We start from the raw sequence: 67,900 nt of genomic DNA, 5'->3' as shown, positions 1-67,900 counted from the left end.
CCTCTCAAACTTTAACCTACCTCAAAATAGCTTATATATGGGTTATTCCGCGCAGTGACCTAAAAAACAAAACTTGGAATCGACCTTCATGGATTGGAACCAGTTTTGAAGAAATTGTTCATTTAGAGCCAATATATAATAACCTAAATTGTTGTGTCGTTTAAACAGCCCCTCAGTCCATGGGAACACTCTTAACCGTTATATGTCCGACGCGGTACTCGGATACCTTTTTAGGTTACAAATAATGAAATTCCTATGTTTTATCCGTAGCTGGAAATTGAAACTTTGTGACATCTTAGAACTTCACTAAGTCAAGCCTTTGGGATAATAATGTTTTTAATGTAGTAAGAAGGGAGTGAGGAGCGGCTCCTGAATTTTTTACTACGTCACAGGCCGACGTGGATACCCGGGTACCCCCAAAACTGAAATGCCAATAACTAAGGTAATTTCCAACCGATTTTGATGCTTTTTGGTGTTTTGGATTCAATAACTCATCCATTTTTGGACTTGGTAAAAATGAATCGGGTTATTTCAACCGGTTCCCGGGAATTCGGATTTCCGGAAGCATGTTCCAGTGCTTGGATACTATTTGTGAATTTCAATGAAATACTAGCAATATGGGTATCAAAATTCTTGGCATAGCATCAATAGGCTGTATCTCGTGGTATTGGAACCATTTGGTGATTTCACCCCGGAACGGACATTCCGGAGCAGGTTCCCGTAGGGCCGTGAATGGCCATTCCATTCCAATTCCATTTTTCAAACTACCATAGGGTCCCGTAACAATAAATAATAGACTTCCGAGACTATTTGAAGAGTTTTGATACTCATTTTGTTAGGGCATTATTTAAATTTACAAATCATACCCTAGTATTGGAACATTACTCCGGAAAATCCGGATTACCAAGCACCAGATCCATTCATCCGGTCCAATGTTACAGAATCCAAAAGTGGACGATTTCCTGAATCTAATGCATCTAAAAGTGTCAAAATCGGTTAAAGGAAGCCATAGTTATGAGCATTTTAATTTGTGGGTACCCTCGTTGGCCTGTTATAGGTGTTTTTTGTTGGACACATAACGGTTAATTTTAATAAATTGTTTAAAAAAATGTTTTTCTTCGGATTATATCTCTGGTACTGTTTGCACTAGAATCAATCAGCGAGATATTTTTTTTATGATTTGTCTAGGGATTCCAAAAAAATGAAAAATTTTTAATGCCAATATTGCCAAATATGCTACTTTTTAATTTTTCACTAAAAGTACATTTTTCTCGTAATACATCGGTTACTGTAGGCCACATAAAACGTAATTATACCTACATTGCTCGGTCGGTTTCTGGCTATCTCTTGGGATAATGATGACATGCTTCTCAGGATTCTGTTTGGATACTTTTCAAGATTCTGGTCGAAGTATTCTTAGCATCCCAATAGAATCTATTTCAGAACTTCGATTCAATATTTATCCGTATTTCTACGGTTTTTCTCTGAATTTTGATGCAGGATTCTAGAGAAAAGCTTCTTAAATGTCGAGTGGAGTCTTTCTCAAGATAGAATTCCACTGAAGGTTATGCTTTATTGCAGATACTGATAGAATCATGGTCCTATTATCAATGGAATCCGGTGTAATGTTCTGATGAATATCCTGCTTTGAGTTCCAGTGGACTTTGACACAAACAATATTGCTCTTCTCCCATTATCCCCTTCAATAAGTGATTCGTGCTCAGAATTCCAATAGCATCATTAACCCGTTCGTGCCCTTCTGGTTGATGAACAACCATGTTTCTATATGACTATAACTTTTGGTTTACACAACGTCAAGTAAGGCTAATAACTGCGACTAAGATCTTTCATTTGAGCACTAAAAGTTTTAAATATTAGCATTAGAACAGAAGTTATTACAATTAATCTGATTGGGTTCCGCTGAAGCAGTGCTGCCAGGGATAGTATCTGTTAATGGCGAAAATGAAATTTTGGAATATTTTCTTAGCCTGGGAATATTATTGAAAACTGCTAAAACTTTCTAATTTAGATTGCCCTCAATTACCTTTTTCATGCAATTGGACTAAATCGGAAGGTAAATATTGAGTAGCTGCAAAAGAAGCACATATCTTTCTTAAACCAGGTTTTTCGTGTTTCTTGACCATAACAGTGTTAAGGAAAAATGGTTTTGGGACCCCATACGCGGTAGAAAAAGTTGGTTAAGAAATGGTTAACGAGATTCTGAAAAGAGACCCGGCCGTCACTGGAGGTGATTTCAATTCTTGAGTAGCCCAATCAAAGATGGATGATAGGCTATGTAAAGAGGGCGCCAGCAGTACTACTCGCTGAGGCGCCCGGGAACCTGGTAGTCCTTCGCTAGTGACAAGTATGAGTGGGACAGTTTGCGAAGACTACACGCGTAGTTATTACCTGACAATCCAGTATTGGTCAACTAAATGATGCTACAAGGACAAGGACAAGGATCTCTTTGTGGGTGCGCAACACGCACTCTTCCAATTAGAATGACTAGACATGTTAGCTGTAATATGTGACACTCCACGTAAATTAAACTGAAGCCAAGAAACAGACGACCCCTAGTTTACTTACTAACTTTATTTTTTCTGGTATTCGAGTAATCGAAACAGTTACCTCGGAAAATCTAAGCCCTGGGTAATCGAGTTTGAATTGTATTGCAAAGACACACCTTATTAAAAATTTTATCTTAGAATTTTTGTACAAATAGCTATAAACAACTGATACATATCGTTAACTCGTTACCAATATGAAAAATAAATGAAAACCAACTGAAAATACAAATCACACCCTGAAGGTCTGAAAAATCGACTAGGGCCAAAATAGGTACTTTTACATTAACCATAATAGGAAAATTTGCCCTGGTCATTTTATATCCAATTCCTCCACGAATGAAGCTTAAATTCATGAAATAACGCAAAAAAAGTTTGATTCGATTATCCGGGTGATTCGATTATCCGGGGTGAGATTTTTTTCAAATCCCCGGATAATCGAGTCCGACCTGTACGAGAAATTGCGAAAGTCAAATCAAATCAAAGGTAAAGCGAAAAAAATGCCATTTAAAATAGAACGACAATCCACTTATGCTTCGTGATAAAACATTTAAGTTCTTCATTCAAAAAAAAATATTGTGTATATTTGAAGTACATATCATAAATAGCGTTTATTCAAGTTTTATTGGCGATCTGAGAACTAGAACTGAAATTGCAGCTTTTGATAACACGCTACCTTAACGCGATTATTTCGATATCGACTTTTTCAGAAAATGAACTCATAGTGAGAAACATCTTTTGAATACCGTTGGATTCGTAATAGACAGTGATTGAACATAGGATTTCGATTTGTACCATTATTACTAATCTTAACTCTAAAACATAAATTAGCAACCTCTCAATACCTAAAAAATCGTCCCCATTATTGAACCATTGCTTGCGCAACCCTTGATTAAGTCACCAATGAATGCTTAGGGTAATTTGGGGAGAGATGCAGCACATTTCTAAAAATCGATCCTGTACCAAAGTAAGCCATTAAATATTTGACGAAATCATTTTTATCAATTGCGACAAGTTTCTAAAATACTGTGAAATGGTTTTTGTCATGGAAAAAAAATTCATCAAATTTCCATGAATATTTAAAAAAAGGTCATTGCGAGAGATGCCGCATGTGCGGGTGATCAGGTATCTTCAGCTGAGTGATCAGGTGTCTTCAGCTGAGTTTCATGAAGTTTTATTACACCTATAAATCGGCTAGCACCTTAATTTTTCTTAAGGGGGTTGGCAGTACCCAGAAACATTTTTTTATTCAACATTTTAAAAATATTTTTCTTTTGCAACCTTGTGTAACGGTTAAGTTAGAGTAACTTAATTAAGGGTGCTATTTACTTATATGTTTGTACGAGCTATACATATCTATGTGTTGATAGGGGTTCTTTAAAAGCAGTTTTTGGTTGTTTCTCCTAACAATAAATTTGTATGACGTAAAAAAGATTCATTTAAAAGATTCATTTTGAAAAAGAATTAATTCGTTAAAATTTTCGTTTCTATCCCCACGTTGGCATCACTACAAATCAATGCGTTCACGAATATTAGTCTCTGAAACTTTAAAGAATAAACCGAAGTAACTAATACTTAGATACACATTGCCGTTCAAATATATAGAAAAATAGATTCATAATCCTATATGTCACTGTGTTAGGTCCGTTAGTTTGTGGATATACCTTATTAAGAACCTATACCTAACGCAAATGTTCATTTAATGACATTCCGATGTGAAAAAAAATATTTTTTAGCTATGGATCCTTCGCCATCATGTGTGGCATCTCACCCGCAATTTTGATGCGACATCTCTCCCAATTGTATGGGAGAGATGTCGCACGACGACATTTTCCTCTGAAATTGTGGATGACCGTGCTTATGATCAGAATGCCTTCTAAAAGGTTCCAACTATTTAACCGATACATGATTTACCAAAAAAAAATCGAACAATTTAAAAAACCCAATTTTAATGTGGTACCTACTGAAAAACTTTCGGCACTCCGTGATGCAACTTGACGCACATAATCATTAATAAAATTTTCATGAGTTAATAATAAGGATTATTTTACATCTCCAGTGTTGTAATTCTTCGAAAGACAAACTCACAATATCATATTACCCTATAAAAGTGACCCCATATACGAAATATAGAAAGTGCGGCATCTCTCCTGACGCGGCATCTCTCCCGAAACTACCCTAAAACTAACATTTGTTTTTGCTCCATATTCTTCAGTTGAGTTGAGCCTTATATATATATATATATATATATATATATATATATATATATATATATATATATATATATATATATATATATATATATATATATATATATATATATATATATATATATATATATATATATATATATATATATATATATATATATATATATATATATATATATATATATATATATATATATATATATATATATATATATATATATATATATATATATATATATATATATATATCCTGAGTGCACTGAAAACTTTAATTGCGTTTTGAAACCACATTTTTGCGGTGGCCGGAAATATAACTCGAATAAATTATTTTTGTCGTTCTGAAATTGCCACAGTGTATTCGAAAATGCTTTCTCCTGCAGCATACGCAGAGTTTTATTTTTTTTATTGCACATTTTTCTTAAATAAACCATTTTGTGCCAATTTTTAAGACATTTTCAGCATTTTTCTATTAAAAAGTGTACCATTTTGTGACAAATCGAAATATCGAAAAAAATCCTATTTATAGAAATCGAATCGAAAATTACTTTTGTTTTTGCCTCAAGGTCAAAAATTACGGGAGATAGATGTTCGGCTGTCTGCTCTTTCCCCCCTCGCCTGCGGGAAAATGCTGTGCAGCTGCCATCTTGTGTTGAAATAATTGACACTTTTATTTTCGATGCATGTAAGAAAATAATATATATCTCATGTTACGTGCTCTCGATACATCTTTACATTGCGTAAAATAAAATTTCCGAAAAATATACCCTAAAAAATAATGCTCATGTAGATAGTATTCGAAGAAGTTTCTTGTGGAAGAGTTTATTTCCACTTGGAGTCATTTATTTTGCTTCTATTTCTCCTAGATATGTTTTAAATCAATCCGAGGGCCATAAATTAGAAAATTAGCTGTCGGAAGGTTCTGGCAAACTGAAAGTTTGCACACTGATAAGCGATCAAGGTACATACAGAAAACTTGAAATTGTTCGGTGGTTATTTCTAGTGGTGGTAAATAGAAAAATGAAATACAACATATGTCGTGATATCATCCTTTTCTGTTCTATCGAAATTAAATTTGGCTTGTATATTTAATCGGATCATGTTATATTATCATATTGAGCATTAATATCATGCTATAACTTTTGAAGCACACAAGCTAGACACTTAGTGTCATCAGCAAAATTTTTCGCAAGAGAGAGTGCTATAAGCTTGCAGAAGATCATCTCAATATAATCATTTAAAAGAAAATATATTAATAAAAATAACTCACTTATAGAGGGATTAATCTGTGAAAACACAATAGCAAAAGAAAGATCATATTAAATCTGATGAAATCTTCAAAGATGCCAGATGCTATTAATAATTGTTTGTATATTTTTGGTCTCATTTCTAAATATTGGAAAATGTAATGATCCGTCGTCAAAATTTAGTGTTGAATATCTCATTTGAAAATAGTCCGATTATAACAAACTATAACTCGTTCGGAAGCTATTCGAAAAAGCTGTCCGAAAATATATGAAGTGTTAAAGATAGTTAAAAAACACGTACGAAAATCCATATCTTGGAAACTAGATATCCGAATCAAAAGCAATTTGGTAGCGTTCTGTCTGAGTGTTAGACCTTTGTTTGAAATTGGTTTGGATAAGGTTGGTTCAACCATTGCTGAGAAAAACGACTGAGAGTTTGTCCGTTACATACACATACAGACATTGTACCAAATCGAGTTGAGGCTATTGGTATACAGAAATACCTCACTATACACAGCAAAAAAATATGAAAATTAACTTAAGCGTATTTCATGATATCGCAGAAAAACTATTCGTGTAATTATGTTTCACGAATATATATCATGCACATGCACATAAAATGACCCCTGAAAATCGTGCAAATCCTATGTTCCTATGGAAATTTACATAATTCTGCTCGAGACCTGCACACCATTCATTCAATTTGCAGGTAAAATATCTTAATTTTACACGATTTTATACGAAACTGTGTTGAGCAGAGAGAAAAACTAACTGCGTCATACACATACATGCACGAGCCGCAACTCAATGCGGTTGGATCGTCCACGCTCAAGCGAAGTTTATGTACGCCACTTTGCAGTCACGTTGTTATGTGTCGCTTTAGCCTAGTCCATAAGGGGGTGTCTCTGGTGAGTCAATGGTTGTCGGTTCAAGTCTTGGTAGTATTTTTTAACGGATTTTTTTTGATGTCGGTATCGACACGAATACATACGTCTGTTATTTATAGTACGATTTGTGGCCAATGTAAAATTAATCACTCGCATAATTTTACACTATTAGTCGTGTTCCCTTTATGTGCAGTATATTTAGCATAATTTTACATGATTTTTTTATCTGTGTATCACTGTCAGTTTGCAGGCTTTTACACACTGAGCCAAAAAAATCACTTACAATTTAAGTGAAAAGGCACGTAAATATTAAAAATGACGTATCACATTAGATGCATGTGTAGCAATTAATATTCTTACTTACATTGATGAATTTCAAATAAGATACAAATGATTTCCAAGTATACAATACATATATTCCATCTGCTTGTCACATACTTAAAGTTTTATATGAAGAGAACGTAAGTATTACGTGAATATACAATGTGAAAAAGTAAACAGATTCAACATGGCTGCAAATATTAACAGCTGCAGGCGAATGGATTACGATCGGAAATCCTGTAGCATTTACTGAAGGTATTTAAACGTAAATTCCAACTATTCTGTGCATAGAGAACCATGCAATTTAAACGAAATATAATTTCAGATTGCGGAATTGGGGAAAAAACTACAAGAATTTTTGGAATCAGTGGAAACTGTGGAAAAGCACACTGAGTTTTTTCAACACAATTGATGCATGGCGGAAACAATATGAATTAATTCTATTTCGGAATACTATTCATTATAAATGGATCAAGTAAATATATTATGCAATCAATTTAATTTAATGAATCTTTTTTCTCCGTCCTCTAATCTTCCTAAACACACAAGAAAAGCATTTGGATTATATTTTAAATGCTGCTTAGAATCACATGAAATTCACATAAAAATTATAGGGATTTGATCTAGAAGGTATGTGACATTCCGATGGAAAGTAACTGAATTTCACATAAAATGTACATGTAGTCGACACTGGTTTTAATCAGATTTAGAACAAAAAGTATTATGGAAAATATTTATATGCTTTTGCATATAATAAGTAAGTGATAATTTTTTTGAGTGCAACATAAAAATTACTACACGTACCTTCAATCATTTACTATAATATATGCAAAATAGTATCACAAAAAACTCTAACAATGATGAAATAAATAATTGCGAATATACTCTATTTTTTGAAACCCAAGTAGATATAACCCCTTAAGCGTATTCCAATCTCTATAAACCGAGTTATCAACGAAATTATGTGACATCCTGACTATCGTTTCATCCAATCATATGGATAAGGGCGCGTCTACTCTACATAGTATTTTGAACTGTGCCAATGTTGCCGGTATTCGCCGGCCACACAAGGAGATTCGCTTACAACCCAAACTTTTCGCACTGATAATTCGAAAGCTTTACGGATATTATAAATTGGGATATTATCATGTAATAACATCGGGAACCATTTAATAAACTCTGCATGCCAAGTGGAATGATTCATATCCTGCTTTCACCAGTATTCTGTTGGGGTTCCTTTAGAAGGACAAACATTAAGTAGACAATATTATCGGATTTTTACGGATCCGAAACGTCATCTTATCTTTGGAAGTGGCCAGTGAAGTCTCATTTCTTGTTTGAGGAATAGGTAGGGTGAGTGCTCCTATAGTTGAGGTACAGTTGCAGTAGTGGCATATGCGCCTAAATAAGGTACCACCAAATATTTTATCATTGGTTCGTCACACTAACGTGATTAGACAATAAAACTGTTATCCTTGAAATTTGCTCAAAATACTATTGAAAAAATTATTTTCTATGAATTTTGAGCTCCCTTTCACCTATAGTTGATCTAATGTACCTATAGCTGCAAGCCCCAATGGGATTTGCAACAATAGGAACTGAAATTTGTGATTGCACCACTATTGAAACATGTGATTTTATAGTGGTACAAGCGGTTTTGAATGCATAAATTGGTTAATAAACAATCTTTATATTCTTTCTATGGAATAGGGATTGAAAGCTTTCGTTTAACGCATTAACATCGCCCATAGATCTAATCATCGATTTTTTAACAAAAGTTTTTTTTTAAGTCTACGACAATTGGTACAGCAACCCTACTATACTTTTAACCATTGTCTAAGCACTATATGTATTCTGTTATCTTACCCTCAAATTTGATCCTTTCTAATGGCGGGCCAGTCTGAGTAAACGCGTCATGAAATTCAGTTTCTGAAACGAAAAATTTATTTGTAGAAAAAAATCTCCATATGCATACAAAGAATATATCTAATCAAACTGTTCCACAGTGGAATAAAATTTTATTAAGGATTTAATTAACTTACTTCTGGACCTATCAACATAACCGCCAATGAAAGGCTTAATTATGGCTTGATTTTCGATTTCAACCACAAGGTCACGGCTCACAGATCCCTCAGTACTATCATCAGCAGGTACGCGAACCGTAATTATATCCGGCAAATTGAATGTGCTGAAATTAAGCATTTAAGGAGTGAGAAACGGAATCGGAAAAGCAAATAAACCGATTTTAAAAGTAGAAACTTACTTGTAGTACACTTGTGGTTCGAGTTTCATATTTTCTTCGTCTGCATTTTCGGTCAGATCCAGCTCCACATCGACTATACCGTACTCGTTATCGCAGATGTTGTATAAAGGTTGCTGGTCATTCAATGGATTCATACTGTTTAATTGCCTCAAAACTAAAAATTTTGGTTGTATTTGAAACTTTTTTGAAATATCTTTTTTCACTTCGTCGACAGTATAAATGTTTGGATACGCATGGGTTACTATTTGTGATTTAAGTATGTGAAATTTCACGGTGACGTCTCTGAGCAGCAGTGCGTCCTCATCGTCTATGCAGTCATTTTCGACGGACCGTGTCACCGTTGGATGTTTGGATTTGTTGGACATTTTTTGATAGTTTGTGGCAATATTGATTAGTTATACTGATTTCGACTATTTGCCTGTTCACTCGAGTGTTCTTAAGGAGAATGAATCTGAGGCCACAAAAATTCAATTCAGTATTGATTATCGCATTTGGAAGCTATGTTTGAGCTACATAGCAACGGCGGTGCGGGCGATAAACTGGTGAATTCTTACTGTAACAGGTGTTCTGTTATATTCAGTTTTTTTTCAGACACCGAAAGTTTTTGGGATCTAAATTCTGATAGATTATGCAATGGCGGTGCGAGGTTTTAAGACGTATGGTGCTACATTTACAGTTTCTTCTATTGAAAACCGAACAAAGAGTTCGATTATTTTCCCCTTTTCCATAAATTAATTTAATTCAATACTTCACTAAAGTTGGGGGAGATGGTGAAAATGAGCAAAGCGAAACATTGTGCGCATGCACTCAACAAACTATTAATATGGGAAACAATATTTTTGCATATGTAATTTACTTAATGTATGTATTTGTTTTATTATTGTTATTATTTATAAAGGATTCAAATGTCAAGTGTTATTCGACTTTCTCGGAAATAATATGCATTTCAAACCAATACAATTCATGGAGAAAACGAAAACTATTGCGGGTGTCTGCCCTGGGCGCACTGCTCGCATATAAAAAATTATCTCAAATTGCCTTCTAAGAACGGTTGGTTTCAAAGACGTCCAATGAAGGACATTCGTTGGACCAATTTGGACATCGTCCAAATAACCGTTCAACGAACGTCCATCGTTGGACCCGTGTCGAACGATTTTGAAACAATTTTTTGGACGTCTCAGTGGGTGAGTTCTTTTGATTCAATTTTGGGGAATAGTCTCTGCCAATGGCGTTTGATGAGAACACTGTACGGACGCGTCTATTCGCGGTAAACGTGATTGGGTGAATGACGTACGAGGTTTATATATTTTCGCTCGTCGATCTGTATGCATCGTACATACTCACACGCGCACACTGGCCTCTCGTTATTCCGATCTCGGGTAATAGTTCTCGTGCATCAGAATATTGCTCTCGGCCGCTCTATCGCGATTCTTCCATGCACGATGCACACATACCCTTGCAGATAGGACGATGAGACGGCGACAGGCTCTGCGGTATAGAAGCAACGAGATGCTTACATGCACACATCAGCCAATTGCTATCCCGATTCGAGTATCGAGCGTCTTTTAATGTTTATTTACCGCTCTTTCTCTCAGTATGGTTTCGCTTTCGTGCATGCATAAACATGTAGGTAGAAAAGTGAACGAAGAATAAAATGTTCGCTTCGTACATCTTCAACATATGTGTTCGTTCGTTTATTCATTCGGATCATAGTTGTATATTTTTAGGAGAATGCGATATCAGAGGCCAACCAATAATACATGCAAGGTCTGTATGCACCAGGAGTGAAATAAAATAAAATGATACCAACATTTTACGCTTTCCGGTATGACTCATTTATCTAGGCCTTATTCTCCACATTCTTCCCCTTCTCTACTCCTAGCAAAAACTACGCTTTCGAATTTATCATCGAATCGTTTGGGTTCTTAATGTTGTTTATATAGAGTAATAACCATTAAACCAGCCATATATGTGCTTGTTCTCTTGCATTATCATAATTATCTGACGATACCATGTTTATGGAGCGTGCAACGTACTCCATGAGATGACTACCTTCATTCAGAAGGTTATTCGTTGAACTAAATGCTCGATTTTGCTTTCAGTTTGAACTAACTTTCTCTCGAAGAGCTTTCAAACAATTGTTTTCAACGCAGGCCTTTTCAATTTTCGTCGTTTTTTTGTATTCACCAATAACATCCGTTTGGTCGTCTCTTCATCGGAAATCAGTTTGATTTTATAAACACTTTGTTGCATCATCCTTGTGTTACATAACTTCAAATTTGAAAGCCTACTTTTTGATACCGACCTATCAATTTATCTAGGTCCGTCGAAATATGCATTTTACAACTCATGTGTCCAAAACGTTTCTTTTTTTGTTTTGTTATTCCGTCCTTCTGTTTGAAAACAGCCCTTTCATATAAAATTTCAGTAGTTAATACTTCGAGATTCTACGAAACACTCAGTTGGAGCTGATGAAACTGCAATTCTTAAACACCAGTATTGAAAGGATATCATCTCAGTCATAACACTGGGTACAAGACACTTATTTATCGATAACTCACATAGTAATTATTCACAATTCATGACGAATTAGATAAGCTAGCTGTATAATGAAAACAACTTATCCTAACTGATAACTATAAGATCATCCCGATTCATCGAAATCGACGGCTTCTAAATTTACTAAATATTCGTTGATCTCAATAGCTTTTGAATCTTACTTTCGGCACACTAGTCTCTCAACGCACCTACTTGAATAACATACAATGAATACAATGAATAACGTACTAGTCATTGCATCGTGAGATTGAGCCATCTTTTCTTCGGCCCTGTGTAAGTAAAACATTAAAATATGAAAAATATTCCACAACTTTCGATATAGTTGAACTGTCCCTTCATAAAAATACTAGCAACTACTTATTTAAAAAAGATTAAGCGCCTTTCTGTCGTTAATACGCTAATTTATCTAAACACAGCAATACTGCCAACTTACGTGATCGTCATATTTTTCCACCCCCTTTCTCAAAAAAAGTTCAAGAGCAACGCAGAGCTACCTATGCATCAGTAAATATCAATTTCTACTTCACATTGCTTAGCTGCTTTTCCGCCAGCAAGCACTTTATTTTATTTCAAATCATCTTTTTTTTTAATTTCTACTTCGCTCTTCCGTCGAGGAGAATACACACATTGCTTTACTGCCATGCCGTCAGCAAGCATCTTCCTTTTTTTAATTTCTACCTCGCCCTTCCGTCGAGGAGAATTCACACATTGCTTCACTGCCCTTCCGTCAGTAAGCATCTTTTCTTTTTTTTTAATTTCTACCTCGCCCTTCCGTAGAGGAGAATTCGCTTTGCCCTTCCGTCATTAAGCATATTCTTTTTTTTTTTTTAATTTCTACCTCGCCCTTCCGTCGAGGAGAATTCACACATTGCTTTACTGCCCTTCCGTCAGCAAGCATCTTCCTTTTTTTTAATTTCTACCTCGCCCTTCCGTCGAGGAGAATTCACACATTGCTTCACTGCCCTTCCGTCAGTAAGCATCTTTTCTTTTTTTAATTTCTACCTCGCCCTTCCGTCGAGGAGAATTCGCTTCGCCCTTCCGTCATTCAGCATATTCTTTTTTTTTTTTTTTAAATTCTACCTCGCCCTTCCGTCGAGGAGAATTCTTAAATTGCTTTACTGCCCTTCAGTCAGCAAGCATTTTCTTTTTATTTGCATAACTTCTCTCTCCCCCTAATCGAGAGGAATTTCGTACACTTACCACAAAAATGCACCATAATGTGATATATTTTCTCATTGTGATATATTTACAAAAGCACTGAACTTAATTCTTTCGGAAATGATTCTTTTCTTACCTAATTGGAGCATTTGCTGCGCCATTGTCGTGAATCGATGAGAACACTGTACGGACGCGTCTATTCGCGGTAAACGTGATTGGGTGAATGACGTACGAGGTTTATATATTTTCGCTCGTCGATCTGTATGCATCGTACATACTCACACGCGCACACTGGCCTCTCGTTATTCCGATCTCGGGTAATAGTTCTCGTGCATCAGAATATTGCTCTCGGCCGCTCTATCGCGATTCTTCCATGCACGATGCACACATACCCTTGCAGATAGGACGATGAGACGGCGACAGGCTCTGCGGTATAGAAGCAACGAGATGCTTACATGCACACATCAGCCAATTGCTATCCCGATTCGAGTATCGAGCGTCTTTTAATGTTTATTTACCGCTCTTTCTCTCAGTATGGTTTCGCTTTCGTGCATGCATAAACATGTAGGTAGAAAAGTGAACGAAGAATAAAATGTTCGCTTCGTACATCTTCAACATATGTGTTCGTTCGTTTATTCATTCGGATCATAGTTGTATATTTTTAGGAGAATGCGATATCAGAGGCCAACCAATAATACATGCAAGGTCTGTATTCACCAGGAGTGAAATAAAATAAAATGATACCAACATTTTACGCTTTCCGGTATGACTCATTTATCTAGGCCTTATTCTCCACAGCGTTGTTTATGTTTAAAGGTTCACCCAAAGTGAAGCCAATTCTACCTATCAGATACAGTCAGATGGCTACTAGAAATGGTCGGGTTCGGGTTTTTGCGTTGCGTTGCGTTGCGTTGTGACGATGATTTTGGCGGATTGCACACTGACTTCATCATGTTTGACTGCTGATTATCTAATAAGAGTTGCTTAGGAAGTGGTAAGTAGGAATTCATACCAATCCGACCCATATTAAAACCTCAACAGCATGATAGCCATCATTGCCGGCCGCCCCCATCTCCATCATTCACGGGGAAGGATAAAGGATAAGGTAGACGGGAAGTGTTGATGCTCCACCTACTTAACGGAAGGACGACGATTCATCAGACTCTTCCATAGGTGTCGCGGAGTTGGTGGTTTGGAAGGGTATCAGGTCTAGGATTCGCTCCAAGCAAACGATGCGACCTGTAAAGCATGTTTTATTAGGTAGTTGTTTAGTTAGTCTTCGAGTGCACGATCACTCGAAAAAGAGATGATCTTGTTTAGTTTTTGGTTATTTTTAAACTCTGGGCAGCCGGCTACCGAGAGTATACTATGTTCCCTAAACAAAAGCAATTTGAACTCCACACGGCCGACCGTGGGAGTATTGCCTAGAAAAGCTAATCTTATCCGCGTAATGGGCCGGATCACTATTTATTGCAACAGTATTTGGACAGAATTCGCTACTTCTTCTCTACGATATATTTATTGGCTTGAAAACTACCGAGTGATAACACATTATACAGGCAAAAATAGTGAGAGATGTTATAAATCAAGGAAAGTATTTCTTATTTTCCATATCGGATTGTTTGTGGAATACAAGTATACGAGCGATAATACCGAACACTGAAGGGAAATATAAAGGATTGTTAACCTGATGCACGGGCTTGTTAGCAATAACGGAGCTTTAAATTAGGTTCATAAAAACAGACGCGGCGAATTTTCAATACGTATTGACCCGTGTTCATAGATACTAGTCAGATTAGTCGTATTGGGGCTAATTTCCGATCAACTATTCATTTTTACGGCAATGTTTTCTCGACTAGATCTGTTCGCACCCTCTCATTCTGTTCGCACCCTCTCATTCTGCGGTCTAAGGACCAAATGTCATCAATAGACTTAGACTCGCGTGGAGGCATGAGATAGGAAACTTGTAAGAATTTTGCTATCCCACCGTTTGACTACCAGAATGGATGGGAGAACAGTAATACTTGCAAATACCGACTACCATAAGAGCGGTGCAAATTTGAACGAGTGACGTAGAGTACTGCACTGAAAAAAGGACCAGGAGTGCGATTTTACGAAGTTTTAGCTTCCGATGGCCCTACATTTTCTGACAAAGTGAAGTTCTTGAATGTTGAGATTTTTATTACTGTTTAGAAAAGCAAAAGTATCATAAAGCTAGTGTCAGGCCTTCATGAGACCTCAAGGAGTCACTTTTGGAGGTATTCGTAAATGTAGATTTGTCGGTAGACGGTTCCAAATATAATAGAAAAATACCTAATTTAACACAACTACAGATCACTTGCAACATAAAAAGCTTTTTGTGAAATTCGACAGCTCCATCTTAGGCCAATTCAATAAATTTCCTACATGAAAGTTTCCATTTTTTAAAAACGGTTTTTAAACCAAAGCTTTGGAAGTTAAACCTTGGCGTGGAAGTGCCGGTATATTAATATATTCTGTTACTTAGTGTAGAATTAGATTTCGTCATTTACGGCTAATATACAACCGCCAGAAGAAACTTAAAACGTTGGTACACAATCAAGAAAGGCGAATCAGAAAAGGTGAGTATATGTCAGTGATTCACTAAATACAGACTGGAAAGAGGGTAATATGGAAAACCTTAAGGTTCGTCCAGATTAAGTCTTCGGTACGGAGCAAAACGTCGGCCTAGGAACTCCTAGCATGTTGTTAGTCGCCTCTTACGACATGGGAGCAGTTCCCAGAGGTTCTATTCTTGGTTGAAATAGTGCAAAAAGATTTCAGCCCGCCGGACACCACACGGCTTGCTACTAGAAATGGTCGGGTTCGGGTTTTTGGACCCGAAACTCGGACCCGACCCGAACCCGACGGCTTTCGGATTTTGTAAATTTAAACTTCTCGAGTTCGGGTCGGGTTCCGTGTTTACAAATTTGAATTTCTCGGATTCGGACCGTGTCCGGGTTTTCGAAATTTTAAACTTTCGGGTTTGGGTCGGGTTCGGGTTTTCGAATTTGTAATTTTCGGACTCGGGTTGGGTTCGGGTTTTGAACAGATTACACCCAACCATTTCTTGACGCTGTTTACGTCTATACACAACACACTCTCTCTTTTCGTAGTATTAACTTGATTTACTGTATTTTACTTCGTGATATGAATGGATGACACATATAACCAAATTAAATTTAACCTTTAAATCGCTAGACTTCGTTAATTTTCTGATGCTCAGCTACTGTATTTTTTAACCTTCCGAAAGACGCGCTAGTGCACTGAGGGCACGCTGCTCTGAACATCTAGCGAAATCGTCTTAGCGCACCAGCGGTTGCTTGTTCAGTGGGCCATTTGCGCGACTTCCGGAGGGTTAATCATGTATAAAATTTCTTCTCTTCAAATTCGCAAACTGCCCGAATAATTTTATTTTTTAAGCGAGTACTCATGAGAAAGCATTTAACAATAAGTGTGTCCCGTCTAAAATCTCTATGCAATATATTTTTATGATAATCATCAATAAACCAAGTCAAAGTAAATTTGTCGGAAAATATATTGGTTCAAGCAAGTAGAAATCTACGGGAAGTAGAGATCAACGATGGCACTCATAAGGTAATGGTATACTAGCGCCACTATCAATTCAGTGATACATATATGAAACATGCACTTTCTGTCAGATCGTACCTGGGTTAGGCCGTTGCATGCTCCGGATTCCTTCGTGAAAATACATGAATTTACACTATTTTAATGAATTTATCGTAAAAATATTGTGTGTTCTGTTCAAGCCATGAGCGGATTTGTAGAAGTTTGGAGTCCTTCCGAGAACTCCATTGGAGATGTCGAAGTATCTCTACTGGCGCGCATACCGTACTAGCTAATGATGTGACATCAAGAACGCGTCGACACCCTTCGACACAAGTTTAAGTTCAACCGTACCAATCAGTAACGTGGGTGGCGTCGTGTAAACTGTCGAATACGATTTGCCAATTGACATTTCCTTATTTAATACATATAATAAATTATACAATAATTCGTTTTGCCATAGGCAGATATAACTGGACACGTATGGTGCTACTTCAGGTTCGAGTGATTCTATAATGATTTTGGATGATTCTTTTGGATGAGCCTTGGATCCAGCTCGGGTGCCTAAATTTAAAAATCTTCGGGTTTCTCGAATTATAAATTTTCTGGTTTTACAAAATTTTCATTTCCGGGTTCGGGTTCTGCAATTTTAAAATGTTCGGGCTCTGGTCGGGTTCGGGTTTTTCAAATTTTCATATTTCGTGCTCGAGTCGGGTTCGGGTTTTTCAATTTTCAAGCTCTCGACTTCGGGTTCGAAAAAATTGAAACCCGACCATCTCTAATGGCTACCTATCGTGCAAAGTAAACAAACATTCTTCTTTTAGAGAACATGCAAGAAAAGTATTAGTGTTGATGAAAATAATATTATTACGAATTATTTCAATTGACTAAACAAGAAATTTTATATATTTTTATTTATTTGTTTATTTATTTCGTCAATCGATGTAGGCAGGTATAGTTACAGGAATAGTTAATTTTTTTTCTTAATTACTACGTAATTTTATTATTATTAAAGAAAATTCAACTTGTACAGAATCATTTTCTTATGCGTTAGAGTTTCATTTTTGTATAAAATATTGTGTTAGATTTAGTTTGGACATTGTAAAATCAATTGATTCGCCATAGTGGTTATAAGTAGCCATCATTAGATTTATAGAGCCATATTTTGTATAGTTTGTACGATATGGAGTTAAAGAAAATATACTTCGATTTCGTAGCTGTCGAGAAGGTGCATAAACATTCAATTTGGATAAAATTTCAGCTGAAGCAATACAATGTGAGACGATATTATTAATGAACGACAGCATTGCAAATTCACGACGTGTCTTCAATGTTTGTATATTGATAAGCATGCAGCACACTTCATACGACGGCAGAGGAAATGCTGTCCAGCCTAGTTTACGAAGGGCAAATATGAATTGTTTTTGTACAGATTCTATTCGTTCTTCATGTGTGCTTGAAAAAGGATACCAAATGATGCTGCAATATTCCAATGTCGACCTAACATAAGCAATATATAATGATTTGATTGTATACGGATCCATAAAACGATAACTAAAGCGTTTTATAAAACTGAGCACGTTGTTAGCTTTGTGAATAATTGTGTAATAATGATCAATAAAATTTAACTTGGTATCTAATATAACGCCTAAATCCCTAATTCTTTCACATTTTGCTACAGTCTGATTTCCTAACGTAATCACAACATTCGGTGTTTGTCGTTTTCGACTAAAGGTGATTGAATTTTATTTTTTCACGTTTAGATGTAGGTGGCTTTTTTGACACCACATGTGGAAAACTAGAATTTCGTTTTGGAATGTATTAATATCAAGTAAAGTTTCATGTCATCTGCATAGATTAGTACTTTCAGTTTTTTAGATTGAAGGAAATATTGTTCACATAGAAAATAAACAATAGAATGATCTAAATCTAAATCTAAATGAAAGCCTTGCGGAAGTCCTGAGGTGACTTCAATAGAATAGATTGCTTTCCTTTGAATTTGATCATCTGCTGGAGGTTGGATAAATATGATTCTAATCACGTAAGCAGCTCAGGCTCGATTCTCATCTTTTTAATTTATAAAGTAACATTGGGATATCGATTCGATCAAATGCTTTACAAGTCTATGTAAAGTACTTCCACATAGTTTCCATTGTCCATTGCAATCATTGAATAGTTAATAAATTATAGCAAGTTTGTTGATGTCGAACGACTTTTGAAGAGGTCATGCTGGAGGTTGGTAATTCTGTTTTTGATTAGATGAAATATTTTTTCGTTAATGATTGATTCAAAAAGTTTTGGAATGATGGAGATTATTGCTATTCCACGATAATTGCGAACGTCAGATTTTCCCCAAATTTATATATTGGTACTAAGGAAGAGCTCTTCCATGTTTTGGGGGAACTCTCCAGATTGTAAAGACATATTAAAACGCCAGTACTATGGAGTAGAAAATAATGGTGGAATTCAATCAGGGCCAGCACCTTTTGATGAATCCAAATGCTTTAGAGCATTGAAAATGTCCTCCGCTATGACATGACTGACACCAATATCCATAGGAAGTTCTGGAAGAAAAGCAAAATAATCGCGATAGCGGTCTTGTTCAGAAAAAGTTGTATAAATTTCTTGGAAGAATGTTGCAAATTGGTTTCTGCCGAGCAGTTTATTACATTTTTTTGTAACAATGCGCAATAAACTACACAAAGATTATTACAAATAAAGTGCTGTAAGCCACTAAATAGTAAGTTTTAAATTCACTCCATATGAATTTATTGGGTAACAAATAAGTAGGTATCATTTTAGGCAGTGTTGCGCATTTCTTTGTACGGGACTCTATAATACACATACTCTAGTCTTTGCCTACAATTAGCCGTTTAGGTAGTTGATTGCATGTTTTTGGTTTTATTTCTAGATATTGTAAAACGGTAATAATCCTTCGTCCGTATTTAATGTTAAATATTTCTTTTGTTAATACCAGATACAAATATGTTAATACGGAATGCTCCGATGATTTTTCGAGGACACGTTTTAAGCTACCCTGTACCTGGAAAGTTACAGTGTCAAAGTGACAGTGTACTTTGATGAATTAATACTAAAACTGGTGTCACTGAGAACCAAAAAACAACTTTCCATAGATACTGTTTATTATGCTGGAATTTTTGAGGACGCCAAGGCGAAATATACCCATTTCTTCCATTTTTTTTAAAATAATGCTTTTAATATTATTTTAAGGCACTGAAACCTGAAAAAAAATTCGTGCCAGCACTATGTTTTTCAACCTGTAGCGAGAGTTTCTAGGATATTCTGTATTGATTCATTGGCGTTTTCCAAAGGTTCTATTTCCTGGTGATGGAAAAAATCATTTGTATTTCACGGTGTGTCTAAAACCATTATTAACCAAAAATGATCATAAATTTGGCATACGGCATTCGAAAGATACAGTATCCAATCATCTTCTCAGTGAATTTCAAAATAATCCATCGAGAGATATTGCGATTTGAAGTTTTATGACACGGTTCATAAGGCTACCAGCAAACAGCCACGGGTTTGGTCCTATCTTTATGAACCAAAACATATTTCTCGACAAACATGGCAAATGGTCCTATGTGCAAATGAGAGCCTCTCTTTGTTTACTTTCTCTTTCGATTATTACGGCGGTATCACAAAACTTTTCAATATTGTTTCAGGATATGTCGAAAAATTTTGATTTCGACTAGAATATTATGCTAAGAGTTAAGGAACAAACGTATAAGCGGCCGAGTTATTAGCGAAAGAGAAAGTAAACAAAGAGAAACTGTCATTTGCACTTAGGACCATTTTACATGTTTGGCTAGATTTGTCTACTTATTTGGTACTTGGAATTCGAAAGATATAGTAATCAAGTGTATCCCCTGCAAGTTTGAAAATATTTCTTTGGCGGAATCGAAAGTTATAACGATTTGAATGCGATATGAGGTCATATATGGTTTTTCTAGCAGATTTCAAGCATGAAACCATGTTTGTTCATCGACTATTTAGATCGTTTATACGTATCGCTGCTTTTAATAGGAAAACCTTACCATTTAATTACACAACTATACTGTACAAAAGGTGTTATTTATATGCTGCGCTGAAAAAATATGAAAAAAGAATTGAAGGGAGGACCACCGTCAGAAACTAAAACATCTGGTAACCCGAGTCTAGCAATAAATTACCCTATTTTCTTCAACACTTTTCCAAATTATGTGCCCTTTCTTATCCATTCAATTTTAATCCATCTAGAGAAATTATCAAGCATTGATAAAAATGTACTTTGAGAAAATGAAAGAAATCTACGTGTACTCTGCTAAACAGTCTCGTAGTAGGCGTCCAACTAGACGTTACTTTTATCTTTGGAATAACTAACATACTATTGCAAACCTCACATTTGGATATAAAGTTTTCTATATCAGCATACGCTTGTCATAATGTAGCACAACAGTGACGAAATGGTATCTCCTCCGTTATAGTTTATTTTGGAATTAACGGTCGCATAAAGGATTACATATTTCAAAAGTGGAGCGACCCGCCAAAAGGCTCCAACCACGACTGGATCCGGTGGGTGCTCAACAACTCAACTTACAGTTCATAAGAAGGAACACCAACCAACACTTACTCTCCTTCACATTTCGGGAGAAATAACCATTTAATCAAAAAGTTTGAAAATCATTTGCAATATGGTTCGGTCAACGATAGAATAACCGTATCGAATATAAGCATTATCGTTTTTCCATACTCGACAATACAAACAACGGGTTGCTACGAACGGTCACCATACCAGAATATAGTTTTATTTTGTTACACGTCAACTTCTGAAGGAAGCTACTTTGACACTAATAGCGGTAAGCTTGAATCTAGTTGGTACCGCCACGCGGTACTATCTTTGATTTTAGGCCTGAGTTTAGTCCGGCCTAAGACGTTAGTACCTGTCATTGCAGAAATGGCTGCATCCTGAAGCCAAACGAAAACAGTGTAAAAGGCCGCTATGTTCCTCTTGCATACATCTCATTAATTTGAATCGACTTTTTGACCTTCATGTACAATATTATGCCCCATGTTGCACACAAACCGTATGAGGGCAAGTAAGCAAGTTTTATCCCGTACGAAAAACAGGAGTAATCGAATTTTAAATGCAATCTTTTTAATATTCTTTATCGTCCTATATCTAGCAGGTGCTACACGCTCATTTCAAAACGCCACATCGAAGAGATATATTGCAGGTTAGCAGAAGACGAATCATATTGAAACACACTGTCGAACGAAATTTTATAATCGGATTCAGAGATGAAAATTGTTTTCATTTGTTAGTTTACCTATGGATATCAAAATAAGTGCCGTTTAATTTGCTCACAACTTTTTAGTTATTTTAACAAGAGGAAAAGAAAAGAATACACAATCACAGTTTATTTATATTTTTACTGCTTTCGAAATAGTTCAAAACTAAGATTGAATAAAAAATTGTAAATGAAGACATGCCATATAGCCGAAGTAACACTTTTAAATATTCTCGTTTTGATCGTTATTTAAATGTTATCGGAGCTTGCTTGTATTGTTTCGCAATTTATAATTTTCTAGCATATCTTGAACAATTTGCATTTCCGCTGCAGTACAAATTTTCGTTTAATGATAGAACAGATATGCACAGAAGACCTCTTCACATTTTGAAAAAGTTTTGAAATATACATGGGTCAGCTCGGATTTTTTTTCTTCGTGTGAATTTAAGAAGTTTCGCCAAACATGACATAATTTGGACATGATTTAAAGGTGTCTCCAATCAAAAATCGTGTTTTTGCTATGTTTCCATAGTAAGATCACTTACACTCTGATTTAATAGGCTCTACAAGCCCACATATCACCCAATGTTGTTCCTTAGACATATCTTAACATGTTTTAACAGGTGAACATAGCTCTAATCGCAATAGAAAATTTGTTAACTGGATTTTTATATGGAAAAGTATATCAAAAGCAAGAAAAATTAGTAGTATTTTATGTGTAAGGTACTATCGGCAAAAAATTGGATACTTGTTTTTTTTCGATACAAAGATTGTTTGTCTTTTCAGTTCGGCGCCATATCGAAAACTTGTTTTGCGGTATACACCATAACTCAAAAACTACTGAACCAAACGTTGAGCCATTTGCACAGTTGTTTTTTACAGCATTTCACAAGTAATTAGGGGGCTTTTTTGGACGATTTTCGATTTTTTCGTAGCACTTTTAAACCAAAGTCCGATTTTTGCTAAAACAACGATTAACATGTTATTGTAAAATAATAGTATTTAGCTCTTTGCAAAGCTCTTGTAGTTGCCTGGGCAATGATGTGAAAAAGAAAAACTGTGCAAAAATTCAGAACGATTGGTCCAAGAAATTTTGAGTAATATTATTTACACCGCATTTCGTGGAGGTGCCACCTTAAGATTCACTGTCTGCATCCAGTATCAGGTTCAATTTGTTAATTTATAATTGTCAATTCATTATCAGACTATAGGAAGAAACTAATTGTAATTTTTATTAATTAAAATTACTAGACTTTTGGTATTTCAGGCTTGATTGGGTAATCGTGCTGATAATCTGAATTACTTTATTTTCAGCAAAGTAGGTCTGCCAAATTCTATATGCATGGTTAGTAGAGTAGTTGGGTAGGATGGTATAATAAGCCCCACCAGGCTAAAATGTCAGATTTCCATTGCAAGGACGACATAATTATCTGAAGCAAATAAGCAATTTTTATGGAATTTTTCATGTGTTGCAGAACAGCATCTGATACAGACTTTTCAAAAGATGTAAGCTTCCACTCTTTTTCTATAAGCATTAGTTTTAGTCAATTATGGATCTTAAATAATAAATTGTTGCGGTTACACCACTGTAGAATTTAAAGGAATCGATTTTCTATTTATTAGTCTAAAATGTGCTTTAGGATGTAAAAATGACATCCCAAAACATAGAGAACGAAAACAATTAAAAAATATACAAATTTTCAATTTGGCCGCAACGCTTCTTATGTATATCCCATTTGTACTGCAAACTTTAACCGCGTTTTTCTCGAAATCACTAGCCGAAATGTAACTCGAACAAATGATTTTTGATCGCTTTGAAATTTTTACAGTGTATTCAAAATTGATACGTGACTGGAGAAGTACTTAGGATTAAATTTTTTTTATTGCTTGCCTTTTTATTGATTAACGATTTTGTGTAGATTTTTATAATATTTTCGACGTTTTTTCACTCAAAAGTGCGCCATTTCGCGTAAAATCAAAATATCGAAAAAATCCTTCCTACATCGCTATTGACATAAGGAATCAGAAAATCTTTAGTTTTTGGCGCTAGGTCAAAAATCACGGGAGATAGATTTCCGGCCGTGGACCCCTTCCAAAAAACGCGCATGAGGTGAAAATGCTGCAGAGCCGCCATCTTGTGATGAAATTGCTCGAAAAAATTATTTTGTTTGATACAATACTTATGTTGCTGCGCTCTGATCAGCAATACACGGCAATGTTAAAAACTGTAGAATGAAATTAATTTAAAATTCACTGTTTATGCCATTTAATAACCTGATGTATTTTTGTATTTAAAATGATTTTGAAATCCTCGGTTTAGCTTGAGGGTTTACACCACTGTAGAGCACGAAAAAATAGATTTATTTCGAGAATTTTTTATCGCTCAATAAAAAGTCGAATCGACATCTTGTTGAATGTTCCCATTGCTGATCAGAGCGCAGCAATGCAAATGGCAGCATCATGTTACCGGAGGAAGACAAAAATATACAAAAAATTGTCATGCTTCTCTTGCATACATTTCGTTATTTTCAATCCTCTCTTCGGCTTTCTTCTGGATAAATATGGCTTTTTTGCTCGCAATAAAGATGGCAATAAATAAGCCAGTTTATCAAGTAGGAAAGACAAGCACTGTCGAACTACACTAATAAAATAAAATACCAATTAATGCGTAGAAAACTACGCATTTTCAATAACAGTGGAATAACCCATTAACTGTCAGCTTAAAAGCCAACTGTCAAAAATATCTTTGAAAGGAAATTCCGGACAAACCGTTGCTCGCCAATGGCAGTAAACAAAAGAAAAAAGTTTTCTCTTCCATTAACTGCTATGAACTGTTTTTATCCAGTAACGGTTTGTCCGGAATTTCCTTTCAAAGTGAATTGTGACAGTTGGCTTTTAAGCCGTAATCATTTGCTTGTCGAGAAATAACTATCATGGCACCAATTACAACCGATGGTTCAACCACCTCTAACTCGACGAGCGCCTATACAAACTGAATAAAAACATGCATATGTATACCAATTTATTTTCTTTTGTGCATTTAATATTAAGTCACTTTAAAGTGCTGTACACCATCGGCCAACTTTCAACTATCCAACACGTTAAAGTTCTAAGTTCAGAAACATATCGGCTACAAGACAAAATTGTTCTCAAACACTATGCAATAAGATATTTGACGAAGAAAAGCTATTTTACTGCAAGAAAATTTCGGAATGAATTTACTCATTTTCTTTAACTTGAATTTGTTGTTTTTTAACATTGACGTGTAACGCAGATCAGAACGCAGCCATAAAAATGACAGCATCGTATGATTAAAGCTTACCAAATATTTTAGGCTGGTTTAAAAGTTAGTCCGGTTTAAAAATGCTTTTAATCCACCTAACAGTGTGATGAGACATTTCTTATAACTCTTATCACTCTCTTCGGATATTATATCGTTTGAGAACATTTACAACTTGATGCTTCGCGACGTTTTTGATAACACATACTACATGGGATAGTGGCAGGACTCAGAGAATCGCTCAAATCAGCAAAGGACAACATCAGTGCTAGAAATCTCAAACCAAATCAATGGGAAAGTGAAAAAATGGCCCATAAAATAGACATACCAACGAATTATTGTTAATGCTCTGTTAATAAAATATCTAAGTTGTGGTGGGAAAACTGAATTTTCCTGAAGGGGTTATATATTGTACTGAGCCAAAAAAATCGAAATTTTTTTTGAAACGATTTGAAGTTTATACTTTACTCAAATTTCCAACGCGACTGAGAACTAAGAAATTAACGCTTTTTGTTGAAAAGAGCGATACTAGCAGTGATACCATTCAAAGAAAATCAACAGTGAATATTTCCAGACTTGGTTTTATTTCCTATTTAAGAACTATTGTGTTTTTACATCCTAGGTTACATGATTCAGTGATCGAAACCCAAAACTTCATGAAGTATTTGAAATTATTAGATTAAAATGTTTTTGCTATTGAAATTGACAAAATGATAGCATCACCCCTTTGGCGATTCTTTACTTTTTCGGTCCCACCTATCAGCATTGAAGTATCGCCCTTACGTTTTTTTACAATAACTACCGTTCTACACCACCGATTTCGTCCGTATTTTTTCAATAGCGATCATTGTTACTATTTACAGCTGGTATCAGCTTGATAATCCTAAAAAAATACGAAAATAACAGTTTCGCCTTTAAACTGCTAGCAAAAAAAGTATCGCCCTGCGTATTTGCATGGAGCGTGGAGGGCGAAACTTTAAATAAACAAACAAAAATACAGTTTCGCCCGTTGTATTTTTTGCTGTAGTTTAAGAAAGCAAGATCGTAGAATCAAAATTTTTAGGTTAATTTGTTGCGTTTCAAAGCCCTCATTCGCATGTATGAAAAAAGCCATATGTTTACATTTGTAAGTATCGCCCTTTTCACAAAAAAGCGTTGAAATGAAATCGCAGCTTCTGATATCACGCTATCTCTGAAGTGCATGCGTGCATAGTTCCAAATTTTACTTCGACATCGACTTTTTCTAAAGGGTACTTCCCAGTAGTATCCTTAATTTAAATTATTATCGCTAATCTTAATGTCAAAGAACAAATAAAAACCTCTCTAAAACGAACTGTTTGGGAAAATCATCATCATTACTGGAATATTTATTTTCACGAATCTTTTAGATAACCTTCCGTCACTTGCCTTAATGCACTGGGTGCACAGTGGTCTGAAAATCTAGCGAAATCGTCTTAGGGTACCAGCGGGTCTAATTCAGAGCTATCTGCGCGGCGAGTTAAATCTGTAAAGAATACTGAAAATTAATTTCTATTCCATAATTTTCAGTTCAGCAATTCGAGAGATCGTGCTCACCGCAAGCCATTAAAAATAGACTACGTTGTGAAGTGATGGTCACTATTTATTAAAAAATCACGGTTAAATAAAAAATAAAACTATTAAAAAAATTCAAACTGATTAGGATTTTTTTTTAATAAGCTTTCGTAATATTTTGTAGGAAAAAAGCTGAAAATTTCAGTATTTTCTCTATCTGCAACATATAAACCCTTAAGTATACCAATTAATTGGTATACGAATTGGAATAGATTCGCCAAATTTTGGAAGAAGTCTATAAAATAACCCCTTGAAAGCTACCTAAAAATTGTTGTAGTTCGCTGCAATAAAAAAATCACCAAAAATGAAATGTATCTAATTATGTGAAACACAGTGAATAATACATACAATAAAGACCCATTTTTATCAATCTCATGGTGTATTTTAGGCTGACAAAATGGGGACATTGACTAAATCGGGCAATTTTTTTTCTTTATAATAAACTGAAGCTGTTAAAATAATCTTCCCGTCCCTTGATGTAGTCTGATAACTATTTCTGATTATGATGAACTTTTTATTTTTGCATATTTCCATCTTTATGATAAGGAAAACATGCTCAAGAAAGGATTTACTCGAATTCAGTCTTGTTCGTCTGCTAGAGCCCATCAAACGTACACGGAAACGCTCGCTATCGCATAGCAACCAAATTTTTAGTCGTATTTCTGAAATCGACTAGTTAAAATTTGGTACAGCTAAACGATTATTGATTTTTCTAAACTGTCATTGTTGTTTTCGGATCAACAAAATAGTGGCTGAAATAACTAAAATATTCAGTTGAGAAAATAATGCTGGCAGTTAGCTTGGACGCACACCATCAGAATCAGCACATTAAATGAGTTGAAACAACTAATGTTATTGTTGGTTTTAAGATTGGTGCGAGTTGAAAATAAAATCCAAATTCGTTGTTTCAATTATTTGTTTTGTTAATTTAATTTCTATCCAGTCGTTGATTTAAGGATGATCGGATGTTGAAAATAATAATAGATTTGGTTGTTTTAACTGTTTTATTGACTAAATATGTACTATAAGCGTGTTGTTACAACTAATGGTATTTTTGATTAAAGAATTAAATATATTTGAAACTAGCAAACGATGTTATTCTTTTAATGCTATTTGCTGACCAGGTTTGACAAACTGCTAAAATTTCTTTATTAAAATGCATACCTACTGTAAGGCCCTCGTGTATTTAGAACTTGTCTATATTCTAATCCGCGAGAGAAATATAACCTTATCATTGAAATGAAAAACCTTTCTTCACTACCTTTCAAATGTCTTGTCAGATGGTTTCATATAATATCGACCTTTAATGATAAAATCGATATTTATCGGTATGAACAGTAACAATTATTTTAATGTAATGTGTAAGTCTAATTTCCTAGCTGTAGATTTAAACGGAGATTTACGACAACGCTAGTGTTATTTATAATATATGCACTAAGTCTATTAAGACTGATAAATTTAATGATCACTTGATGTTGGCAATACCACAGATTACAGACGTTTAGGCTCGATTCGAAATGTGTGTAAATACTCTCTACGAATAAATTAGACGACTGCAATAGCAAACGTTTGTAGGTGACGCAATGATCGATGCAATGCAGTTGAAGTGCAGCTGTCAAACACGTGTAGCAAACAGTTGCATAGATGACAATAGTGAAACATTGATTTACAATCTGTTATCTGTGGCAATACCGTCAGCCCATCAACCTAACTATTATATTAAGGGCCTTTGAACCGCCAGAATATTATACATGAACCCATCCAATGAAACCCCCCTACCGATACATACCCGTCCATAGAATATCTACTGTCCTTCGTCAGTTTTTTTGCATTACCGGGATAGTATCGAAATTACGAAGACGTTGCTGAAGGTCATCATAATGGTCATTGCGATGCATGAAACTGAAAATAAAGAGAATTAAATATTAGCACCTTTGTACTTCCAGTCTCGATAGTGTTGCATTATCTCTGGGAACTCTAGAGACCATACAAAACTTCGACACAGACCACATAACCAAATCTTACAAAATTTGCACATTGATAGATGAACAAATACCTGAATATTTATGAAAAGATATATAAAAAGAACCTTCTCAGTAGGCAAAATATAGGAGCGTATTCCAATAATCATCTCAAAGTTGTCTGCTTTTAGAATTCACTATACGCAGGATAGTATTTGTCAAGGAGTAACTAGCAGGAAGTAAAAACGAGTGCGAACTCACACATTTAGAAATATAAAATCACTATTGCTTGACGATGTTTGCAATACCATCAATCTCATCAACCAAGAGCAGAACATCTTCTGATGATACTGGTAGATAAACCACAAGTAGTTGCCAAAGTTAGATTGGAAAATAAGCACCAATTACCAGTGCGATCATAGGCTTGATTAAATTCCATTTCGAGTCATGATTCCTCTTCCGTCCAGCTGCACATATTTCAGCCTGCCGCGAAAATTTGCCGTTTCTCTATCAACTTACCTACAGATTATTACTAGCATCCGCTTCGAGGCAGACACCTTCGTTCAGAAACTCCACGGCCGTTATTCAGTTGGGTTGATAGTCACGAGCAAAATTTCCATCTGCTGAAAATGGTCGTTGAAGTTCCGTCCGCAGCAATGGTTAATAAATATCCTACCAACCTTCGGTGCTAGCTCTACCGGTATCACCAAAGCACCACATATTGTTCCATGGTTATAATTACATTCCTGAAAACGAAAGTTATAATACTTTACATATTATCATAAAATTCAAATAAAGCAACAAATTTGCTTACCTGAACTTCGAAGATCCAAAGTCGACGTTATGGCAGCGCGGCGCGGCCCGCCATACAGTGTTGTCAGATGGTTTCATATAATATCAATGTTGGCTCTCAAACCAGGGATACCAGGTATAATTTTCAAATGTCTTCACATTTCATAACCAATGTCTTCATTTGTCTTCAACGGCCAGGATTCGGAATATTTAAATTTCTGCACAATAAACGAGATTATTTGTGTACATTGTTTCGATTGAACATCATAGTAAGAGTTGAAATATCACAACAAAAGCATAATATTATGTCCAATATATACGCGAACTGAGGTCTTAGTGGAATGTACGTAATATTTCAAAGGTTTTCTTCCATTGAGTTCCACTATGTTTACAGGATATAGATTTTCAACAAAATCATCCGGCTGCTCTTATTACGACACCGGTTGAGCGTGACGACTGTAAACAATTTTAAAGTCACGTTCATAAAAACAAACTAACAAAACGACGCCGGTTTTTACGATATTTTTTGTTGTGTAATGACATAAACAATAAAAAATGGGTACTTTTAGAAACGTTATCGGCATGTCGGCATTGAATAACAATCGGTATAAATACCGATAAATCGGTTTATCTAGCAACGCTGGACATACCTTTATAAAGACCATTAACAGCCCATGTAGCATGTAGGGTGCACGCATGCTTTTTATTTCCTCACATATAGATGACGCTTGTGTCGTTTATTTACTTTGCGCAGAATATTCGTGATCTAACGCTAGATGTCGACCGCCAGAGGGCACGGAAGTTCAATGATGATGTTTTTATTTTCATCTGTCAAAACGCATTGGAAAGTAAATTCTGAATTTTTTAAATTCAATCAATATTATAATTAAACGTTATTTCTTCTAATGAAAAGTAATATTGGTGAAGAAAATATGTTTCCTACCTCTGAAAATATCCAGATGGTAACTTTCTTGTTACTTCACTCACATTTGTTCTTCTGGTTTCAATTTAAACTAAAATGAAATTCAGAGATTGAAATTTCGATAGAAAACACGAAGGTGGGCAAAAATCACTGGATTAAAGAGTGTAGTTGTTGGTAGTCGAGGTTATCCACTGATAAGTCCAATTTCTAGATAAACATTTTCCATATCTAAAACAACCAACCTAACCTCAACAATACAAAAATAATTCCGGATCTCAATAATTCGTAATAAAATATTGAGTTCAACTGAATGTTTTGGTGTCAAACGAAAGAACGAGTGTTTTCTTATCACCTGTAATCAAGCTTTTTGTGAAACTATGTGATATTTATTTTAAAACAATTAAAATAGAACAACCATCCTATACCATCAATGCAAGAAAATGTTTTCATCATCATTTGACTAGTACCGAAAATGAAATCCAGTTGGCGCATCGAGCGAAAAAGTTTCACGTTTGAGAGCCAATTGCTTGACGTCAAGCGAACAATACACGTGCAGAAATATTGTCAATAAATCGATTATTGATGAATATATTGATCGTGTAAGGGTATCTTGAAAATATTGATCATGTAGAAATCAAATAGGATTGACGTATTGAAGCAGTCTTGGCAATATTTTTATTTACTGCGAACCCTACACGAGACAAGAATATTGTTAATAAAAATATTGACAAGACTGCTTCAATCCGTCAATCCCATTTGAATTCTACAGAATCAATATTTTCATAATGTCCTTACACGATCAATATATTGATCAATAATTGGGTTATTGTCAATATTTCTGCTCGTGTAGGGTTCGTTCCAACAATAAAAAATATGGTTCATCTAGCTTGTTCCTTGCAAAAACCCCATAGATTTGAATTTGATAGTTGATAAATTTTCCTGTTGACCGACGAAATCGGGTGCTCCGAGGTCAACCGAATAATTAACCGACTAAGTTGGGTTTCGCCGGTGAACACTTCGCGTCAACAAATTACTCGCCGGATTTAAGCTGTGTAATTTTATCGATTTAATTGGTTGAAATAGACTAATTTCAAGAGATCTCGTTGGTCGTTTTGTATTGATTGATGACGTCATCACAGAGAACAAACGTCCATCTTCAGCATTCAACTTGTGTAAAATTTCTAACGGTTTCGAAGGTACTTGGGATATCCAAACCTACTGTCGTCATGTTTTTTTGCGGCTGAGGTCGACAAAATTGACAGCGGCTATTCCTCTACCCAGTCAAACTAGTCCGGAACCAATTCGGACTTCCAGCATGAATTCCAGCTCAAATCCATCAACCGATAGAGTCGGAATCGGTTGTTTTCTTTGAACAAGATTCCATACTGAATCCATTCAGGATTTCGAACCGGTTCAGGAATGGATTTGATTGTTGGAATAGGTTGGTGTGGCGACGCTAGTGTTTATCGTATATTAATTCAAATGTTTACACACGTTTTTAAAATATTTTTGTTCGATGTCTGTTCTCTGTGACGTCATCCTGAAAATTTTTGTAAGGCTTAAATGCACAGTTTATAGAGAACAGTTGCGCATATAGTTAAATAAAAAAAAAGTCTACCTATCGAGCGCAATTGGGTCATTAAGGAGTTTTTCATTCCATTCGATAAATTTTAGGTCCAATATAATAATATAACATTATTTCAAAAAAAAAATCGTTGTAATACGTTATAACGATTTTTTTGTTTTTTAAAATAAATTTTATGTAAACATAGACAACCATACATAGGAAAACTGCGGTTGTTTATATCTGGCCTATCAAGACAACACCCAAAATGAAAAAAAAACTATATGCATTGGATGGTGTTTATGTCAAATAAAACATGTATTCATTTTTTCTGACAGGGCATCATTTGTCGTGAAATTCGATATGTCAAATGCTTCTGATAATGTCAAATCAAGACTATCAACAAATTTCTTTATTTTAAATTTAAATTTTATTTTCACGTTTCCTGAGTTGGAAAAAAACATTGTTATGATCACGAAAATCAGCTTTATCGATGTATGGAATAAAAAGATTTTTTCTCATTTAATGGCCCAATTGGAATCCATCTCTGATACCTCTACAGCAAAGCTGGATTCTAATTTTGCTCGATAGGTAGACTTTTTTGGCTTCAATCTCTGCACACGCTTTGCGTATCTTTATACTAAGGCCTTTGCGAAAATGAGCGTCGCAAGCGTCATCTGTATGTGAAAAGATGAAAGGCTTTTGTGAACCGCGCTTGTGTTACATGGGCTCTGAAAGCCTTTTCTATAGATATCAACACAAAAGGAGATACAAGTGTAATACGTCAAATATTAAACAACGAAAAATTTTTTTTTTTAATTTTGTAATATATTATATATAAACATTTGGCGAATGACATAGTTTTTTTTTAAAATGATACGCCGTGACAAAATATCAGCATATTTTACTGAAATTTGAATAACAAACATTGTACCAGGGGCTTAGGTAAGTGTGTTAATTAACTTGTCTCCTTATTCTTATTTATCAAAAACCAGAATCTAAATTAGAGATACCCTTCACAAGGCTAAATATAAAAAGGAGCAATGTTTCTATTTAGGCCTTGGTTAAGTGGAATCCAACTTCATCTAAATTTACTTGATCGTCTTTTTTAGTACACGTACTTATTTGTTTCTCCGCAAAATTACAACGCTTGGTCAGCAATACCATTCACTCTAAGCATCTTTGCTAGACTTGCTTGTGATGCTTCTGAGTTGCAACATCTGCTAACATCAGTTCCGTATGCGTAGTGCTTCTATACTAGAAGAAGCGCAAGAAAAATGCAATCAATGATATCGTCGATTAGTTAAAATTCTTATGTAGGGTTGAATCATACTGTTACAAATCCATTCCACTGCATGTGTAAATAACGTTACAACATAAACCGGTTCGCGGATATAAGCTTACGCGATCATCGCAATATTATGCTACGCTTTGTGCTGAGGTTATTCTTTTATTCAGATGACTATTTAGAAGGATAAAATACATATCGGCGGATGGGGACATTTCTAGAGCTTTTATTCAAAATGACATATCTACAATGAGTGCCACTCTTTGTTTACTTTCTCTTTCGATTATAACGGCGTCCCTATAGCATTTTTCACCTATTTTAAAGTACAAATCGAAAGACGGTAATTTTTACTAGCATATTATGCAAAGAGTTGAAGGATAAATGTTAAAGCGACCGAATTATTAACAGAAGAGAAAGTGAACAATGAGAGTAACTCATTGTAGATGCATTTTTGAAAAAACGCTCAAGATTTGCCTAGTATTTTGCATAGTATTACTTACAATAACTTAGAGAAGAACCTCTATAAACATGTTCTCATTAGGATTTTTAACATGTGACGTTCCAGTATACGGTTCGGCTAAAACACGTTCCGAGTTTATTATTACCGCTCTGCAATATAATGTGTTGGTATTTTTTTTCGAAACTCAGCTTTTCCTAAAATGAAGATTAGTAATCGTAGGGCAGTATTTATACACAAATATAAAATATCACTTGCTTTTTGTGGTTTTCACCACAATTCCGGCACAATTTGAAACCAATTCTTGCTTGAGATATACACATAAAAATACCTAACTGTTCAATTTCTATGATTAGATTTCAAAAAGGTTTTCTCTCAGTCGATGATGAAAATTATGTTTTGCTAACTGAAAACAAACCAAAATAAATTCACATATAGCGTACCAATTTCACTCATCGGAAATAATATTGGAAAACTTATCTTAATGCTACTCAAGTAATTAACGTATTAATTTTATCTTCCAAACCTGTCGCTTTTATGTATACCGACGTGGCGAGCAAATTGACTCATCCTTTTCAACTAAATAAATGGTTGAATTTGCCTTACAATTTTTGTTTTCCTTTTTGCTGTCTTTATTTTCAGGTATCTGACAGCTTCCGAAAACAACAATTTTTTTCAGCCAAATGGTAATGCGATAATCAACAGCAGCAATAGTTGTATTAGCCATTTTTAGTTGAAACAGCTAAAACAAAAAACAACAACTGCAATATCATAATTTTGTGATTGCGGGGTTTTCCGTGTATGTTCATATTTGGCTGATAAAATCGGGGTTTCAATGTATTATAATAGATATTCAGCATTCGAAAAAGTTTCTCTTGTGAACGAGTGTAGAACGATATTGTTTCTACTTACTTGAAGTCAGCGGCGTAGCCAGAAATTCGGTTTGGTGCAAATCGATCATTCTGTCCAAACGGCATAATTCCGAAACCGTAATTTGTGAAGTTTTAAAATTATGCAGAATTATTTTTTCAGAAAATAGTGACAGATTTCGTGTCTTTAGCGGAATTTTTGAGACTTTCTTGTAGTCATGAATATTAACCTGAGAAAATTCACCATACATACTTCTTGGACGATATACCGTCAAAATAATTTTATCAAATGATGCGCTGTTTAACGTTTGTAAAACTCATCGAAGATACTAAACCTCCGAAATTGGTGGTTTCAAAATGATGCTGTCTTGACCTTAAATTACTGTTTTTAAACATTTGACCTATACATATAACTGGTCATATAACAAAAATTAAATGCTCATCAAAATCGATCAGGAACTGCTAGAGTCGAATGGAAATCGTCATTTTTCATAAATTTCTCTCTACATACGGAAAGTGTTATCCTCGTTATTAATCATATTACGTTTTCGTCTCAACTCGACGCATTCCCAAAATAAAAACCTGTTTTAATCCACCTAGTGGTGCAATTGTGCTTTTCTCATTTGTCCAGACTACGATTCCATGGCAGGTTATGTACAATGCAATGGTGGAAATGAATATTACATGTTCAGTACGATTTGCACATACATTCAATGGATCGGCAGCCACGATCTTGAGATACTATGTGATACTGAAACATCGCTTGAAACCAGCGGCAGATCATGGAGAAAGATCCGGGAGGTTCAGGTCCTGCCGAAATTTTTCAACTTGTTAAGAAATTTTAAACCAGTTTTAATTTTAAAGTTACAACCCCTCACTGCATACCCCCCTCGGGCCGGTATAATTGAAGATTTTTAGAGTGATTGCATAACCTTTCTATATGAGAAAGGCAAAAATGTACCAAAGTCTAAAAAAGTCAATTTTTGTCAAACATCTCAATGTTTTATGCATTTTAAAGTCATTTGGCATCACAAATACAAATTTGATTTTGAAAATTTTTCATTTCAGTTTATATGGGAATTTGCTGTGTGATTGCACTCTTCAACGCGTAACTCCGGAACCGGAAGTCCAATCAATAAAAATTCAATAGCAGCCGATGGGAAGGTTGTACCTTTCATTTGAGACTAACTTTGTGTAAATCGGTCCAGCCATCTCTGATTAACAGAGGTCACATTTGTTTCCACATTCACACATACACACATACACACACATACATTTTCCGATCTCAACGAACTCAGTCGATTGGCATATGACACGGCCCTCCGGGTCGGGATTAGATTGACCAATTTTAGAGTGAATGAGAAAGACAAAAACATTTTTAGCAAATGTTGAAAGTTATGCATTTTTTTATGTTTCATAGACATTAAATCAATTTTAACTTCGCTTCCTATTAAATAAAGACCCTTATTACAGTATATCTCTACAAAAACGAGCTCAATTTGAAAATAAATCTGAGGATTATGATTGATTACAGAACTCTGGAATTTTCTATTGGAATGTTTTCAGGTAGGAATTTGATATTGATGCTATAAGACAACTGTGAAATCAAGACCAATAGATCAGTTACATATCAGGAGGACCCCATTCCGACAATTTATCAAAAGTCCTCATGATGTTTACAACAACAGGTTATCAATCTACGGATCAGATAATTGTTATTATAATATTGAATTAAATTAGTCTGCATCAATAAATTTTCAACTTATATTCAATATTTTTTTTGGGTGAGGTGGGGGGGGGGGGGGTTGTATGGTGTTAAAACCCAAAACCTTCTCTTGGCTACGCCGTTGCTTGGAGTTATTTATTTCGCTTCTCATTTTCCGATATGTTTCAGATCGATCCGATGGTTATAAGTTAGAAAAATTGCAGTCAGAAGGTTCGCACAAATGAATATTTTTGTACCGATAAGTTATCAAGTTCCATCCAGACAACTTGGAAGTGTTCGGTGATTATTTCTAGCGGTTGTAGATAGAAAAATGAAATACAAAATTCGATTTATCGAAATAATGTTTGGCTTATTTCAATGGATTATTACTATATTGAACAATAAATAGGCGACAAAGAGTAATCCACAAACAACAAGCCATAACTTTAAAAGTATTCAAAATAGATATTTGAAGTCTTCAGTAAAGTTATTCGCAAAAGTAAGAGCTACAAATTTGCTGAAGACATCATTTCAATATAATCACTTCCAAGAAAATTTGTGAAAATATCTCACTCATAGGGTGATTAATCAGCAAAAGCACAATACCAGAAGAAAGGGCATATTGCCTCCATTATATTCTCCGAAGATACTATTGACCTAAAATAAGCCGTTTTGGCGTTAATAATAGATTACATGTTTTTGGTCATATTTCTGGCAATGGGAAATGATAAAAGTCTTTCGTTCGCATTTAATGTTTAATATCTCTTTTGATAATAGTCCGATTTCAACAATCTATAGCTTGTTCGAAAGGTATTCGTTAAAGCTATCTAAAAACATATAAGTTGTTAATCTTTATTGTCAATTTCGGCAGATAATTTGAAAAAAACTGCAAAAACGCCATTTTTGCGCATTCAAACATTCATATCTTGGAAACTAAACATCAGACTCAAAAACAAATTAATAGCGTTCATACTGTTTTTTAGTTCTTTCATTTAAAATTGGTTTGGATAAGATCGGTTCAGCCATTGCTGAGAAACACGAATGAGAATTTGTCCGTTACATACACACACACAGACACACACACACACAGACATTGTCCCAAATCGTCGAGCTGAGTCGATTGGTATATAAGACTCGGCCCTCTGGGCCTCGGAAAAAATCTTGAAAGTTTGAGCGAATTCTATACATTTCTTTTATAAGAAATGTAAAACAGTTAGTACGCCTTTGTGCTTACGGCTATAAGTGGACTGTCGCTTTATCCAATTGAGCTATCGCCGTACTATTATAAAACGACTCTTTGTGATCATGTTAAACTGCAGGTTTTTGGAGCAGGGTAAAAAGATATACAAATGACAAAGACCACCAGAGCAATATTAAACTCTGGCACAAAAGAGCGATGTAGTATACAATTCTTCAAAATAGGATACACGAAAGATATTGGAAATGGTAAGTATGGTAGTTTAATAGCTGAATTATAATGATGGAATATATGATACATCAGTAGTATTCGAAATATGCTGAGTATTATCTGAATAGTTTAGAAATAGTTCAAAACGTTTCTGGAATGGTATTTATTTATACGGAAAACTGGCCAGGGGGTCCATTCTCACATTCTGGGGTCGGATGATTCAACGGTTGGGTCTGATGAGAAACCATGGGTTGAGTGAGTGAGCCACTATATGTCACCAAGTTATTCAAATATGAAGAAGGAAACACTATGGATTGAGGATATTTTTCTTGGTGCGGAGCTGGTCTTATTTTTTGGTTTGAAGCTATTTTGGACCCAAATCGTTATCCACAGATTTAGCGAAATAATATCTTTGAAGTGGCAATGCCAGAAATTGATAATACTCGGACTGTGAAAAAATCGGAGATCATAATTGGTACAATGAAGTGGTCAGCTCAATCAGTTCCGTGGTGGAATACAGTGCTACATGCTTTTTGCTTGATTGATTGTTCGCAAAAAATAATTAAATCCTTTTTTCCTAATTTGACTTAAATACAAAATTTAACAAATAAACAATTTTCAAAATTAGCATATGAACCAAGGTTTCACAGAAATTATTGGTGTGAAATATAAACTCTTTCATAGTTTTTAGAGTAAGTCCAGTGATAGAACAAAAAATTCATTTATCGCCTACTTGAAACTATGTGTCTTTCTGAAGAACTTTCAGATAAATTAGAAATATGTTTGCCTCTATGATAAGATAAAATCTCAGTAGCAAATTATGTATGTTTCTATATTTTTTTATACATTGGTGAGGATAGGCTCGTTAATCAACACGTGCAAACGTTTTATTGAAGCGTAAAACAGAATTTACAAATTACATGCCTAGTACTGATATACGCACTAAACTTTTCCTGCCATTCGAAGCACACTTTATTGTGCGCATAATGTAATTAAAGAATGTTATAAATAAAATCGTCGCTCATCGTATATTTTGTTTTGCACGCTAGATGTTTTAAATTTATTTATATGTATCATGCACCTGTTGGCAAATTATAATGCAACTATCGAAAGTTGTTTCTTACACTAGTCATGCTATCATCGTCGGCGAGGCGGGGTATTAACAAGTCTCTAGAATTTACAGTGCATGATAAATTGACTATCTACGGTTCAATTATGTACCTGTGTTGAAACATATAACATTTTTCGCAGGACAGCTCGATCAGTTCATGGTCAAGTTTGTAGTCTAATAAAGTGTTATCTGATTTCATTATATCAAAGATAGAGCGAGTGAATTTTGCAAAACATCGTCTTCAAGATCTGTGCTGTAAAGCTAAGTCGATGAATATGTTATTTCCGTCAAAAAATATTTTTAATGTTATTGTTACATTGGGGAACACAATAGAATATCCTTAAGCGTTATGTGTTCGACGGGTGCACGGGTCCCTTTTCAGATTTCAAACCATGAAATTCCATTGTTGTTACCCAAGCTGGAAGTTGATATTTGGTGACAACTTAGAACATCACCAAACATAGTTTTTGGGGAATAGAAGTTGATGATGCGGCAAGCGGGGGCCTGGGGAAGGGCTTTTTGATTTTTTACATTTCTTATAAAAGAAATGTATAGAATTCGCTCAAACTTTCAAGATTTTTTCTGAGGCCCGGAGGGCCGAGTCTTATATACCAATCGACTCAGCTCGACGATTTGGGACAATGTCTGTGTGTGTGTGTATGTAACGGACAAATTCTCATTCGTGTTTCTCAGCAATGGCTGAACCGATCTTATCCAATCCAATTTTAAATGAAAGAACTAAAAAACAGTATGAACGCTATTAATTTGTTTTTGATTCTGATGTTTAGTTTCCAAGATATGAATGTTTGAATGCGTAAAAATGGCGTTTTTGCAGTTTTTTTAAATTATCTGCCGAAATTGACAATATAGATTACCAATTTATATGTTTTTAGACAGCTTTAACGAATACCTTTCGAACAAGCTATAGATTGTCGAAACTATTATCAAAAGAGATATTTAACATTAAATGCGGACGAAAGATTTTTATCATTTCCCATTGCCAGAAATATGACCAAAAACATGTAATCTATTTTAACGCCAAAACGGTTTATTTTAGGTCAATAGTATCTTCGGTGAATTTAATGGAGGAAATATGCCCTTTCTTTTGGTATTATGCTTTTGTTGATTAATCCCCCTATGAGTGAGATATTTTCACAAATTTTCTTGGAAGTGATTATATCGAAATGATGCCTTCAGCAAATTTGTAGCTCTTACTTTTGCGAATAACTTTACTGAAGACTTCAAATATCTATTTTGAATACTTTAAAAGTTATGGTTTGATTACTCTTTGTCGCCCATTTATTGTTCCATATAGCAATAATCCATTGAAATAAGCCAAACATTATTTCGATAAAACGAATTTTGCATTTCATTTTTCTATCTACAACCGCTAGAAATAATCACCGAATACTTCCAAGTTGTCTGGAAGGAACTTGATAACTTATCAGTGCAAAAATGTTCATTTGTGTGAACCTTCTGACTGCAATTTTTCTATCTCATGATCATCGGATCGATCTGAAACATATCGGAAAATGAAAAGCGAAATAAATAACTCCAAGCGCAGGCGTTGCCAAGAGAAGGTTTTGGGGTTTAACACCATACAACGCTCCCCCCCACCACACCCACAAAAAAATTGTATTGAAGTTGAAAATTTATTGATGCAGACTGATTTAATTCAATATTACAATAACAATTATCTGATCCGTACATTGATATCCTGTTGTTGTAAACGTCATGAGGACTTTTGATAAATTGTCGGAATGGGGTCCTGATATGTAACTGATCTATTGGTCTTGATTTCACAGTTGTCTAATTGCATCAATATCAAAATCCTGAAAACATTCCAATAGAAAATTCCAGAATTCTGTAATCAATCATAATCCTCAGATTTCTTTTCAAATTGAGCTCGTTTTTGTAGAGATGTACTGTAATAAGGGTCTTTATTTAATAGGAAGCGAAGTTAAAATTGATTTAATGTCTATGAAACATAGAACTGTGCACCAAAAAAATGCATAACTTTCAACATTTGCTAAACATGTTTTTGCCTTTCTCATTAACTCTAAAATTCGTCAATCTAATCCCGACCGGGAGGGCCGAGTGTCATATGTCTATTGATTCAGTTCGTTGAGATCGGAAAATGTCTGTGTGTGTATGTATGTGTGTATGTGTGTATGTGGAAAAAAATGTGACCTCTGTTAATCAGAGATGGCTGGATCGATTTGCACAAAGTTAGTCTCAAATGAAAGGTACATCTGCTGCTATTGAGTTTTTTTTATTGATTGGACTTCCGGTTCCGGAGTTACGAGTTGAAGAGTGCAATCACACAGAAAATTCCCATATAAACTGGAATAAAAATTTTCAAAATCAAATTTGTATTTTTGATGCCAAATGACTTTATAATGCATGAAACATCGAGATTTGATGTAAACTCGAAAAAAATAATGATTGACAAAAATTGATTTTTTTGGACTTTGGTACATTTTTGCCTTTCTCATATAGAAAGGTTATGCAATCACTCTAAAAATCGTCAATCATACCGGCCCGGAGGGAATATGCAGTGAGGGGTTGCTACTTTAAAATTAAAACTAGTTTAAAATTTCTTAACAAGTTGAAAATTTTTGGCAGGACCTGGATCTCCCGGATCTTACTATGTGATAGTGAAACATCGCTTGAAACCAGCGCCGGTCAAGCAATGTTTCAGTATCACATAGTATCTCAAGATCGTGGCTGTCGATCCGTTGTATGTACGTGCAAATCGTACTGAACATGTAATATTCATTTCCACCATTGTATTGAACATAACCAACCATGGAATCGTAGTCTGGACAAATGAGAAAAGCACAATTGCACCACTAGGTGGATTAAAACAGGTTTTTATTTTGGGAATGCGTCGAGTTGAGACGAAAACGTAATATGATTAATATCGAGGATAACACTTTCCAGAGAGAAATTTATGAGAAATGACGATTTCCATTCGACTCTAGCAAGTCCTGATCGATTTTGATGAGAATTTGATTTTTGTTGTATGACCAATTATATGTATAGGTCAAATGTTCAAAAACAGTAATTTAATGTCAAGATAACATCATTTTGAAATCGCCAATTTCGGAGGTTTAGTATCTTCGATGAGTTTTACAAACGTTAAACAGCGCATCATTTGATAAAGTAATTTTGGCGGTATATCGTCCAAGAAGTATTTATGGTGAATTTTCTCAGGTTAATATTCATGACTACAATAAAGTCTCAACAAATTCGCTAAAAACACGAACTCTGAACTATGTTCTGAAAAATTAATTCTGCATAATTTTAAAACTTCGAAAATTACGGTGTCGGAATTATGCCGTTTGGACAGTAAGATCGAGTTTCACCAAACCCTCACCAGTTGTAAAATTGGTATTGTAAAAAAACGTAAGGGCGATACTTCAATGCTGATAAGTGGGACCGAAAAAGTAAACAATCGTCAAAGGGGCGATACTATCATTTTGTCAATTTCAATAGCAAACACAAATTATAATTTAATAATTTCAAATACTTCATTCAAGTTTTGGGTTTCGATCACTGAATCATGCAATCTAGGATGTAAAAAACACAATAGTTCTTAAATAAGAAATAAAACCAAGTCTGGAAATATTCACTGTTGATTTTCTTTGAATGGTGTCACTGCTAGTATCGCGTTTTTTTTTTCAGAAAAAGCGTTGATTTTTAGGTCTCAGTCGCGTTGGAAATTTGAGTAAAGTATAAACTTCGATTTTTTGGCTCAGTACAATATACATAACCCCTTTAGGAAAATTCAGTTTTCCCACCACAATGCATTGATTGAGGAATTTAGATATTTTATTAACAGAGCATTAGCAATAATTCGTTTGTATGTCTATTTTATGGGGCATTTTTTCGCTTTCCCATTGATTTGGTTTGAGATTTCTAGCACTGATGTTGTCCTATGGCTATGCTGAGTCCTGCCACAATCCCATGTAGTATGTGTTATCAAAAACATCGCGAAGCATCAAGTTCTAAATGTTCTCAAACGATATAATATCCGAAGAGTGTGATAAGAGTTATAAGAAATGTCTCATCACACTGTTAGGTGGATTAAAGGCGTTTTTTACACCGTAACAGGCAAAATTGAAATCCTAATAACTTTGACATTTTTACACTTTTGGATGTGTAGGGCTCATGAATGACTACAACGTTTCCGAAAATGGGAGTATCTTCTTAAGACAAATAGAAAAAATATAATACTGATCGATTCAAATGTTTTATAAAGCTTTACTGAAGACACCAGAGCACTAGAATATCATAGAGAGCCAGTAAATACTTTTGACGGTTTGGAGCCACTGTGTAACGATCGTGACCCAATTCTTTCGGAAGTATACAACGTCTTTCTTTAGCACATGCACGGAAAACTTACATTACAAATTGATAGCATATTTCGCTATTTGCCTCTCATTTACTCTGCTGTAAATTCAATATTCGGTCTAACTTTGCATATTTCTGTTTCTCAGTGTATATTAAGTGCATTAATTGGTTTAGACAATAACATGTTTGGTATTTTTACTCTACAATTTTAATATAAAGCATACGATGAACATGCTAACATCCTTGATGTTTTCAGTTATTACTAATAAAATAAAAACAAATTTGAAATCAGCCGTATTATTGAGGCATCTGGTAGTATGCTGTTGAAGCGCAACGATGTTTACCTCCAACAGAAAGAGCATATTTCGCGTTCGCCTCACCACTTCCAGTAAAAGTTAGCCATACTTAATCCATACGCCACACGTCTAAGCGGCGAAAGGTTTTACTCTATTTGGGACAGCATTAAATTCAGGGTAGATCATTTTCGGTAACTATGTAAACAAACGTGTGAAATTTGGATAGAGTAATAGCCGGCTGAACTGTGAAATGAAGAAAGTGAAGCATATATTACTTCTCCTCCATTCATCATAACACGACTCGGTGTTGTTTACAAACCGCAGCAAAATATTGAATTTACAAATAAAAACTTTTGCTCTTGATTTGATATGCATTCGATAGGCGGCTGGTGGTTGTTCAGTGGTAATAATAAAATAACATGCGAAAAAGCAAACCGTATTTACATACAAACATTTGGTTTGTTTGCGCGAGAGAAAATTTTGCCCAGTTGCGCCAGTTGCTCAGGGCTTTTAAACAAATTATTGGCCATATAGCCATATAGTCGAACGAAGCCAAATCAGGACAGAACACTTACGGTTTGATTAACAGGGGCTATGAACTGCTAAATTTTTCTTTCTAGCAGCAATGGTGGCTTGGATTTGTTAAATATGTCTGTACGATCTATTGATAATGGAAATGAATTTGTGGATGTTTTTCGAATTTCATTAGCCAATTTAAAATTTAGACCGGTGCGCCGCCGTGCCACGCCGCCGCCGCCAATTTCAACAAACGCCGACGCCGAAAGGTAGTACGGCGGCGCGCCGCCGACGCTTTTTTCTCACGCCGACAATTCGCGAACTCGAAAATCATTGACTCATAATTTTATCCACAAATCTATGAACACTGTCTATGGTCCGAATATATGACGTTAACTGATTCATGATTTATCACATTGATCTTTATTTGGTATTAGTGGTTGTGAATTAGATCACAAAATTAACAAAATCTTGATATTTTCTCGAAAATCATTACACGATACTCGGAATATAATTCATGGAGCTATTCTTGCTTCGTCAACTGGTTATGATTGCGTGCATATAAGTTACAATTCACCATTCGTGGAATGGTCCACAAATTCAAAAAAAAAAAAATACTTCCACTTTCAAGATATAGTTGATTCTTAATATGTTAGACACGATTCACCAGTGGAGCTCGTGAAACTGTTCATGATATAGTTCATAAAGTAATAAATCTTTCACATAATCTTAATATACTTACGTAAACAATTTCAAGGAACTCGGATTATTATTTATGGACTATTCACTCTACTCTTTGGTTTTGAAATTTCTATGTGAGCTATTGTGTACAACTGCTAGCAACCAGTCTCATAGGCGCGAGCATTAGATACAAGGAAACTCTAGGACCTGTAACCCTGTTATTCTTTTGTTAAGATTCAGTGTAATTTTCGAAATTAAATGAAACTGTGCTGAGCACCAATAATTACCTAGCCACAATTCATGTCCGTGAAATAATTAAGAAAACTATAAGACGCGTGACTCTGTGTAAAAAATCCGACGGTGAGCTCAAGACTAAAATATCACGATAACACGACGAGAATTTACGAAAATCGTTGCACATCCTAGGGGCAGATCACTCTAGAAATGTATAACAAATTTGCATCAAATTAGAAAAAATGCAATTAATTTCCATTTTTGCATCAACTTTGCACTCCCTCACAGAAAAGTTTGTTTAACAAACGTCTTACGCTGATTCACTTTGTCCGACGTTTTGTTGAACGTAGGGCTAATTTTTTGTAGGGTTTTGACGTCATACACGCAACGCAAAATACATTATGAACTTCTATTTTGATGCAAAGAAATGCATTTAATTTTGCTGATTTTTAAAAATGCATCACAAGTGATCTGTCCCTAGTGCACATCGTTCAATTCTGGACTTTTTTACTTAATAAAGTTAATATAAATCAATGTATCATCAAGTTATGAACTAGAATCATAAAAATATTAAACATATTCAGATACCTACTAAACATTTGAGCATAATGGATTATTTTTTTGCAATAACTAATTTTGTAAACACACAAAAATTATTTTCAATGCGAGGTTTATTTATCATTGATTGAATCGTGATTTATTTAGAATTTTTTTTCTTCAAGAATAGTTTGGCAGAATGATCTTGACTTTTCGCGACGTTGGTGCACTGATGTGGCGATGTAGAGGGTAAGATTTCTGGTCTCATAAATTATTCATCGTGTGATCTAGCCCCACTCAGGAAAGATTTTCAGTGTCAGTTGCATCAGCCCGGTATCACAGACAAATAGGACGTAATACGAGATAAATTTTTATCATTCGTAGGAAAAAAGGTCGATTTAAATTACAAAAAATGCGCCATATCAGCGAGCGTGGCGTTAGTGAAAAGATTTTGACACAGAGCTAAATGCGTTACTTAGTTTCTGCATCCACCCGAAAACGTTACCGTCTTTTTAATCTCATGCACACCAAAACAAATAAAATGGGCTGAAAATGTGAAACTCATTCTTGTCGAAGTGCCCAAGGCGGGAGTTGTTTACAACCACTTCTTAAGTAAAAACACGATGCCGATCTGTGAGTAGCACATAATAGGATGCTAGTACTTTAATTGATTCGGTATATCGAATCACTAGATGTATGCAATGGATTAGAACTTGTTGGTCCCCGGAACTGCTGGAGAAATTGGCGGGGTGCAGGTGCTACGAAAACTAGAGATACGCTCAGACCATTTTCAATCAGGCTTGTTTAGTGATCAGTTTCAACCCAACAGGAGCTAAAACATCAAGTCGTGGAATTGTTATGAATGATAGTAACTGTATATTTAGGATTCGTCACGGTGTAGATCTGTTTGATTCTAATACATCGAGCATACTTTGCATTCAAGATAGAAGCAAATCTTACGTTGGAAAAAATGTAGTGCCATGGAATCGTATATGCTTTTTCATCGCGGCGATTTTGTACTTACAAGAAGTAAAAGTAAACGCCAGCCTGAAAAATGAAGTAATCCCAGTAAAATTCAGCCGGAATTAAACTGGAAATCTGGCTGGTTCCAGTTCATACACGGGATCCAGTGGCACAACCGATTCTAACTACAATCGGTTGTGTCACTGGAGCAGGAATACGAACTGGAACCAGCCGGTTCAATTCCGGCTAAGCTTAAAGCTTAGTCTTGAAAGGTGTCCTTACACGATCATTAAAAGTGACATTTCTGCGCAGTAATGCTATTAATAACGCATCGTGTTAGGGTACCTGATATATGCGGGATTCTAAAAGAGCGACGGTAAAGAAGACTAAATAGAAACAAAAGATAATGAAACGACAACAAGAATTAATTTCCTCAAACAAAACAAAAACTGTTTTACCGTTGCTTAATTTCCCAAATATAGAACTATAAATAATTATTATGGGTCATTGAAATACAGTCGTTACTCTGCATTCTTCAAATTTGTCCATTGCAGTCATTATTTTATGCGATGTCGTAGTATGCGACATCGACAATTTTTTTATTTCGTTCTTCAAATTTTACAACTGTAAAAATAGTTCCACCTTTCATTTATTTCTTGCATTTTGCAAGCAGGGTAGGCACTATTAGAGCTTCAGTTAAAAAAAAACGCTTTTAATCCACCTAACAGTGTGATGAGACATTTCTTATAACTCTTATCACTCTCTTCGGATATTATATCGTTTGAAAACATTTAGAACTTGATGCTTCGTGATGTTCTTGATAACACATACTACATGGGATAGTGGCAGGACTCAGAGAATTGCTCAAATCAGCATAGGACAACATCAGTGCTAGAAATCTCAAACCAAATCAATGGGACAGCGAAAAAATGGCCCATAAAATACAAACGAATTATTGCTAATGCTCTGTTAATAAAATATCTACATTCCTCAATCGATGCATTGTGGTGGGAAAACTGAATTTTCCTAAAGGGGTTATGTATATTGTACTGAGCAAAAAAAATCGAATTTTTTTTTTAATCGATTTGAAGTTTATACTTTACTGAAATTTCCAACGCGACTGAGAACTAAGAATTCAATGCTTTTTATTGAAAAGGACGATACTAGCAGTGACACCATTCAAAGAAAATCAACAGTGAATATTTCCAGACTTGGTTTTATTTCCTATTTAAGAACTATTGTGTTTTTTACATCCTAGATTGCATGATTCAGTGATCGAAACCCAAAACTTCATGAAGTATTTGAAATTATTAAATTAAAATTTGTGTTTGCTATTGAAATTGACAAAATGATAGTATTTATAGTATATAGCCCTTTGGCGATTGTTTACTTTTTCGGTCCCACCTATCAGCATTGAAGTATCGCCCTTACGTTTTTTTACAATACCAATTTTACAATTGGTGGGGGTTTGGTGAAAATTGATCTTACTGTCCAAACGGCATAATTCTGAAACCGTAATTTTTGAAGTTTTAAAATTATGCAGAAGTAATTTTTCAGAAAATAGTAACAGAGTTCATGTCTTTAGCGAATTTGTTGAGACTTTATTGTAGTCATGATAATAACCTGAGAAAATTCACCATAAATACTTCTTGGACGATATACCGTCAAAATTATTTTATCAAATGATGCGCTGTTTAACGTTTGTAAAACTCATCGAAGATACTAAACCTCCGAAATTGGCGGTTTCAAAATGATGTTATCTTGACCTTAAATTACTGTTTTTGAACATTTGACCTATACATATAATTGGTCATACAACAAAAATCAAATTCTCATCAAAATCGATCAGGACCTGCTAGAGTCGAATGGAAATCGTCATTTTTCATAAATTTCTCTCTACATTCGGAAAGTGTTATCCTCGTTATTAATCATATTACATTTTCGTCTCAACTCGACGCATTCCCAAAATAAAAACCTGTTTTAATCCACCTAGTGGTGCAATTGTGCTTTTCTCATTTGTCTAGACTACGATTCCATGGTTGGTTATGTTCAATACAATGGTGGAAATGAATATTACATGTTCAGTACGATTTGCACGTACATACAACGGATCGACAGCCACGATCTTGAGATACTATGTGATACTGAAACATCGCTTGAAACCAGCGGCGGATCATGGAGAAAGATCCGAGAGATCCGGGTCCTGCCGAAAATTTTCAACTTGTTAAGAAATTTAGTTTTATTTTTAAAGTAGCAACCCCTCACTGCATACTCGTTCCGGGCCGGTATGATTGACGATTTTGAGAGTGGTTGCATAACCTTTCTACATGAGAAAGGCAAAAATGTACCAAAGTCCAAAAAAATCAATTTTTGTCAAACATTATTTTTTTCGAGTTTACATCAAATCTCAATGTTTCATGCATTATAAAGTCATTTGGTATCAAAAATACAAATTTGATTTTGAAAAATTTTCATTTCAGTTTATATGGGAATTTGCTGTGTGATTGCATTCTTCAACTCGTAACTTCGGAACTGGAAGTCCAATCAATCAAAAATTCAATAGCAGTCGATGGGAAGGTTGTACCTTTCATTTGAGACTAACTTTGTGCAAATCGGTCCAGCCATCTCTGAGAAACAGAGGTCACATTTTTTTCCACATACATACATACACACATACATACTCACACAGACATTTTCCGATCTCGACGAACTGAGTCGATTGGCATATGACACTCGGCCCTCCCGGTAGGGAGTAGATTGACGAATTTTAGAGTGAATGAGAAAGGAAAAACATTTTTAGCAAATGTTGAAAGTTATGCATTTTTTTGGTGAGCAGTTCTATGTTTCATAGACATTAAATCAATTTTAACTTCGCTTCCTATTAAATAAAGACCCTTATTACAGTACATCTCTACAAAAGCGAGCTCAATTTGAAAAGAAATCTGAGGATTATGATTAATTACAGAACTCTGGAATTTTCTATTGGAATGTTTTCAGGCAGGAATTTGATATTGATGCTATTAGACAACTGTGAAATCAAGACCAATAGATCAGTTACATATCAGGACCCCATTCCGACAATTTATCAAAAGTCCTCATGATGTTTACAACAACAGGTTATCAATCTACGGATCAGATAACTGTTATTGTAATATTGAATTAAATCAGTCAGCATCCATAAATTTTCAACTTCAATCCAATATTTTTTTTGGTTGTGGTGGGGGTGGGGAGGGGGGTTGTATTGTCTTAAACCCCGAAACCTTCTCTTGGCTACGCTGTTGCTTGGAGTTATTTATTTCGCTTTTCATTTTCCGATATGTTTCAGATCGATCCGATGGTTATAAGTTAGAAAAATTGCAGTCAGAAGGTTCGCACAAATGAACATTTTTGCACTGATAAGTTATCAAGTTCCTTCCAGACAACTTGGAAGTGTTCGGTGATTCGATTTATCGAAATAATGTTTGGCTTATTTCAATGGATTATAAAATAAATAGGCGACAAAGAGTAATCAATAAACAACAAGTCATAACTTTTAAAGTATTCAAAATAGATATTTGAAGACTTCAGTAAAGTTATTCGCAAAAGTAAGAGCTACAAATTTGCTGAAGACATCATTTCGATATAATCATTTCCAAGAAAATTTGTGAAAATATCTCACTCATAGGGGAATTAATCAGCAAAAGCACAATACCAAAAGAAAGGGCATATTGCCTCCATTAAATTCTCCGAAGATACTATTGACCTAAAATAAGCCGTTTTGGGGTTTTCGAGCTCTCCATCGAGTCAGAGGTTGTTTTTTCTAGTCCGTAGTGCTGTGTGAGGCGATAAAGAATAGTTTTAATCCGCATTCAAGGTTATTTTGCCAGTTCGGTTCGGTCCTCAGTCTTTTGTTCGCGTGTGAGGATTAAACAATAGCCAGCTGTATAAGCTGGATCGGTTCGTCGTTGGACACCAGTTTAAAGCTAAGTGGTTTTTGTCTTTTGTAACACATTTATTGCTTTCTTCCGTCTGCGCGGGCGCTGACCCCGTGCGTTGACGTTTTCTATGGTTCCCTCTCCGGATGGTCAAATGGAAGTTGAATCGGGTTCAACTTCTAAGGCTCCCCCCCGGCCCAAATGCTATCCAGAACTCTCAACTGGTCCATTTGTGGTCTTCTTTCGGCCCAAGACTAAATCACTGAATCTTCTTCAGATTTCTAGAGACCTGACGGAACGGTTCTCGGCTGTGACCGAAATTTCAAAGGTCCGCTCGGACAAGATAAGGGTGTTGCTAGCCAACTCAAAGCAGGCAAACGATATTGCTTGCTGTGAGCACTTTACGCGGGATTATAACGTGTATATTCCGGCTGTAAGAGTACAATCCGAAGGCGTCGTAACCGATGAGAGTTTGACGTGCGAGGATCTGCTGAAGTACGGGGTTGGCCGATTCAGAGACCGCTTACTTCAGCCAGTTAAAATACTTGAGTGCAAACGTTTGCACTCAGTAGTAGTTGCGGGGGATGGTTCAAAAACGTACCCCCAATCAAACTCTTATCGGGTGACCTTCGCTGGTACCGCTTTGCCAAATTTCGTCCTCTTGCACAAGGTTCGTCTGCCTGTGCGTCTGTTTGTGCCGCGGGTCATGAATTGCACAAAGTGTAAACAATTGGGTCACACAGCCACCCATTGTAGTAATAAGGCCCGCTGTGGAAAATGCGGGGAGAATCATCTGGATGATTCGTGCAGTAAGCAAGCCGAAAAGTGTCCTTACTGTGCGGAGAGTCTGCATGATATCTCGGCATGTCCCGCGTACAAACTGCGCGGGGATAAAATGAAACGTTCCCTTGCGGGACGATCCAAACATTCTTTCGCAGAAATGTTAAAGAATGCTACGCCACCATCCTCAGCAAACATCTATACTCACTTGCCTCCTGACGAGGGCGAGGCTGGTAACCCACAAGAGGGAACATCTACTAGGGTGCCTAGAATTTATAGGAAGAGGAGGAACACTTCCTCTCGTAAAGTTCCTTGTAAAGGCCAGAAGGTGTCCCTTGAGGGGGCTCCGAAAGTCACATTTATTGGAAGTGTTGCAACCAAACCGAAGCAATTAGCTCCTGGTCTCGGAGGATTAAGCTCAGAGAAGGAGTTCCCAGCACTTCCAGGAACATCAAAAATCCCAAGTGTTCCTTTGTTTCAGTTCGAGAGTAATCACAGCACTGGAATTATAAAACTCTCGGACATAGTGGACTGGATAATAAAAACTTTCAATATTACTGATCCTATTAAAAGTCTTATGTTAGCTTTTCTCCCTACAGTGAGAACATTTTTGAAGCAGTTGACTGCTAAATGGCCCCTCCTCTCAGCGATTGTATCCTTCGATGGCTAACTCATCGAACGAGGTCACGGATTTGATCACTGTTCTACAGTGGAATTGCAGAAGTATCATCCCGAAAATCGATTCCTTCAAAATTTTAATAAATAATTTGAGTTGCGATGCATTTGCATTATGTGAAACTTGGTTAACTTCCGACATAGAACTCAACTTCCACGACTTTAATATTATTCGCCTGGATCGAGACACCCCCTATGGAGGAGTGCTTTTGGGGATCAAAAAGTGCTATTCCTTCTACAGAATTAACCTTCCCTCGATAACAGGTATTGAAGTTGTCGCTTGTCAAGTAACAACCAAAGGCAAAAGCCTTTGCATAGCTTCCATATATATTCCCCCCAACACCGCGGTTGGGCACCGACGGCTACAAGACATCTTAGAATCTCTGCCAGCACCGCGACTAGTTTTAGGAGACTTTAACTCTCACGGTACAGCATGGGGTTGCCTCTATGATGATAACCGCTCTTCCTTAATTCAGGATCTTTGCGATAACTTCAATTTGACAATTTTAAACACGGGTGAAATGACACGGATTCCTGCTCCTCCAGCGCGCCCGAGCGCCTTAGACTTGTCCCTTTGCTCAACATCGCTGCGGTTAAATTGCACGTGGAAGGTAATTCCTGATCCCCACGGCAGCGACCATCTGCCGATTGTAGTCTCAATCAATAACGGTTCAAGGCCATTGAAATCAATCAATATTTCGTATGACCTCACACGAAATATCGATTGGAAGAGCTATGCTGCCGCGATATCCGACAACATCGAATCTACCCAAGAACTTCCTCCGGAGGAAGAGTACAGCTTTTTGGCTGGCTTGATTCTCGACAGCGCGAATCAAGCTCAGACTAGGCCAGTACCCGGCGCGAACATACAAAAACGTTCTCCCAATCCCTGGTGGGATAAAGAGTGCTCAGACGTGTACGCAGAGAAGGCCGCCGCGTTTAAGACCTTCCGGAACGACGGGTTACCCGCTAGTTTTCGACAGTACGCGACGTTAGACAAGCGAATGAAGAGTTTGATGAAAGCCAAAAAACGCGGTTATTGGCGCCGGTTCGTCGACGGATTAACGAGAGAAACATCGATGAGCACTCTTTGGGGAACAGCCCGACGTATGCGAAATCGAAACAGTACTAATGAGAGCGTGGAATATTCAAACCGTTGGATATTCAATTTCGCCAAGAAGGTTTGTCCGGATTCCGCCCCGGCACAGAAGATTTACCGCGCCGCGTCTCCTCACGATAGCGCGAACGAAACACCTTTTTCGATGGTGGAGTTCTCACTTGCTCTCTTGTCGTGTAACAATAAAGCTCCGGGGCCAGACAGAATCAAATTCAACTTGTTGAAGAATCTGCCTGACTCTGCCAAGAGACGCTTGTTGAACTTATTTAATAAGTTTCTCGAGGCTAACATTGTCCCACTCGATTGGAGACAAGTGAAGGTCATCGCCATCCAAAAACCAGGAAAACCAGCCTCCGACCACAATTCGTACCGTCCGATCGCAATGCTATCCTGTATCCGGAAGTTGTTCGAGAAAATGATCCTATCCCGCCTCGACAATTGGGTCGAAGCAAATGGCTTACTGTCAGATACACAATTTGGCTTTCGAAAAGGCAAAGGGACGAACGATTGTCTTGCGTTGCTCTCAACTGAAATTCAAATGGCCTATGCTAGCAAAGAGCAGATGGCATCAGTGTTCCTAGATATTAAGGGGGCTTTTGATTCAGTTTCGATCAACATTCTTTCAGAGAAGCTGCACCAGCATGGTCTTTCAGCGACTTTAAACAACTTTTTACTAAACTTGTTGTCGGAAAAGCACATGCATTTTTCGCATGGTGACTTATCGACATCACGATTTAGCTACATGGGCCTTCCCCAGGGCTCATGTCTAAGCCCCCTTTTATACAATTTCTATGTCAACGACATTGATGAATGTCTTGACAATTCCTGCACGTTAAGGCAACTTGCAGACGATGGCGTGGTGTCTGTTACGGGACCCAAAGCTGTCGATCTACAAGGACCATTACAGAATACCCTGGACAATTTGTCTGCTTGGGCTATTAAGCTGGGTATCGAATTCTCCACGGAGAAAACTGAGCTAGTTGTATTTTCAAGGAAGCGTGAACCAGCACAACTACAGCTTCTATTAATGGGTCAAACTACCGCTCAGGTCTTCACAGTAAAATATCTAGGGGTCTGGTTCGACTCGAAAGGTACTTGGGGATGCCATATTCGGTATCTGAAACAGAAATGCCAGCAAAGGATCAACTTTCTTCGTACAATAACCGGAACATGGTGGGGTGCCCACCCAGGAGACCTAATTAGGTTGTATCAAACAACGATACTGTCGGTAATGGAATACGGATGCTTCTGCTTTCGCTCCGCCGCGAACATACATTTCATCAAACTCGAAAGAATTCAGTATCGTTGATTGCGTATCGCCTTAGGGTGCATGCAGTCGACCCATACGATGAGTCTCGAAGTGCTGTCGGGCGTTCTCCCGTTGAAAAATCGATTTTGGGAACTCTCATATCGATTGCTCATTCGATGCGATATCTTGAACCCGGTCGTGATTGAAAATTTCGAAAGGCTTGTTGAGCTCAATTCTCAGACCCGTTTCATGTCCCTGTACTTTGACTACATGGCGCAGAATATTAACCCTTCTTCTTACAATCCCAACCGTGTGCATTTCATAAATACTTCTGAATCTACTGTTTTCTTCGACACATCCATGAAAGACGAGATTAGTGGAATTCCGGACCACATACGCCCACAAGTGGTTCCAAACATTTTTTATAATAAATTCCGAGAAGTCGACTGTTCTAAGATGTTTTATACTGACGGATCAAAACTCGAAGGATCCACTGGCTTCGGTATTTTCAATCAAAAGTTCACCGCCTCCTACAAACTCAGTGACCCCGCTTCAGTTTACGCCGCAGAACTAGCTGCCATTCAGTATACCCTTGGAGTCATTGAAACATTACCCGCAGACCATTACTTCATCGTTTCGGATAGCCTCAGTTCCATTGACGCTATTCGCTCGATGAAACAAGGCAAGCACTCCTCGTATTTTTTGGGGAAAATACGGGAGCTACTGAGTGCTTTATCTGACAACTCTTTCCAGATTACCTTGGTATGGGTCCCTTCGCATTGCTCCATTCCGGGCAATGAGAAGGCAGACTCCTTAGCTAAGGTGGGTGCCTTAGAAGGAGACGTTTACGAAAGACCAATTTGCTTCAGCGAATTTTTCAGTATTACTCATCAGAGAACCCTCGAAAGTTGGCAAACTTCGTGGAGCAGTGGAGAGCTGGGAAGGTGGCTACATTCGATAATCCCTAAGGTATCGACGAAACCTTGGTTCAAGGGGATGGATGTGGGTCGTGACTTCATTCGTGTGATGTCCCGACTCATGGCAAACCATTACACGCTGGATGCACATCTCCGGCGTATTGGGCTCGTGGATAGTGGTGTCTGCGCTTGTGGCGACGGCTATCACGACATCGAGCACATTGTCTGGGCGTGCACCGAGTACAGTTCCGCTAGGTCTCGGCTAATGGATACCCTGCGGGCCCGAGGAAGACCAACCAACGTCCCGGTTCGAGATGTGCTGGCAAGCCGCGATGTTCTCTATATGTCCCTTATATACACCTTTGTGAAAACCATCAATATACAAGTCTAACTGCCCCTTGTTATCTCCTTATCATTCTCAGAACGCTCTTCCACCTGTATCAAACCATCTGTATCGAATGAGCCAACAAACACGGGACCTACGGCACGAACATAACACGCTTAACTCGAAATGTAGCCGATCCACATCTGAGCCGTACTACGAAATCGTCTGGAAAAACCCCTGCCATCTTGAGGAGGACCACCCGGCGTCCCAGTACATGATTCCCCTGTTGAAGGCCACCCGAGTTTGTAATCCATCCGTTGATCTCACGATGCCTGAAACTGAAATAATTTTCTCTCCCTGCCATCTTTGTCTACCCTCCCTCCCCTGACTCTTATACCCAGAAGTAACACCCCTACCCCCCCCCCCCCCCCCCAAATATCATCACGAAGCATTTAGCTCTTCTTGTCTCTTCTAGTTTTAACTATTATATTATATAATCTCATTGAAATTGCCCAACTCTACTACCCACAAAAATAACTATAATTACGAATCTTTACAAAATTCAATCATGCCCTCTAGTTATTCCTAGTTTTAAGTTAGTCGTAAAAAATTGTCCCCCTTAATTAAACATTATTTGCTCCAATAATCTCACTGATAAAAATGTCAAACCATATTGCCACAAAAACTAAATGACCCCCCTAATCTTACGAAAACAATATTATCCCCTTGTGTAGATATATAAGATAGCTATAAAATCGCATTAGTTTCATTTTTAAAAAAATCAATATGTAATCCCCTAGTTTTAAGCAATTTAAAATGTAAAACAAAACAAAATTGGCACCTTTAAGCTAACGCAACGTGCCTTATCAAATAAACGATTTGAATAAAAAAAAAAGCCGTTTTGGCGTTAAAAATAGATTACATGTTTTTGGTCATATTTCTGGCAATAGGAAATGATAAAAATCTTTCGTCCGCATTTAATGTTAAATATCTTTTTTGGTAATAGTCCGATTTCAACAAGCTATAGCTTGTTCGAAAGGTATTCGTAAAAGTTGTCTAAAAACTTATAAATTGTTAATCTATATTGTCAATTTCGGCAGATAATTTAAAAAAACTGCAAAAAACGCCATTTTTACGCATTCAAACATTCATATCTTGGAAACTAAACATCAGAATCAAAAACAAATTAATAGCGTTCATACTGTTTTTTAGTACTTTCATTTAAAATTGGTTTGGATAAGATCGGTTCAGCCATTGCTGAGAAACACGAATGAGAATTTGTCCGTTACATACACACACACACACACACACAGACACACACACACACACACACACACACACACACACAGACATTGTCCCAAATCGTCGAGCTGAGTCGATTGGTATATAAGACTCGGCCCTCCGGGCCTCGGAAAAAATCTTGAAAGTTTGAGCGAATTCTATACATTTCTTTTATAAGAAATGTAAAAATGATGTGGTTGCGAGAATTACCTTTTGTGCAATGTGTTCAACAGATGTCGCTAGTACATTGTGGGCGATGATTTTTTTAGAATTTTCTTCAAGCTGTAACGTCTGCTTGTATGTACCTGATACAAGAGAAACCGAAAATTTGACATGACATGACATGACATGACATGACATGACATGACATGACATGACATGACATGACATGACATGACATGACATGACATGACATGACATGACATGACATGACATGACATGACATGACATGACATGACATGACATGACATGACATGACATGACATGACATGACATGACATGACATGACATGACATGACATGACATGACATGACATGACATGACATGACATGACATGACATGACATGACATGACATGACATGACATGACATGACATGACATGACATGACATGACATGACATGACATGACATGACATGACATGACATGACATGACATGACATGACATGACATGACATGCCATGACATGACATGACATGACATGACATGACATGACATGACATGACATGCCATGACATGACATGACATGACATGACATGACATGACATGACATGACATGACATGACATGCCATGCCATGACATGACATGACATGACATGACATGACATGCCATGCCATGACATGACATGACATGCCATGCCATGACATGACATGACATGACATGACATGACATGACATGACATGACATGACATGACATGACATGACATGACATGACATGACATGACATGACATGACATGACATGACATGACATGACATGACATGACATGACATGACATGACATGACATGACATGACATGACATGACATGACATGACATGACATGACATGACATGACATGACATGACATGACATGACATGACATGACATGACATGACATGACATGACATGACATGACATGACATGACATGACATGACATGACATGACATGACATGACATGACATGACATGACATGACATGACATGACATGACATGACATGACATGACATGACATGACATGACATGACATGACATGACATGACATGACATGACATGACATGACATGACATGACATGACATGACATGACATGACATGACATGACATGACATGACATGACATGACATGACATGACATGACATGACATGACATGACATGACATGACATGACATGACATGACATGACATGACATGACATGACATGACATGACATGACATGACATGACATGACATGACATGACATGACATGACATGACATGACATGACATGACATGACATGACATGACATGACATGACATGACATGACATGACATGACATGACATGACATGACATGACATGACATGACATGACATGACATGACATGACATGACATGACATGACATGACATGACATGACATGACATGACATGACATGACATGACATGACATGACATGACATGACATGACATGACATGACATGACATGACATGACATGACATGACATGACATGACATGACATGACATGACATGACATGACATGACATGACATGACATGACATGACATGACATGACATGACATGACATGACATGACATGACATGACATGACATGACATGACATGACATGACATGACATGACATGACATGACATGACATGACATGACATGACATGACATGACATGACATGACATGACATGACATGACATGACATGACATGACATGACATGACATGACATGACATGACATGACATGACATGACATGACATGACATGACATGACATGACATGACATGACATGACATGACATGACATGACATGACATGACATGACATGACATGACATGACATGACATGACATGACATGACATGACATGACATGACATGACATGACATGACATGACATGACATGACATGACATGACATGACATGACATGACATGACATGACATGACATGACATGACATGACATGACATGACATGACATGACATGACATGACATGACATGACATGACATGACATGACATGACATGACATGACATGACATGACATGACATGACATGACATGACATGACATGACATGACATGACATGACATGACATGACATGACATGACATGACATGACATGACATGACATGACATGACATGACATGACATGACATGACATGACATGACATGACATGACATGACATGACATGACATGACATGACATGACATGACATGACATGACATGACATGACATGACATGACATGACATGACATGACATGACATGACATGACATGACATGACATGACATGACATGACATGACATGACATGACATGACATGACATGACATGACATGACATGACATGACATGACATGACATGACATGACATGACATGACATGACATGACATGACATGACATGACATGACATGACATGACATGACATGACATGACATGACATGACATGACATGACATGACATGACATGACATGACATGACATGACATGACATGACATGACATGACATGACATGACATGACATGACATGACATGACATGACATGACATGACATGACATGACATGACATGACATGACATGACATGACATGACATGACATGACATGACATGACATGACATGACATGACATGACATGACATGACATGACATGACATGACATGACATGACATGACATGACATGACATGACATGACATGACATGACATGACATGACATGACATGACATGACATGACATGACATGACATGACATGACATGACATGACATGACATGACATGACATGACATGACATGACATGACATGACATGACATGACATGACATGACATGACATGACATGACATGACATGACATGACATGACATGACATGACATGACATGACATGACATGACATGACATGACATGACATGACATGACATGACATGACATGACATGACATGACATGACATGACATGACATGACATGACATGACATGACATGACATGACATGACATGACATGACATGACATGACATGACATGACATGACATGACATGACATGACATGACATGACATGACATGACATGACATGACATGACATGACATGACATGACATGACATGACATGACATGACATGACATGACATGACATGACATGACATGACATGACATGACATGACATGACATGACATGACATGACATGACATGACATGACATGACATGACATGACATGACATGACATGACATGACATGACATGACATGACATGACATGACATGACATGACATGACATGACATGACATGACATGACATGACATGACATGACATGACATGACATGACATGACATGACATGACATGACATGACATGACATGACATGACATGACATGACATGACATGACATGACATGACATGACATGACATGACATGACATGACATGACATGACATGACATGACATGACATGACATGACATGACATGACATGACATGACATGACATGACATGACATGACATGACATGACATGACATGACATGACATGACATGACATGACATGACATGACATGACATGACATGACATGACATGACATGACATGACATGACATGACATGACATGACATGACATGACATGACATGACATGACATGACATGACATGACATGACATGACATGACATGACATGACATGACATGACATGACATGACATGACATGACATGACATGACATGACATGACATGACATGACATGACATGACATGACATGACATGACATGACATGACATGACATGACATGACATGACATGACATGACATGACATGACATGACATGACATGACATGACATGACATGACATGACATGACATGACATGACATGACATGACATGACATGACATGACATGACATGACATGACATGACATGACATGACATGACATGACATGACATGACATGACATGACATGACATGACATGACATGACATGACATGACATGACATGACATGACATGACATGACATGACATGACATGACATGACATGACATGACATGACATGACATGACATGACATGACATGACATGACATGACATGACATGACATGACATGACATGACATGACATGACATGACATGACATGACATGACATGACATGACATGACATGACATGACATGACATGACATGACATGACATGACATGACATGACATGACATGACATGACATGACATGACATGACATGACATGACATGACATGACATGACATGACATGACATGACATGACATGACATGACATGACATGACATGACATGACATGACATGACATGACATGACATGACATGACATGACATGACATGACATGACATGACATGACATGACATGACATGACATGACATGACATGACATGACATGACATGACATGACATGACATGACATGACATGACATGACATGACATGACATGACATGACATGACATGACATGACATGACATGACATGACATGACATGACATGACATGACATGACATGACATGACATGACATGACATGACATGACATGACATGACATGACATGACATGACATGACATGACATGACATGACATGACATGACATGACATGACATGACATGACATGACATGACATGACATGACATGACATGACATGACATGACATGACATGACATGACATGACATGACATGACATGACATGACATGACATGACATGACATGACATGACATGACATGACATGACATGACATGACATGACATGACATGACATGACATGACATGACATGACATGACATGACATGACATGACATGACATGACATGACATGACATGACATGACATGACATGACATGACATGACATGACATGACATGACATGACATGACATGACATGACATGACATGACATGACATGACATGACATGACATGACATGACATGACATGACATGACATGACATGACATGACATGACATGACATGACATGACATGACATGACATGACATGACATGACATGACATGACATGACATGACATGACATGACATGACATGACATGACATGACATGACATGACATGACATGACATGACATGACATGACATGACATGACATGACATGACATGACATGACATGACATGACATGACATGACATGACATGACATGACATGACATGACATGACATGACATGACATGACATGACATGACATGACATGACATGACATGACATGACATGACATGACATGACATGACATGACATGACATGACATGACATGACATGACATGACATGACATGACATGACATGACATGACATGACATGACATGACATGACATGACATGACATGACATGACATGACATGACATGACATGACATGACATGACATGACATGACATGACATGACATGACATGACATGACATGACATGACATGACATGACATGACATGACATGACATGACATGACATGACATGACATGACATGACATGACATGACATGACATGACATGACATGACATGACATGACATGACATGACATGACATGACATGACATGACATGACATGACATGACATGACATGACATGACATGACATGACATGACATGACATGACATGACATGACATGACATGACATGACATGACATGACATGACATGACATGACATGACATGACATGACATGACATGACATGACATGACATGACATGACATGACATGACATGACATGACATGACATGACATGACATGACATGACATGACATGACATGACATGACATGACATGACATGACATGACATGACATGACATGACATGACATGACATGACATGACATGACATGACATGACATGACATGACATGACATGACATGACATGACATGACATGACATGACATGACATGACATGACATGACATGACATGACATGACATGACATGACATGACATGACATGACATGACATGACATGACATGACATGACATGACATGACATGACATGACATGACATGACATGACATGACATGACATGACATGACATGACATGACATGACATGACATGACATGACATGACATGACATGACATGACATGACATGACATGACATGACATGACATGACATGACATGACATGACATGACATGACATGACATGACATGACATGACATGACATGACATGACATGACATGACATGACATGACATGACATGACATGACATGACATGACATGACATGACATGACATGACATGACATGACATGACATGACATGACATGACATGACATGACATGACATGACATGACATGACATGACATGACATGACATGACATGACATGACATGACATGACATGACATGACATGACATGACATGACATGACATGACATGACATGACATGACATGACATGACATGACATGACATGACATGACATGACATGACATGACATGACATGACATGACATGACATGACATGACATGACATGACATGACATGACATGACATGACATGACATGACATGACATGACATGACATGACATGACATGACATGACATGACATGACATGACATGACATGACATGACATGACATGACATGACATGACATGACATGACATGACATGACATGACATGACATGACATGACATGACATGACATGACATGACATGACATGACATGACATGACATGACATGACATGACATGACATGACATGACATGACATGACATGACATGACATGACATGACATGACATGACATGACATGACATGACATGACATGACATGACATGACATGACATGACATGACATGACATGACATGACATGACATGACATGACATGACATGACATGACATGACATGACATGACATGACATGACATGACATGACATGACATGACATGACATGACATGACATGACATGACATGACATGACATGACATGACATGACATGACATGACATGACATGACATGACATGACATGACATGACATGACATGACATGACATGACATGACATGACATGACATGACATGACATGACATGACATGACATGACATGACATGACATGACATGACATGACATGACATGACATGACATGACATGACATGACATGACATGACATGACATGACATGACATGACATGACATGACATGACATGACATGACATGACATGACATGACATGACATGACATGACATGACATGACATGACATGACATGACATGACATGACATGACATGACATGACATGACATGACATGACATGACATGACATGACATGACATGACATGACATGACATGACATGACATGACATGACATGACATGACATGACATGACATGACATGACATGACATGACATGACATGACATGACATGACATGACATGACATGACATGACATGACATGACATGACATGACATGACATGACATGACATGACATGACATGACATGACATGACATGACATGACATGACATGACATGACATGACATGACATGACATGACATGACATGACATGACATGACATGACATGACATGACATGACATGACATGACATGACATGACATGACATGACATGACATGACATGACATGACATGACATGACATGACATGACATGACATGACATGACATGACATGACATGACATGACATGACATGACATGACATGACATGACATGACATGACATGACATGACATGACATGACATGACATGACATGACATGACATGACATGACATGACATGACATGACATGACATGACATGACATGACATGACATGACATGACATGACATGACATGACATGACATGACATGACATGACATGACATGACATGACATGACATGACATGACATGACATGACATGACATGACATGACATGACATGACATGACATGACATGACATGACATGACATGACATGACATGACATGACATGACATGACATGACATGACATGACATGACATGACATGACATGACATGACATGACATGACATGACATGACATGACATGACATGACATGACATGACATGACATGACATGACATGACATGACATGACATGACATGACATGACATGACATGACATGACATGACATGACATGACATGACATGACATGACATGACATGACATGACATGACATGACATGACATGACATGACATGACATGACATGACATGACATGACATGACATGACATGACATGACATGACATGACATGACATGACATGACATGACATGACATGACATGACATGACATGACATGACATGACATGACATGACATGACATGACATGACATGACATGACATGACATGACATGACATGACATGACATGACATGACATGACATGACATGACATGACATGACATGACATGACATGACATGACATGACATGACATGACATGACATGACATGACATGACATGACATGACATGACATGACATGACATGACATGACATGACATGACATGACATGACATGACATGACATGACATGACATGACATGACATGACATGACATGACATGACATGACATGACATGACATGACATGACATGACATGACATGACATGACATGACATGACATGACATGACATGACATGACATGACATGACATGACATGACATGACATGACATGACATGACATGACATGACATGACATGACATGACATGACATGACATGACATGACATGACATGACATGACATGACATGACATGACATGACATGACATGACATGACATGACATGACATGACATGACATGACATGACATGACATGACATGACATGACATGACATGACATGACATGACATGACATGACATGACATGACATGACATGACATGACATGACATGACATGACATGACATGACATGACATGACATGACATGACATGACATGACATGACATGACATGACATGACATGACATGACATGACATGACATGACATGACATGACATGACATGACATGACATGACATGACATGACATGACATGACATGACATGACATGACATGACATGACATGACATGACATGACATGACATGACATGACATGACATGACATGACATGACATGACATGACATGACATGACATGACATGACATGACATGACATGACATGACATGACATGACATGACATGACATGACATGACATGACATGACATGACATGACATGACATGACATGACATGACATGACATGACATGACATGACATGACATGACATGACATGACATGACATGACATGACATGACATGACATGACATGACATGACATGACATGACATGACATGACATGACATGACATGACATGACATGACATGACATAACATAACATGACATGACATGACATGACATGACATGACATGACATGACATAACATAACATAACATGACATGACATGACATAACATAACATAACATAACATAACATAACATGACATGACATGACATAACATAACATAACATAACATAACATAACATAACATAACATGACATGACATGACATGACATGACATGACATGACATAACATAACATAACATAACACCGTGAGCTTACCAGGAGTCCTACATTGAATCTTCCTCATTATCGTGTTTTGGATTTTTTTTTGCAAGAGGAGTCGATCCATAACGAAGTTTTTTTTTGAAAAATGTCCACATGCACTGAGAAATTCACCTGTTCAATACAGCCTGAGAAAAGATATTAATCGAGCTTACGTCCTTTCAAGCTATAGTTGGGTGCGTTAACCACTCCACCATCGAGGAACTGTAATGACTTCATTACAAATTTCCAACAGTTTCGTAATAACCGCTACAGCCCCAATGCCTATTAGTGGGACTCACCGTCTGCCAATATCTCGTCACCGCCCTATACATTCCATCAACCATATCTTTCCAGTTATCTATCTTACACATCAAAATCCATAAAACTATTATCAGGAAATAACTTGAACCACAAATTCGTGTATTCATTTTGTTGTGCGGTATCAAAATAAGAATGTTTTTGTATCTCAGAATCTTAAACATAATCTAGCGAAAAAACGAAAATAAATTATGTTTCTTTAAGCATTGGAAGCGGATCATAGTATAAAATTGAAATTGATTCTTAACATTTCGTTTTAGTAACATTGATAATGGAAAAAATTTAAAAAATTTTGCATGTATGTTAAATCGAAGCAAAAATTACGTTAAATCGAAATATGTTAAATCGAGGGTATGTTAAATCGTGAGTATGTTAAATCGAGGTATACCTGTACGATTCCATGGCACTACATTTTTTTCAACGTAAGATTTGCTTCTATCTTGAATGCAAAGTATGCTCGATGTATTAGAATCAAACAGATCTACACCGTGACGAATCCTAAATATACAGTTACTATCATTCATAATAATTCCACGACTTGATGTTTTAGCTCCTGTTGGGTTGAAACTGATCACTAAACAAGCCTGATTGAAAATGGTCTGAGCGTATCTCTAGTTTTCGTAGCACCTGCACCCCGCCAATTTCTCCAGCAGTTCCGGGGACCAACAAGTTCTAATCCATTGCATACATCTAGTGATTCGATATACCGAATCAATTAAAGTACTAGCATCCTATTATGTGCTACTCACAGATCGGCATCGTGTTTTTACTTAAGAAGTGGTTGTAAACAACTCCCGCCTTGGGCACTTCGACAAGAATGAGTTTCACATTTTCAGCCCATTTTATTTGTTTTGGTGTGCATGAGATTAAAAAGACGGTAACGTTTTCGGGTGGATGCAGAAACTAAGTAACGCATTTAGCTCTGTGTCAAAATCTTTTCACTAACGCCACTAGTCTTGCACGAATAAAATCTCGAATAAACTGAATAAATTATAGAAATCAACAAAACGACCGAAATAAAAAAGTAAAGCAAAAAATGAAATAATAGGTTTTACATTTCTTACAAAAGAAATGTATAGGATTCGCTCAAACTTTGAAAACTT

At 36.6% G+C, this 67,900-nt stretch overlaps 1 protein-coding gene and 1 long non-coding RNA gene across 3 annotated transcripts in view; both read right to left on the bottom strand.

The window, feature by feature from the left end:
- LOC131677884 (IQ and ubiquitin-like domain-containing protein) overlaps nt 1-9,934 on the bottom strand; it is a 78,509-nt gene extending 68,575 nt beyond the window's left edge. Inside the window, exons 1-3 of the mRNA XM_058957972.1 lie at nt 9,490-9,934; nt 9,269-9,414; nt 9,093-9,155 (exon numbers count right to left, since the gene is read on the bottom strand). Of these exons, the coding sequence (XP_058813955.1) occupies nt 9,093-9,155; nt 9,269-9,414; nt 9,490-9,854 (574 nt within the window). The 5' untranslated portion in view covers nt 9,855-9,934. The remainder of the gene's footprint in view (nt 1-9,092; nt 9,156-9,268; nt 9,415-9,489) is intronic.
- An 18,033-nt stretch (nt 9,935-27,967) lies between these two features.
- Nucleotides 27,968-34,709, bottom strand: LOC131677883 (uncharacterized). 2 transcript variants are annotated; one of them, XR_009303448.1, is made up of 4 exons: nt 33,983-34,709; nt 29,731-29,926; nt 29,436-29,662; nt 27,968-28,857 (listed from the first exon to the last, which is right to left on the bottom strand). It is a non-coding gene; the product is annotated as an uncharacterized LOC131677883 (long non-coding RNA). The 2 variants fall into 2 exon arrangements; XR_009303447.1 differs by lacking the exon at nt 33,983-34,709 and having other exon boundaries at nt 29,731-30,634.
- Between the last annotated feature and the right edge of the window lie 33,191 nt (nt 34,710-67,900).

The sequence above is a fragment of the Topomyia yanbarensis genome, chromosome 1, assembly GCF_030247195.1.
Source record: "Topomyia yanbarensis strain Yona2022 chromosome 1, ASM3024719v1, whole genome shotgun sequence".
In the NCBI taxonomy this organism is placed as follows: domain Eukaryota; kingdom Metazoa; phylum Arthropoda; class Insecta; order Diptera; family Culicidae; genus Topomyia; species Topomyia yanbarensis.
This window is presented reverse-complemented; position numbering and strand designations above follow the sequence as displayed.